Source organism: Chiloscyllium punctatum, chromosome 18, assembly GCF_047496795.1.
Source record: "Chiloscyllium punctatum isolate Juve2018m chromosome 18, sChiPun1.3, whole genome shotgun sequence".
NCBI classification, from domain to species: domain Eukaryota; kingdom Metazoa; phylum Chordata; class Chondrichthyes; order Orectolobiformes; family Hemiscylliidae; genus Chiloscyllium; species Chiloscyllium punctatum.
Window position 1 is genome coordinate 56,614,682 of NC_092756.1, and position 72,089 is coordinate 56,686,770.

Genomic DNA, 72,089 nt, shown 5'->3' on the forward strand with positions numbered 1-72,089 from the left:
GGGCTCCTGCATGAAGCGGAACATCTCTCAGGTCCATGCGGGCCTTAGTTTGGTATTCTATAATGTCAAGGCAGTCGTGCTCTGGATTCTGAGGAGATTCTCCTATCCCTTTCCAAAGAAAGGCAGCTGGATTTAAACAATTGTCAGTGACCAACACTAGAACATCCTTTTCTATTAATATTGCCTCATATTTCAGAATCCGCGAGTCAGTCAACCATCGCCCAGCTTTTTGGTTTCGGATCGTTCTCACTTGGTGTGGGGTGCTTACTCTAAGGGATCCCCCAAATATAAGCTTTCTGCTTTCTCCACCAACAGTGCAGAGGCAGTCACAGCCTGCACACACTCAGGCCACCCCCAGGAAACTGGATCCAATATCTTCGAAAGATATGCTACTGCCTGTCTCATTCCTCCCCACCTCTGGCTTTATACTCCCAAAGCCGCTCCCTTATCTACGGTAGCAAAGAGGTGGAAAGGTTTATCGAGAGAAGGTAAGGCTAACATGGGGGCATGGACCAGATCTCTTTTGAATTCTTAGATAGCTTTTCCTTTTCTTCCAAACTCAGACACTTTGGTTCCTCCTGTCATAGTTTGAGATATAATTTATTCGTCTTTTGAGCATAAGAATCAATCCACAATCTGCAATATCCTGTTAAACCCAAAAAATTACGTAATCCCCCTTTGCTCCTGACCAGCGGAATCCCCACTATTCCCTCTACTGTTCCAGCCTTATCTTTCGCTTTCCCTCCCTAACTAAATGTCCCAAGTATTTCCCTTCTTGCTCCACATATTGTAGTTTGTTTTTAGATACCCTCAGTCCTTGTTGACCCAGGAAATTCAATAATTTGTTAGTTGCTTCTACTAATCTTTCTCTTCTTTTTCCTATTACTAAGAGGTCGTCTACATATTGCAACAGGGTAGTCCCCTTGGGGCTGCTAAATTTCTCCAATATTTGTTCTAACATCTGTCCAAATAAATCCGGGGATTCCGTAAACCCCTGGGGAGCACGGCCCACCGGTATTGCTGTTTCCATCCTGTCTTGGTATCTTCCCATTCAAAGGCGAACAAAGTCCTACTTTCCTCCACCAAGGGACAAACCCAAAGGGCATCCTTTGAATCTATCACACTAAACCATTCGTGGTCATGAGGGATCTTACTTCGTAATATATAGGGATTTGGCACCACTGGGTGCCTGATCTGTACTATTCAATTCAATGTTCTCAAAACCTGCACCAAACGATAAGTTCTATTTTTGCACTGGTAGAATTGGGGTATTAAGAGGAGACACACATGGCTCCAACAGTCCATCTCTAATCAATCCCTCAATTACTGGCTGCAGTCCTCCTTTACCTTCTATGGAAATGGGACATTGTTGCTCATAAACAACGTCCCCTTTCCTTTTTAAACTTATTTCCAGGGGACGGATCTGTATTTTTTCCATGATTCCCTTCTCTAGCCCATACAATAGGGTCTATCTCTCTCTCCACATCTTCTGTCAACATTGTCATTTGTACAACTAATTCTTTTTTCCTAAATTCAAATCTCCAGTCCTAAGAGGAGAATTAAGTCTCTCCCGAATAAGTTACTTCCTATATCAGGGATATACAGCGGTTCCCCTGTGACTCTATCCTTAGGACTTCTATCATCATAGGTTCAAATACTGGAACAGTAAATCCTTCCCCTTTTACCTCGGAAATAGTAATTGACCGTGTTGACATTCCTTCTTTCTTTGGTTTAAAATTCAGCGATGACTGTGCTGCCCCCGTATCTATGAGGAAGACTACCTCTTCCCGACAGGGTCCCTCTTTCAGGTTTATCAAGGGGTCCTGGTCGGCCCCCGAGGGCAGGAACCCCTAACAACCGTATTCTTCAACAAAATTCAAAAGCAGAATTGCCCTTTCTTCCCTGTGTAGATCAGGACACTCCAGCTTAAAATGCCCGGGTTTCTGCAATAACAGCATCCTGCCTGTGGAGACTTGCATCTCTGCCCCTGTCGCCCGAACCCTCTATCAAATGCTCCCCCTTTTCTTCTCCTTCTCCCTCTTCCTCTCTGTCCTACATGATGCCATCTACCGCTCCAGTTGCTCACTATTGGTTCCATTCTTTTCTTAACTACCTCATCAACCGTAGCTACCATCATTTTTGCCTTCTGTTTTTGTCTCTCATCCTCTCTCTTTGCAAACGCTTTCTGTGCCTCTCTTAACAGTTCATCTTATGGTATTTCACTCCTCCCTTCTATCTTCAGTATTTTTCTCTGTGTCTGGCCATTCCTTTGTCACAAAACATACTTTAAAAAGACCCTGTGCCACTGTGCCCTCAGGGTTCATTCTAGAGTATTTCCACATTGAGTCTCTTAATCTTTGCAAGAAAGCTGAGTGTGTCTCATCTTTCTCCTCTTTAACTTCAAAGGCTTTAGTCAAATTCCGTGACTTCGGAACTGCCTCTCTTATTCCTTTTAGAATCAGGTCTTTCAATTCCATCATTTATTTCCTATGCTCCGGGTTTTGATTTTCCCACTGGATGTCACTGAGGGGAAACTCCGTCTCTCCCTGTCTAGTATCCCCATCCCCAATGGGAAGTTCCCATATTTTAATGGCTGCTCCGGGTATAAGTCCCCTTTCTTCCCCAGTAAATAGTACATTGAAAATAGACATTAACTCAGTCCACGTATACAGACTGGGCACCAAGAATTGATCAATTTGTTCAGACAACCTTACCGATCCTCAATCAGGACCTTCATCTCCTTTTTAAATGTTCTGACCTCCGCACTGGTGAGAGGGACAGTTTCAAACCCAACCTTTTTGTCCGCTATTCGTCCCTCCCGTAGGGGATAAGTCTTTATATTCTTCCCCTTTTTTTTGTTTTGGTTTTTCCCCCTTAGGTTTTCGTTTAGATACTCTAGAGGCCTCCTCTACATCTACTTTATCTTCCCTTCCTTTTGTTGTGGATTGATAGTGGGGACCAATAACATCCCCGTGCACAACCCCTTCGTTCTCTTCTTGTGGGTCATCCGTTCCCTGTCCCTGTCTGTCTATGGCCCTCCCCCATTTTCACCCAATATGATTTCATGGTACGGTGGGGGGGGTGGGGGGGGGGGGGGGGGGAGGGGGCTGCGGAGCGGGAGTGCAAACAGGCAAAAGGATCCCAGGGACTGGGTCGGGTAGAGGGGGAATCCCTTGTCTTCACTACCATCATTCCCAAGCTGCCCTTCCAACAGGACGCATTCTCCGCCTCTTCTTGACTAAAAGTTTGTTTTTTATTCACGTACATACCTAAATACTGACAGACCCAATCCTCGCCTGAACCGTGCTTTGGCCAGAAGACAGCCAGACGAAGGATTGGGTCTTTGGTCCATACTAAACAACAATATTTCATCGTTTTCTTTTTATCTTTTTCCATTGTACAAGTGTTACTTGTCCATTCCTTCAACATCCTCCCCAACGGACATTCAGGAGGAATATTACCAGGGACTTTTTCTTCCTTTACTCAGTGACAGTTCGACTTTCTCTGCCTACACCCCATTTCTTGGGGCCCTCACCAGTCACTTAGTGATTAAATACCCCTTTTCCTGGTCACCAAGTTTATACTTAAAAGTCAGTTTTCTGATGTTGGTCTGATCACAGAGTTGCCTGGCCCCTTTTCTCCATATTTTTTTATCGACCTTGTTTCCCTGTCTGATTCAGATATCTCTCTTGTGGGATTCGTACCTGTCACCCAAGGGAGAGGACAAAACTGGGACAAGAAACCGCTCCTCAATTGTGAATGGGAGGCATCTTCGCAGTGTCCAGGGCCAGGCACTCCCCCCGGCGATGGAAGAATATCCAGGATGATCCCGCAATTGCGAGTAACTTAGCCCACTCACTTCAATAATTTCAGTGCGAGATAAGATCTGAAGCATTCAGTATGTTTATTATACGCTTGCAAGCGTGGTGCCTGAAATACACTCGCAGAGTTTAGCAAGTACATAGGATTCACTACTCCAAACCCGGTGCCCATGACTATTGTTTCTCTCTTGCCTTATCTGGCCTGGTGCATAACAAAGTACAGGTTTTACTTGGCCTTTTCACCACATCCTGACTGTGGTCAACTGTAAGGTATATCCTCCTTCACTGTGATCTATTTCCCCCACTTGTGACATTCCCTCCCTTTCCAGAACCATATTGAAACTTACGACCTTTTAAATGGAGTTTGGTTTTTGTTTTTGCAGAAATGGGAAACAAATGCTTATAACTACTGCTTGTACAAGCATATCTGGCTTAACCTACATCCTCACAGCACCTTAACTATTTGTCTGTACCATATACTATTGCTTGCAGACACCTTTCATTCTTGTATGCACATTTTAGCTAATATGAAAACAATTATATATTTCCTTCATGTAGGTTTCATTCTTGTTGACTCAGCTCTTAGTTGAAACATTTACACACTGGTGTGAGCTCATTTACCTTGCATAGGTAATTATGATTGCAGAAGTAACACTACTTCACCTGAAACCCGTAGTTAGTAGAGTAGTGAACAAAGAAGAACAAAGAATACAGAGAATGTGCAGCCCAGGAACAGGCCCTTTGGACAGCCGAGCCTGAGCCGGTGCAAATCAACTATCTAAACATGTCGCCCAATTTCTAAGCATCTGTATCCCTCTGCTTCTCACTTACTCATGCATCTATCCAGGCGCACCTGAAATGAATCTACCGTGCCTGCCTCTACTACCTCTGCTGGCAACGCATTCCAGCACCTACCACCGTCTGTGTACAATACTTTCCATGTCTATCTCCCTTAAAAGTTTCACCTCTCTCATTGAACGCATGACTTCACATTATTGAATCCCTCATCTTGGGAAAGACCTTATCTCTATTCACCCTGTCTGTACCCTTCATGATATTGTAGACCTCAATCAGGTTCCCTGAATCTCGTTTATTTTTCTAATGAAAGCAGAAGTAATCTACTCAACCACTCTTCAGACATTGCATCTTCCATACCAGGCAACATCTGCGTAAACCTTCTCCGCATTCTCTCCTAAACGTCCACATAATTTTGGTAATTTGGCGACCAGAACTGTACAAAGTATTCTAAACGCGGCCGAAACAAACTCTTGTACAATTTTAGCAGGACGTGCCTGCTCTTATACTTCATGCCATATCCGGTTAAGGCAAGCATACCATATGCTTTCTTGACCACTCTATCCACCTGTGAAGTCACCTTCAGGGTACAAAGGACCTGAACTCCCAGATATCTCTTCTCATCAAGTTTACCCGAGTCTCTTCCGTTTACTGTATTACTTTGCTCTAGAATTAGACTTCCCCAAATCATCACCTTACATTTGCTTGGATAGAACACCATTTGCCACTTCTCTGCTCAAGTCTTCTGTCTATATTCCCCTTCATTCTTTGACAGTCCCCTATGTTTTCTGGCTACTCCACCAATCTTTGTGTCATCTGCAAATGTAGTGGTGATATACTGGGCTATCAACCTTTGGAGATTGGAACATGGCAGTTGTTCATCCCATGCAGCAAGGAACCATGTTTGATGCTTTTTCCTAGTGAAGTACCACTGTTTCCTGATGTAGATCAATAATTCAAACTTTTTTATTAGGAGTCATGATTTAGAAGTTTACTGATGATACATAGTCTTGTAGTTGACTCTGATGAATAATGTCAGGGATCGCAGGGATGTATCCTTCAGGTGGAAAGGCAACATGGTGAATGGAATTGAATCCAGACCAATGAGTGGTGGTGAATTTGGGGATTTGTAACAATAACAGTGAGGATTCTGATTGGTGAACAGGAACAAAGAGATCTTGGAATGGGCATTTACAGATCCCTGAAGACAGGGACAGGGAGATCATGTGTTCGAGAGGTTTTTGGATATTTTCTATTGTTGACCACAGACTGTGGATGACATTCGATCTTTAGCAACCGCCAGTTTAGGAAACAACTAAAGGAATGAGCACAAGTCTGGTCCATGCAATAATCTACATTTTTAATAATTGAAAGATGAAAGATAGAGGGCTGAAGTATCAATCTTTCCCCATCAAACTACTTCACCACTCAATGCATTTATCACTGATTGCTCTCCAAGTCATGCTGGTATTTGCCTTGGATGGTAATTTGCAAATGGTGATGGTTCAGTGCATCTTCAACCTTGTCCTTATGGTCGGGACAGTTTTTGAGCTTTGAAGGTTCTGTCAACAAAGCGTGGATGACTTACTCCAGTGAATTTTCTATGTGGTGCACACTGCTGCAATTGTGCCTTAGCAGTTAAGGGAATAAATATTCAGGTGTTGAACAATATACAGTTAAGTGACTGCATTGTCGTGGAGGGTGTCCAGTTCCTTAAGTGGTATTGAAGGTACACGCACCTCGGCAAATGGAGACAGTTTTGTTAAACATCTAATTTGTGCGTTGCAGACGAAGTAGGCTTCACGAAGACAAGAGTTGAGTTAATAATCAAACAAAGTCGACCAACGGACAGGTTTTTGTCGTCAACTTCTTTATACGGGTGGTCAGGTTCCATTTTTCCTTAATACGAGCTCCAAGGACGATTACACGGAGGAATTCAGCTACATTGAAGTCATTAAATGTCAATCGAATATGATTAGATTCTCATTTGTCAGAGTTATCTTCGCTGTATTTGGTCCTTCTGTGGGTCAATCCGATTCTAATCGCTTTCTGATTTCAAGTTCCAATTCCCATCTGCGCCTGAAATTTCAACCCGTTTCCTCGTTGAAATTTCTCCACCTGTCTTAATAATATGTAAGGGACAGCACAGACTTACGAACATGTTGCTAACTCTGAATACAGTAGAACATCGTGAAATGATTGGTTAGGCTGGGATTATTCTCCTTCAAAAAAAGGAGGAGGTGGGGAACTTTATAATCACATAATAATAATTATAAATGTTCAATATTCGTGGGATCTTGACAGGGTAGATACGGGCAGGTGGCTTGCCCTGTTCTCTGAGGAGAGCAACAGAGGACATAATCTCAGAATTAGATATTGCCTATTTAATTTAGAAATGAGGAGCAATTTCTTTGCTCAGGGGTTAAAGAATCTGTGATATTTTCCAATAACCGCTGTTGAGACTGTGTGGTTGGGTACTTTCAAACTGTGCCAGATAGTAAATCAGAAAGATGATGACACTTTGTCGAGCTAAGTGAGCAGAAAGAAATTCAAGATTATCAGATCAATATGTTAAAAATCACACAACACTAGGTTATAGTCCAACAGGTTTAATTGAAAGCACATTAGCTTTCGGAGCGACGCTCCTTCATCAGGTGATAGTCAGGTGACTATCACCTGATGAAGGAGCATCGCTCAGAAAGCTAGTGCTTCCAAGTAAACCTGTTGGACTATAACCTGGTTTTGTGTGATTTTTAAGTTAGTCCAACACCGGCATCTCCAAATCAGATCAACCATGAATGGTTGAGCAGACTCCTTGGGCTGAATAGCATATTTCCACTTGGTTTAACATTTCGTCTAAGGCTTTATTTTATTCATAGGTTCAGAATTGTGAGGGGATGGGATGAAGTGACAGGAAAGGTTTATTAAACAGATCAGACAGATCAGGAACAAAGCTCATAAACACAGGAAAAAGAAATGTGCTGTGACCTGGGGGCAACAAATGACACTGGGCCCCAGCACAGGTGGCTGTGCACAGAAGCTGTGATTGCTGAAGGAAGGTACTAGATCTTATACAGTTGGCAAGTCAGTATTCACGCTGGACGATGGATCGTTGTATGATTGACACACAGCAGAAGTTGGTGAAAGAATGAAATGTTTGTTTCATTGGAGAAATTTTCTGTGGTTCCAATTCCGAGTGACTGTTTGAAATACTGATCAGATCTTTGTGTGAAGTGTTAGGTTAAATTACTCAGAATAACCTCACTGGATACACTTGTGCGCTCGATCTCTTGTTATTTTTTTCTCTTTGTTACGATGTAAATTCATAGAAAGACAAGATGGAATGAAAGGCAGAAAGAAAAATGCGTTCCTTCTCATTACACCAATTTCATCTACAATTGAATAGAATGACTGCTCTCACTCTTCATTTCGACTTTAATGTGGTGTCGATTATTTGTGAATCGCCCGTGCAGTGAAGGGCAAGAACATGATTCTCGATTCAGTGTATACAAGAGGGTGAGGTGCAAAGGAAAACTGCTAGAGCGGTGCGTAAAGTTAGCAACCAGAGTGTGACTCGAACCGTGAATGTGGAGCACAGCGGTGTAATAAACCAGCACCGCAATCTCACAGTGTCCTCTGCACATTTTGTAGTGGGTTGACATGTGACCTCATCAGGTTACATGTAGTGAAAGTCATGTATGAGAAAGTTCCAGAGCGGAATCAAATCCACACCATTGTGTTACTGCTTTCACTAGAATTATAATAACAGCAAATTCCATAAATAGCCAAGCTGGTCAGAATGAATAGCTGTCATTAATACATTTTGAGTCAGAACTGAGTGCTAGATCTTATAGTCAGGATGAAACAGGACAAGAATTTTCCGTCATATTTACACCTACATTTGACTCATAATTTCTTCAGTCAATTTCTCTTTCACGTGAAGAAGCAGCCATATGTGAGTGAAATAAAGGCAATGTTGTTGCTCAATGGCCTTTCTCATATGGCTGAAGCTGAATTGGATTCAATCGCAAGAAATGCTGATTTATTCGTTTCATTTTAATTTTGCTGAAACCTCACCAGGTTCATTGTAATAACCAGAAGAGAATTAGATATATCTCATTGGAACGATTAATGTTGTATTCAAATTTGCTCTGACTTAATTTCAGCTGAAGGAAAATACTGCTTAGAAAAACAGAGGGTTAAAGTGCAAAAGAAAACCCACCAGTTTTGTTGCTTGTTGCTTTGGCAGATTTCACTGAGTATTAAATGGACCAAATATCATGGTGTTTGTTCTCACATCTTTAACGCATGTGATGAAAGCAGGAAGTCAATCTCCAAGCAACTGGTCACTTCCTATTCATTATGTAATATCTTCCGTTCACAATAAATAAAAATCCCCTCAGTTCCATTTACAATGCTTTAGGTGGAATAGTATGCCAAATCTTTCAAAATGCAGAGTTTTGGAAGCGAATCTTATTCAGTTTTGCACACATTAAAGAAATTTCTTTACATTTAAAGTCAACCAACTTCGACATTGTTTCCCGCAACTTCCACCGACTACAATCCACCTCTGCACCTTTACCTAGCCACACGCTGTCTCTCTCCTTGTGAAATTTATTCCTTTTATGTCACCAATTGTGCCTTTCCAAATATTTTGAAAAACAGATTCTTGCAGTGATAGCGAATCTGTTCTCATCATTTCTTTGTCCTTCCAAGGTTTTATCAAAGGTATTGAAAGCCTGTCATCTAGATGTTTACTTACTTGAAAGAGGGAATTTTCCACCTATTTAGTCTGTTCAAACATTTCATAACCTGAAAATATCCCATTAAGTTTTCCTTGGTTCAGGGATAACTGTTCTCAATTTTCCAAGAAGACAAGTGAATAAAATCTCATCCTCAGTACAACCCCATCAGCATCTTCTCTAATGGCTTTACACCCCAGTAAACAACGTCATTATCAATTCATAGAATCAAGGAATCCTACAGTGTAGAAAGAGCATTTCAGTCAATCGAGCCGGTGTCGACTCTCTGAAGAGCATCTCACCCAGACCTAGCTCCCCTCCCTATTTCCTTATATTTCACCTGAAGAAGGGGAATCCCTCCCCCATATGATTTCAAATAAACCTGTTGGAGTATAACCTGACGTCATGTGACTTCTTACCTTATCCCCACGTTACCCATGGCTAATTCACCTAATTTACTTAATTCACTCCCTGGACACGAGAGGGCAATTTAACTTTGCCAATCAACCTAACCCTCCCTCTGAACATCAATGCGAATTACTGAGACAATGTTCCATCATACTGGGCAAATGCTGTATCATTTTTTAATGGTTTTCTACCCTGGTAACAGCCTCATCAAAACAAATGAACCCAAATTCAATGTATGGAAACTCTACTCTGAAATTTACAATTTCATTCGCGCTGCAGGAAATGTTTCTGCACTCATATTTGAATGCGTTTATGTTGTTTCTTCCTCAGCTTCCTGCTTCTAGTAAACACTTCAATCCGGAACAAGTCTGTCAAATGCTTTTCATTCCAGCACAGGCACAAGGTGAAGTTTGCAGAAGTCACGTGTTTGGCCGTTCAGTGACACTCTGCCTCCCTTAGAGTTGCAGTCCTTCCCCACCTTTAAGGAGAAAGTGAGGACTGCAGATGCTGGAGATCAGAGCTGAAAATGTGTTGCTGGAAAAGCGCAGCAGGTCAGACAGCATCCAAGGAACAGGAGAATCGACGTTTCGGGCATAAGCCTGTCTTCAGGAATCAGGATTCCTGAAGAAGGGCTTATACTTAAAACGGCGATTCTCCTGTTCCTTGGATGCTGCCTGACCTGCTGCGCTTTTCCAGCAACACATTTTCAGCTTCCCCAACATTATTCAGGCAGCCCTGTCCTTCCTGTGACATGCCCCATCGAGAATGGAAGGGCAGGTATCCATACCCACATTTGGGAATGGAGCGACAATTTTAAAATGTTTACATTGTCCCCAGCAGAAAATTGATCCCTGTGTCAGGCGGGGACATTAACCACTATACTACTGAGGATAAGAATGTCAAAGGAAGGCTTTCAACTAAATATGGCCACACTTGACAAAAACAACTGCCTAATGAACTGAATCCCATTTCACAATGCTAACCCCACAGCTTTATATGCCTTGGTATCAAAAGTTCGCATCTGACTTTTATTCAGGTTATAAAGGATTCTGCCGCTTTGAAAAATGCAGGCAGTGTATTCCAAACTCCAATCACCCACTGGCTGATAAAGTTTGTTCGCACATCTTCTCAAACCTTTCTGTCTTTCTTTTTAAATCTCTGGCCCTTGCTGATTGATCCCTCCATCAATAGGAAACACGTTCAGTCAACCCTATCCATACCCGAACTCAATCATGTCTTGTCCACATCTCCTTTACACTGCGACAAACACTCCACTCTGTCCTGTCTTTCTTCACAAATGAAACTCTTCAGCCCAAGCAGTATCCCGGGAAATATCTCCTGCAATTTTCTCAGTGTGATCACATCCCTGCTATAATGTGATTTGCAAAACTGCACACAACACACTTGTTTGAGCCTAATGAGCATTTGTTTTAAAATTTTTGGATTAGTGAGACGGCGATTCTGGCGAAGCAGAATTTATTACCCATTCCGAATTGCCCAGAGGGCAGTTGAGACTCAACCATATTGCTATGAGTCTAAAGTCACATGCAGCCCAGACCAAGTCAGGATAGCAAATTCCATCCCGAAATGACATCAGTGAAACAGATTTTGTTTTCAACAATTGTCAATGGATCTATAGTAGTCATGAGATTCTTCCTTGCAGATATTTTTGAATCAAAATTTGACAATCATGGCATGGTGGGATTCAAGCCCTAGTACCTAGACTATTACCTCGGTCTCTGGATTATCAGTCCTATGAAATTACCACAAGACCAACGCAGAAAGCCACAAAAGCTGATCTTTTCCAATAAAATGTCTTTGCACCCAAACTGCCCTGCGTATTTTCCATGAGCCTGACGCTCCAATTGTCTCTGGCCTATGTCAGTAAATGTTGCAACATGGGGATTGATTTCACAACCGCGGTATCCAAATGGATCGACTTGTTTGAAGGTCCCGATGGTTGGACTGGGGCACGTTCACCCAACAACAGTGACCGCAGCAGCAGCACAGACAGAACAGTATGAATGTGAAAGAGAGTGATAGATTGTGCATTGCCACAGAGAAATGGGGGGAGGGACGGAAAGGAGGTTTAATGATCGTGGGAAGGAGAGGAGTCTCCGACAACAGGAGTGTTTGAATCCTGATAAATGAAACGCAGAGATGGAAGAGAGCGGAATTTGAAGGTAAAACGATTAATTTCTTAGCATTTGTCAAAAAAAGGACAACGGAGAGAACACTTAGTGCCGTGATTTGGTTTCAAATCGAGGTTGCTGTGGTCACAATTCAAAATACCGACAACCACGATCACAGTAACCACAGAACAGGATGCTTGCAAGCAGCAATAAGTATACTAGCAGAGGAAATGTTCGGAAGAACAGCACATGTTCAATATCAGTCCCCAGGGAACAGTGACAGACATGTGGGAACTGAGAATGAGCTGAATCTTTCAGTTTGATGTCCTCAGAGGCTGTGGAGATCCCTTGAATGAGAATGTTGAAAGATGAGATTAATCGATTTCGACAAAACATCAAAGACTCGGGGGACAGTACATGATATTGTTGAAATGTATGCTTCAACAGCATTTTAGCTTAACATCGGCACAGCCGCCCAGACCGAACCGGAAATGGGGATGGGAATATATGCACGGAGTTATTCTCTGACTCCTGTGATGAAATAGGTGAGCGTCCTGTCCTGCTGTGATGGTATAGGGGCGCAAGAAATTCCTCGGTTGAGTGTGCTCCTGCTCAAGGGAATGGTTGTCCCCCTTTATACTATCAGAGCGATTTCCAGTTCATTTTTCGAAGACAGCTGAGTGGCACAAGTGGAGAGTGTTGAGCCCTTAACTTTGCAGTGGTGTGTTTAAAAGATGATTTTGCTGTTTGGATCTGTGTTTCTGACACTGGCGGTGGCAGCTACATTTGCTCGCATCAGCTCAGTATCAGCTTCTTCCACACAGTCAAGACTTCAACCTGGAGAAGGTGGTGTTGGGGTGATATTTTAAACTAGTCATCCTTGGGGTTTGGGACACGGAAACGGCGATGTTTACGATCGACGAATAAAACATGAAACACAAGCCTGACCTCAGGAACAGAGATCATGACTTTAATTTACTGCAATCCCATTCATTCATGACCCTTATGCAGGGGATTCAACCATCTTCACACAGTCATGCCCACGAGAGACTCCAGGACCAGAAAAACATGAGCTGACCCTTAATTCAAGAATCTCCACAGTGTGGGGAAGCAGTCTAATCGGCCCTTCCAGTCCACACGGTACATCAGAAGCGCATCCCACCAGACCCCAGGGTATTCTCTGTCCCATAAGCCTGCATTTCCCATTGTTGATCCCTGTAACTGGTTCATCTTTGGTCTGAGGGAGAAATAAAAGCGCAAACATACAGAGAATGTGTAGAGTGCCCACAGACAGACACCCGAGGCTGGGATCACAACACGGGTTTGTGTTGAAGCCAGACAGCAACGAACGAGGGTCGAAGAATATATATTGTTCAGGCCAGTCATACTCACACCCGGTAAGTGAATGAGGAAGAATGAAAAGACATTCACAACATGAAATGTTTGTATCTGTGTGGACACAATTTGAAACGATCATTCACCCTGTGTGGAACAAAGGACACTGATACCACAGAGAAAGCAGGGCAATGTGGGATCTGTTAAGGAAATCAATTAACCGCAGAAATGGAAACTCATTAAATGAGGAACACTGGGGAGAGACCGTTCACCAGTCCCGCGTGTGGGAAGGGATGACTGAGCAAAACAACCTCCGGAGACTCCATCAGGATTACATATCCCATCAGGTGTTCGGTTATGCTGTCACTGCTGCTGTTAATCCCTAACAGCTGCCTGCTCCATAGTGTCAGTCAGAGTCATACAGCATAAAAACAGGCCTGTCAGTCTAACCGCTCCATGCTGAGCATATTGCCAAACTAACCCATTCCCGTCTGCCTCCTCCTGTCTCCGCTGAGTGGTGATAATGCCCTTGTAGTTTTATTACTGTGTTGTTAATCCAAAACCCAGGCAATATTTTGGGGACAAGGGGTTCAGTTCCTGGCATGACAGATAATGGAGTTTGAATTCAATAAGCACCTGGAGTTGAAGAGTCTCGTGGTGACCTGAATCAGTTGTGTGGAAAAACCCATCTGATTCACTCATGCCAGTTCGGGAAGCATCCTGCCATATTCATCTGCTCTGTCCCACAGGAGACTCCAGATGGATAACACCGTGGTTGACTCTTAAATGCCCTCTGGGAAATAACTGATGCACTGGGCATGAATAAATTTATTTTAAAAATCCCACTTCCCATTCATATTTGGAATTAATTGTCCATTAAATGTTGCAAACATACCCTCATCCATCACTTCCTCAGCAAGTTAATTACACACGTAAAACACCGTTCCTAAAAAAAATGCCTTATGTCTTTTTTTTTTTAAATCTCTCTTTTCAAGTTAAACATATGCCCTCTCGTCTTGAAATCCCCCTCCTGGGAAAAGGCAGCTATCGTTAACTCTAAACATCCTTCTCAATAATTCATAAACTTCTGTCAGGTCGCCGCTCAAAACCCTAACCTAGAGTGAAAACAGTCTCGACTAGGAGAAAGTGAGGACTGCAGATGAGAGATCAGAGTCGAGAGTGTTGTGCCGAGAAAGCACAGTCGATCAGGCAGCATTTGAGGAGCAGGAGAATCGACGTTTCGGGGAAGAGCCTGGTGAAGGACACTTGCGCGAAAAAAAATTGATTCTCCTGCTCCTGGGATACTGCCTTACCTGATGTGGTTTTCCAGCACCCCGATCTCGAATCTGAAAATAGTCTCAGCCTATCCAGCCTTTCATTAGAACTCAAACCTTCCACAGGCAACAAGCATGTATACCTTTTGTGAACCTACTCCAGCTGAATAATATCATTCCTACAACTGGGCGACCAGAACTGGACATAATATTCCAGAAGAGGGCTCATCAATGTCCTGCAAAACTTCAACATAACGTCCCAACTCCTATGCACAAAGGACTGAGCAATGAAGGGAAGTATGTTAAATGCCTTTGAACCATCTTGTCTGTTGGTAATGCAAATTACAAGGAATTATGTACCTGCACACCGAGCTTCCCTCTTCTCCAACATAGGCAAAGCCATACTCTTTTTGTTGTACCAAAATGCAATACCTTCCATTTATCCAGATTGAACTCGATGTTACATTTTTCAGTCCAACGACTCATTGGATTAAGATCCTTTTGAAACTTAGATAATCTTCCTCACTGTCTACAATTCTGGCGTCGCCTGCAAACCTACGCTGCATGCCTGCTCTGAGTTCCACTGTTTTCTCATATAGATCAATGATTCATATTTACTTGTAGTGGCCGTGATTTAGCAGTGTGCAGATCATACAACAGTTAGCCATGCCAATAACCATGAGGAAGAAAGCCGCAGACTGCAGGGAGATATCAAACAATTTGAAATAAAAATGGTGAAAACAATTCATTCCAGGGAATTGGGTGATAATGAAGCAAAATTAAACTTCAAACCAGCTGCCCACGCTCCAGCTGTGGCACTCAGCTGTCTCAGCAAGATGCACTGTAGATTGCTGTTATTATAAACGGGAACAAATGTTCCCTTCTACCCCTCCATTGACCAGAAGGACTCCCAAACTCGGAATTGCTTGCGCCTCTAAACCATCAGAGAAATACCGTACATTCTCCGGTTGCGTCACTTGAGCCATCGAGTATCTCTGCGACCATAAGACCATAAGACCATAAGACATAGGAGTGGAAGTAAGGCCATTCGGCCCATCGAGTCCACTCCGCCATTCAATCATGGCTGATGCGCATTTCAGTTCCACTTGCCAGCATTCTCCCCGTAGCCCTTAATTCCTCTAGACAACAAGAACCTATCAATTTGGGCCTTGAAGACATTTAGCGTCCCGGCTTCCACTGCACTCCGTGGCAATGAATTCCACAGGCCCACCACTCTCTGGCTGAAGAAATGTCTCCGCATTTCCGTTCTGAAATGACCCCCTCTAATTCTAAGGCTGTGTCCACGGGTCCTAGTCTCCTCGCCTAACAGAAACAATTTTCTAGCATCCACCTTTTCAAAGCCATGTATTATTTTGTACGTCTTTATTAGATCTCCCCTTAATCTTCTAAACTACAACGAATACAATCCCAGTATCCTCAGCCGTTCCTCATATGCTAGACCTGTCATTCCAGGGATCATCCGTGTGAATCTCCGCTGGACACGTTCCAGTGCCAGTATGTCCTTCCTGAGGTGTGGGGACCAAAACTGGACACAGTACTCCAAATGGGGCCTAACCAGAGCTTTATAAAGTCTTAGTAGTACATCTCTGCTTTTATATTCCAACCCTCTTGAGATAAGAGACAACATTGCATTCGCTTTCTTAATCACAGACTCAACCTCATTCGCATCTCGATTTCAAGTTGGTTATTCGAGACTGCGTCACTCAATCCCTCTGATTCTGGGGCTAGGAACTGGGACTATGTGGCAGCAGTGGTTACTGCCTTGTGTTGGGAAACTCGAGAAGTAGCCGATGTTAAACTGCATTGTTATTGAAGTATACATTTCAACCAAAGCTTGGTAAAAACAATGACTGCAGATGCTGGAAACCAGATTCTGGATTAGTGGTGCTGGAAGAGCACAGCAGTTCAGGCAGCATCCGAGGAGCAGTAAAATCAACGTTTCGGGTAAAAGCTCTTCATCAAGAATACAGGCAAAGAGCCTGAAGAGTGGATAGATAAGTGAGAGGAGGGTGGGGGTGGGGAAAAAGTAGCATAGAGTACAATAGTTAAGTGGGGGAGGGGATGAAGGTGATAGGTCGGGAGGGAGGGTGGAATGGATAGGTGGAATAGAAGATAGGCAGGTAGAACAAGTCAGGACAAGTCATGGGGACAGTGCTGAGCTGGAAGTTTGGAAATGGGGTGAGGTGAGGGAAGGGGAAAGGACGAAACTGTTGAAGTCCACATTGATGCCCTGGGGTTGAAGTGTTCCGAGGCGGAAGATGAGGCGTTCTTCTTCCAGGTGTCTGGTGGTGAAGGAGCGGCGGTGAAGGAGGCCCAGGACCTCCATGTCTTGGGCAGAGTGGGAGAGAGAGTTGAAATGTTGGGCCACGGGGTGCTATGATTGATTGGTGCGGTTGTCCCAGAAATGTTCCCAAAAGCGCTCTGGGAGGAGGTGCCCAATCTCCCCAATGTACAGGAGACTGCACCGGGAGCAACTGATTCAATAAATGATATTGGTGGATGTTCAGGTAACAAAAGCTGCACTGTCCCTGGAGTCTTTGATGTTTTGGAGAAATCTATTTATCTCAGCCTTCAACACATTAATGATGGAATCACCACAGCCACTCGGGGAACCGATGTTAAACGGTCAGCCCATTCTGAGTTCCCACATATCTGCCACTGTTCGCTCAGCACTGATATTGTGGATTTGTTGCTCTGCCTAACATTTCTTATGATACTTTGCTTATTACGTGCGTTTCGCGTGTTCGTCTGTGGTTTGCCGTGATCGTGTAGTGGTTAGTACTCTGCGTTGTGGCCGCAACAACCTCGGCTCGAATCCGACTCACGGCAGTAATTGTTCAATGTGTCCCAGGCTTTTGTGAAACACAAAGAAATCAGTTGTTTTAAAGTTTTGATTTTCTCCAAGGTGATTTTTCTTTCCTTCAAGCTCTGCTCGCTCACATCTCTGTGTTTCATATGTCAGAATTCAAATCCACCTGTTCTCAGAGATTTCTTCCCTCCTACGATCACTAACCGAACTTTCCATCCCATACCCCCGCCTCATTAATTTGGAGATGCCGGTGTTGGACTATGGAGTACAAAGTTAAAAATGACCCAACACCAGGTTATGGTCTTACAGGTTTAATTGAAGCACTAGCTTTCGGAGAGCTGCTCCTTCATCATGTGTTTGCGGAGTCAGTTCCTATTTCACTAAGGCATTGCAGAATCTAAGACAGACTCTCCCATTGATACCGATTAGTCTGTGTGGCTGTGGTCACTGTTGCTGGGTGAACGTTCCGCAACCCCACCATCGGGACCTGCAGACCATTTGATCCATTTGGTTACCACTATTGTGAGATCAATACTCATGTAGCAGCTTTTACTGATATAGACCAGATATTATTGGGGGATTGGGGGGGGGGGGTGGGGAGGGGAGTCCAGCTCAGGAAAATGGCACAGAACAGTTGTGGGGAAAAGCGACTTAATTGGATAAGATCAGTTTCACTACTTTTCTGCAATGGCCAAGCGCTATGACCACTGAACACTGAACTGTTAATTCAGACACCACGGACCTGGATTTGACTCTGACCATGCTAGGTGGTAGAATTAGGATTCAATAAATATCTGGAATTACGAATCTAATAACTCTTATATATCCATGTTCAATTGTTGAAAATATAACAAAACAATCTGACGTCATTTAAGGAATGAAACTGCCATTCTTACCTTCTCGGGCCTCCATGTAACTCCAGACTCACTACAAGATGGTTGAGTCTCAACTACCCGCTGTGCAATTAGGGATAGCAATCAATACTGCCGAGCCAGCGACGCCCTCATACTGTAACAGAATAGAAAAAAAAGTACATTCGGCCCGAGCGAGATTACTGTGTGCAGTTCTGCAATTCAGAGTACTGCATCGATGTGATCGCACTGGGAAAGTTGCAGGAGAGATTCACTGGGATTTGTCTGGGCTGAAGAGTTTCAGTTGTGAGGAGAGATTGGACAGACAATAGACAATAGACAATAGATGCAGGAGTAGGCCATTCAGCCCTTCGAGCCTGCACCGCCATTCAATATGATCATGGCTGATCATTCCCAATCAGTATCCTGTTCCAGCCTTATCTCCATAACCCTTGACTCCACTATCTTTAAGAGCTCTATCCAATTCTTTCTTAAATGAATCCAGAGACTGGGCCTCCACTGCCCTCTGGGGCAGAGCATTTCACACAGCCACCACTCTCTGGGTGAAGTAGTTTCTCCTCATCTCTGTCCTAAATGGTCTACACCGTATTTTTAAGTTGTGTCCTCTGGTTCGGCACTCCCCCATCAGCGGAAATATGTTTCCTCCTGCCAGAGTGTCCAACTGGGATTGTTTGTCGCCGAGCAGAGGAGATTGCAGAAGACATGACATGAGATGTAATAAATACTGAGGGATATGGATAGGTTAGACCGAAAGAAGCCTTTGTTATTGATGGAGGGATCGAACACCGGGGCCAAGAGATTTCGGGAAAAGGCGGAAAGGTTTGAGTAGATTTGCGGAAAGGGTCAGAGAGGCGGAAATCATTCTAACCTTTAAAAAAATTGAGATGTTAATTTGTGATGCCAAAACATATAAGATTATGGGCTAAACGATGGTACTTGATTCAGGTCGTTAAGCAGTTGTGTTGGACAAGTACGGCCACAACAGGCTGAAGGGTCTCTTCGATGTTGTTGTCCTCCACAGTATCGTGGTTAGTGTCCCCTCCTGTCACAGGGCTCAATTCTCCGCTGGGGGCATCGTGAATGTTTTAAGCCTGTCGCTCTGTTCCCCAGTGAAGGTTATTCATGCCTGGCTTTGCATTCTCGATGGGACATGTCACAGGAAGGACAGTGCTGTCTGAATCAGCTGGGGAAGGACTGCAGCTCCTGGGGAGAGAGAGTGTCAGTGAAAGTGCAAACACGTAACTTCAGCCAACTGCACATTGTGTTTGTGTTGCAATGAAAACCATGTAATAGAGATGTTCCTGACTGATATGTTTATTTAAAGCAGGAATCTGAGGAAGAAAACAGAATAAACCCATTCAGATCTGAGTGCAGAAACATTTCCAGCAGAACTACTGAGGTTGTACAGCGGTGAACCGCGTTTGGATGCATTGAATTCGGGTTGGTGGGCGCAGCTTGCTTTCACTCGGCGGAGCTGCCAGTGTGTAAAGCCATTGCACATGATACAGATAGTGTTCAATGTGATGGTGCATTTGTTCAGTGGTTCGCACTGCTCTTAAGTCTGTAGGTTAGGTGGGTTGGCCTGTTAAATTGCGCTGATGTGTCCAGGGAGTGAATTCAGCAAGTTAAGTGAGTTAGCCATGGGGAACGCAGTGATAAGTTCAGCAGTCACACGATGCCAGGTTTTATTCCAGCAGGTATATTTGAAATCACAAGCCAGAGGCCTGCAGGGATAGAGATGGGAGCTAGGTCTGGTTGCGATGCTGTTCAGAGTCTCCCTACCGACCTGATTGTCTGAACTGCACTTTCAGCATTTTAGAAATCTGTGATTCTATCAGAGAGGACACTGCCAGCGTTTACTGGGTCGCTAAGACATTAGAGACGATGCTGACGGCGTATATTGGGGATGGAGTTTTATTTATTTGTGTTTTGGAAAATTTGACACTGAACCAAGGAAAACCGAATGGAATTTTTCCAGCGTGATTGAGGTTTGGACAGAGTAAACATATGGAAAATTCACTCTTTCAAGTTCGTATATTTCTGAATGTCAGGCTTTCAAAACCATCGATGTAGGACAAATAAATGATGGGAGCAGAATTTCTGTCACTCAGAGAATCAGTTTCCAAAATATTTGGAAAGGCACATTTAGAGACACACAAGCAGTGAGTTTCACCAGGGGAGAGACAGCCTGCGGCCAGGTGAAAGTGTAAAAGTGGGGTGTGGGGGGTAGAAGGTGCGAGGAAACAGTATCTAATTAGTACGACTTCAGATGCAAAGAAATATCAGAAACGTCTGCAGCTGAGTAAGATTCAGCAAAAAACCTCAGAGTTTCGAAAGATTTCTATTAATATTCCATATGAAGCTCTATAAATGGAACTGAGCAGATTTGGCATATTGTCAAGGCAAGCTATTTCATAATGAATAGGAAGTGACCAGTCTCTTCGAGATCGATTTCCTGCTTTAACCCCATGCCTTAAAGGTTGGAGGACGATCGCCATGATGTTGGGTTCATTTGATACACACTGAAATCTGCCAAAGTAACTGAGCATCAAAACTGGCATCTTGTTTTGTAGCTTACCCTTCTGTTTTTCTCATCAGTATTTTCTTTAAGCTGAAATAAATTCCGAACATAATTGAATACAACACTGAGCGTTCTAATCATATAAGTCCAATTCACTTCCGATCATTGGAATGAACAGAGTGAAGTTGCAGCAAAATTAATAAAACGAAACGAACAAAACTGCATTCTGGGAATTTTACCCAGTTCAGGTTCAGCCATATGAGAAAGCCCATCGAGCTAAAACATCACCTTCACTTCTCTCTCCATATATACTTCTTCACGTGAGAGAGAAACTGTCAGAAGAAATTATGCGTCAAGACTAAATGTGCGTGTGAATGTGACGGGAATTTCATGTTTGCTGGTTCGTTCTGAGACAGTTCCGACCTGGAATAAATCAAGGACAAGGTATTCCTTCCAAGGACATGGTGAATCTCTTGGATTTTGCAGGTATTATTATTCCGTCGAAAGCAGAAAGATAATGGTGTGGATTCGATTCCGCTCAGGTAATTTCTTACAGCCTAGGAGCACCATATGTAATCTTGACGGGGTCACATTTGAGCCCCTTTACAATGGGCTGAAGTCTCCCAGGAGTTCAGGCGATGGGTTGCTCTTCCATTGCGCATGTGTGGATTTGAACCCTTCTCTGGCTGTTACTTCTATGAAACGCAGCTGTGATTTCCCTTTGTGCCTCGCATCTTTAGGATACATTGGACGGAAAATCTTGCTTTTGCCTCGAAGTAAAGCAATTTGTTTCTGTTGTAAGTTACATTGGGATAATGAAAAGGAGGGCAACGTTTCTTTCCTCCTTTCATTCCATCTTGACTTTCTATGAATTTACATCGAATGAAAGGGGAACAAATAAGGAGAGATCGGGTGCAATAGTTTATCCAGTGGGATTGTGAATTTTAATGTAATACTCCACACAAAGTTCTGATCAGTATTTTAAACAGTCAATTGAATTGAAACCGCAGAAAGTCTTTCCAATGAAACGAATTTTTCATTCTTTCATAACCTTTTGCTGTGTGAATCATACCGCGATCCATCATCCAGCGTGATCACCAAGTTGGCAACAATATTAGATCCACCAATTTTCTTTAGCAATCACAACATTTGCACATACCCATTTGTGGTGTGCCCAGTGCCATTTGTTGTATCCAGGCCACAGAACATTTCTTGTTCATGAACTTATGAGCTTAGTTCCTGATCTGTCTGATCAGTTTGAGAAACCTTTTCTATCACTTCATCCCATCCCTCAGAATTCTAAACATATCAATAAAATAGGGCGTTAGACCAAATGATGGAGGATTGGAAATCGGCCATTCAGCCCATCAAGTCTGTTCCACCATTCAACGAACTCATGGCTGATCTGATAATCCTCAACTCCATTCTCCAGCATTGCCTCGACAAAGCTTCATCGCCTTTCTGGTTAAATATCTGTCTGGCACAGTTTGAAAGTACACAACAACTCAGCCTCAACAACAATTTCGGCAAGGAGTTCCACCGATTCACTGGTCCCTGAGCAAAGAAATTACTCCCCATTTCTGAATTAAATAAGCAACACCTAATTCTGAGTTCATGTCCTCTGGTGCTCTCCTCATACCAGAGGGTGAACCACCTGCCCGTATCTACCCTGTCAAGATCACATGAATATTGAATGTTTATAAAGGTTACTATGTGATTATAGAGCTCTCCTCCGTCTCCTTTGTTTCAAGGAGAATAATCCCAGCCTAACCAATCATTCCACGAAGCTCCATTTTCTCCAGTGTTGACAACATGTTCATTAATCTCTGCTGTCCCCTGCAGCGATCCTACATATTGTTAAGGCAGGTGGAGACATTTATGTGAAGAAACGGTTGAAATTTCAAGCACAGACGCGAATTCGATCTTGAAATTAGACAGCCGCTGGAATCAGATTTGTCCACACAAGGACGAAATACAGTAAGTATCACTCTGACAAATGAGAATCTAATCATATCTCATTGACATTCAACAACTTTACTGAAAACAAATTACCCCGTGTAATCGTCCATAGAGCTATTATTTCGCGGGAAAAACTTATCAAAACTGGCTACATAAACACTTTGACAACAACAACATGTTCTTGAGACATTTTTTGATTATAAACTCAACTCATTGTTCCGTGAATCCTACATCGTTTGCAAGGCACAAATGAGACGTGGAATATAACTCTCTCCATTTGCCTAGATGGGTATAACTTCAATAACACTTAAGGAACTGGACACCGTCCACGACAATGCAGTCACTTGAGTGTACCCTCTTCAACACCTGCAATATTCATTCCCCTCACCACCAAGACGCAATTGCAGCGGAGTGCACCAACTATAAGATGCACTGGAGTAAGTCATTCGGGCGTTTTTGACAACCTTCAAAGCTCAACAGCTGTACTGACTATAAGGACAAGTTTGGAAGATGCGACGAAACGCCACCATTTTCAAGTTACCCTCCAAGGCCCATAGCACTCTGACTTGGAAAGGAATCAGTGAGAAACTCATTGGTGAAACGGTCTTGATGGGCAAAGTTGCATACTTCAGCCTTCCACCTTTTATCGTACAAGTTTAAGAAAAATGTTGATTTATGCGGTGACCAGACTTGTGCTCAGTCCTTTAGCTGTTCCCTAAACTGGTGGTTGCTAAAGTTCTGCTATCATCCACAGCCTGTGGTCAACAATAGAAAATACCTGAAAACCCTCTCAATCAACTGACTCCCCTCCAGATTAGAGTGGTGTTGGAGAAGCACAGCAGGTCTGGCAGCATCTGAGGAGCAGGAAAAATGGACGTTTCAGGCAAAAGCCCTTCATCAGGAATGAGACTGGGAGCACATGGGATGGAGAGATAAATGGGAAGGGGGTGGGGCTGGGGAGAAGGTAGCTGAGAGTGCTGTAAGTGGATGCAGGCGGGGCGGGGGTGAACATGATGTGTCAGAGAAGTAGGTGGAGTGGGTAGGTGGGAATGAAGATACACAGGTGGGACAAGTCAGGCGGACGGTGTTGAGCTGGAAGGTGGGAACTGGTGTAAGATAGGGGAGGGGAAATGAGGCAACGGGTGAAGTCCAAATTGATGCCATGGGGTTGAAGGGTCCCGAGGAGGATGATGAGGCTTTCTTCCTCCAGGCATCGGGTCGTGAGGCAGTGGCGATACAGGAGGCCCAGGACCTTCATGGCCTTGGGAGCGTGGGAGGGGGTGTTGAAATGTTTGGCCATGGGGCACTGGGGTTGATTCTTGCGGGTATCCTGGAGATATTCTCTGAAGTGTTGCGTGAGAACCCATCTCCTCTCTCCAACTTAAAGGAGACCGCATCTGGAGGACCGTATACAAGAAATGGCACGTGTGGAAGTGCAGGAGAAACTTTGATGGATGTGGAAGCCTCCATTAGAGCCTTGGACAGAGGTGAGGAGGTAGATGTGGGTGCAGGTTTTGCAATTCCTGCACTGACAGGGAAATTTATATTTCCCTCCCCACCCCTGTCCACTTTTCACAAAGACTGTTTCCTCCATGACTACCCAGTCAAGTCCACGCCCTCCAATGACCCACCCTCCCCTCACGGCACCTTCCCCTGCCACCACAGGAATTGCAAAACCTGCACCCACATCTTCCCTCTCACATCCTTCCAAGGCTCCAATGAGCCTTCCACATCCATTAAATGTGCATGTGCACTTCCATACTTGTCATTTATTGCATCTGTTGCTTGCCATGTGGTCTCCTCTACATTGGGGACTACAGACACATTCTCGGAGAGCGCTTCAGAGAACATTTCCAGGTCACCCGCAACTTTCAACTCCAACGCCCCATAAACAAAAACATCAATTACCTCCCCTCCTCCCCCCCGTCTCTCCCAAGGACATGCAGTTCCTGGGTCTCCGCCACCGCCATTCCCTCACCACCTGACGCCAGATCTTCCACCTCGGGACCATCAACCCCAGGGCATCAACGTGGTCTTCACCAGTTTCCTCATGTCCCCACGGTCACCTCATCCGAGTTCCAACTTTCTAACTTGGCTCCATCCTGCTGACCTGTCCCACCTGTCTATCTTCCTTTCCGCCTATCCACTCCACCCTCTTCTCCGACCTATCACCTTTAACCCCATTTCTATCCACCTCTTGCACACTCAGCTAAATTCTTCCCAGTCCCAGTCCTCCCGTTTATCTCTCCACCCTCGAGGCTCCCAGCTTTATTCCTGATGAAGGGCGTTTGCCCAAAACGTTATTTTTTTCTGCAAATCGGATGCTGCCTGACCTGCTGTGCTTCTTCAGCACCACTCTAATCTTGATTCTGATTTCTAGCACCTGCAGTACGCACTTCCGTCCGTCTGATTCCCCTGTCCATTGATCTGGAATAGGCCGTTGCTAAAGTTTCAGCATCATTTCCCTGCTCTTATATTCCCACCTGCGGTCAAGAACAGAAAGTATCTCCAACCCATCGAGACCACTTGGTCCCTTGTTCAATCACCTTCAAACATTCGTGAATGCCTGCTCCAATTTCACTTTGTTACTGTTAACAGTCACACTTTTATCATTGTTCCTCCCCAAATTCATTATCACCCACTTCACTGGACTGAATTCCTTTCAGCACATTTTCTTGCCAATTGTTTCCAATCTCCCTGAAGTCTATGGCTTTCTTCCTCATGGTTAATGACATGACTTAATTGTCACATGATTTGCAAACTGCGAAATGATGGCCACGACAAATAATTAAAAATCGTTGACCTATATGAGAAAACAATAGAACTCATCGAAACCATGGTTCATCAGCTTGCAGAGGACAGCAGAATAGGAGACTGTAAAGAAGGTGATCTAAGATTCCAGAAGGATCTTTATCCATTGCGTCTTTCGGCCGAAAAATGTCACATGAAGTTCAATCTGGATAAATGGAAGGTATTGCATTTTGCTGCATCAAATACGAGTAGGGCTTATACAATTAATGATCGGGCGTTGCATCGTGTTGTGGAACACAGTGTCCAGGAATGCAAGTACATAATTCATTTTAGTTTGCTTCATATCTAGACAGAATGGTTAAAAAATGTCATCTTGCCTTCGTTGCTCAGTCCTTTGAATGCAGGAGTTGGTACGTTATGTTGAAGTTGAATAGGACATTGGGTGATGCGTCTTCTGGAATACTGTGTCCAGTTCTTGTCGCCCAGTAATAGCAAGGAAATTATTCAGCTGGAGTAGGTTTAGAACAGGGATACCAGCGTTTGGCTGTTGGGGAAGGTTTGTGTTATAAGTAAAGGCTGGATAGACTGAGAATATTTTCACTCGAGCACTGGAGTTTGAAAGGCGACCTGATAGAAATTTATAAATTATTGAGAGTCTGGCTAGAGTTAACTGTAACTGTCTTTTCTCCAAGGAGGGGGGACTTCCAGACGAGCGGGCAATTGTTTAAAGTGAAAAGAGGGATTTAAAATAAGACATGAGAGGCTTTTTTTTTAGCAGAGGATGGTTTATGTGTGCAATTCACTTCCTGAGGCAGTGATGAATGAAAGTACATTTACAATATTTACAGGATATTTCGATCGATAAATGAGTTGGAAAGTATCAGTGGGATTAACAAAAGCTAACAAAAGGTATTCATGCCTAGTACATAATTTATTGCCCAGAGGGAAGTTCAGAATCAGCCACGATAGTATGGATCTGGAGTCATATGCCAGCGAGACCAGATAAGTATGACAGTTCCCTTCCCTATCAGGCATTAGTGAATCAGATCTACAACAACTGATTCAACATCATCATTAGACTCATCAGCTCTAGGTATTTATTGAAATAAAATTCCAGCATCTGCCATGCCAGGATTTGAACACGTGTCCACAGGATTATATCTGGACGGTCATATTAACAATGCAGTAATAATATTACCAGGGCATCATTAACCCTGAGCCATTACAGGAGCCGTCAGATGCGACTCGTTTAGTTTGGCATTACGTGCAGTATGAGCTGGAAGGAGTGAAAGGCCTGTTTTCATGCTGCGTGAGTCTATGACTTTGACGCTATGAAACCGGCAGCTGGTTGGGATTAACAGCAGCATTGACGGTTTAATTGACCTCCGTTTTGTATATGTAATCTTGCTGGCTACGCTGGAGATTTTATTGGCCATTGAGCCTTTCCCACACACGGGACTGTTGAACAGTCTGCCCCCAGTTTGACTGAGTAAATGAGTTTCCACTGCAGCAGGTATTTGAATTCCGCATTGCCCTGGTTTCTCTGTGATATCGGTGTCTTTGTATCTACCCAGGATAAAACGAGTGGTTCAAATCATGTCCACGCAGACGGTAAGTCCTGTTGTCCATGTTGTGAATGTGTTTTTATTCTTCCTGATACACCCACAGGGTGTGGATGTCCCTGGTCAGGACAGCATTTGTTGTTCATTCTGATTCGCTGCTGCCTCGCTGCATGAGAGACATGGATTCGATCCCAGTCTTGTGAGATTGCTTGCAGTTTGCACAGTCTCTCTTTGCTTGTGTGAGTTTCCTCCCACAGTCTGAAGGTGTGAAGGTTACTGGGATCAGCCATGGGAAATGAAGGGGAACGGAATAGGTATGGAGTGTGGGTCTGAGAGGATGTGCTTTGAAGGGTTGGTTTCGACTGCAATGGGCCGAATGGCCAGCCTACCCACAGTGTCGGCATTCTCGGATTAAGGGTAAGCCATGTTGTTCTGCACCTGGAGTCACAAGTAGGCAGGATTGGGTAAAGATGGTAGCATCCCCTGTATAAGTGTCATGCATGAATGGGATTGCAGGAAATTAAAGGCATGTTCTCTGTTCCTGAGGTCAGGCTTCCATTCCAGGTTTTATTCTTCGAACTTTAACATGACCACTTCCGTGTCTGAGTCCCCAAAGATGACTCGTTTATTATATAACCACAACACCACCTTCTCCAGGTTGCAGAATTTACTGGGAACAAGACGCTGATCCTGAGATGATGCAAACATAAGCAGCTGCTACTGGCAATGTCAAGAACACTGATCCAAATAGGAAAATGAAATTTCGAACATTTCCACCCCAAATTTAAAGGTCCAGCACGCTTCAGATGCGCCAATCGGCTGTATCAACAACATGTCCTGCTTCTGGCTATAATGTAATAAATGGGGGCAAGTATTCCCTTCCGCCCTGCTTTTGACCTGGAGCAGTCTCAACCTCGGAAATACACGCGCCCCTCTCCTGTCATTCCATCCCAACGTCCAATTGGATATTCGTGGCTGCTTCACACAGTTTCCCTGATTCCGGGTCTGGAACTGGAATTAAGTGTGAATGCCTGCAGCAGTTGGTACTGCCTTGTGTGGGCAAAGTGATGGAGTACCGATGTTACACTATAATGTTATTGAAGCAAACGTTTCAACAATATCCTGCACTGTCCCATGAGTTTGGAGGGTTTCATTAATCCCATTCTCCAGTACTCTTATTCATGGAATCTCCCCAGACTCTGTGGACGTTAAAGTTAAAGATTCAGCCCATTCCCAGTTCCCACATGCCTGTCATTTAGTCCTGATATTGTGTATTCTTCCTGACATTTCCTCTGCTACCACAGTGGCTGCAGTTTGGAAGTGCGGTCTGTGGAGTGCTGCAACCATTTAGTATTTCGTTTTCTGCGTTGGGATTGCTGCGACTTCGTATCGAATCCACATCATCATAGCGGTCAGTTCTCTCAAAGTTTTACTTTTGATGAAACACGGTAAGAAATAACTCGCTTTTACATGATAATGTTCTCCAATGTGATGATTTGTTTTCCATCGAATTTCGTTCTCTGATATTTCAGCGTTTCATGCATCAGGATTTAAACCCAAAAGTTCTCGAAGATGTCCCTCCATCCCACTCGCCCTCACTCTCTTTTCTGTCCCTCGTCCCATTTGACTGAGGCATTGCACAATCTAACATAAACTTTCACGTTGATACTATCCAGTCTGTGCCGTTGCACTCACTGTTGCTGGGCGACCATGCCCCAATCTCTTCAGTGGCACCTTCAAATCATTCGATCCGTTTGGATATCGTGGCTGTGAGAGCAATTCACTTTGAGCAGCTTTTACTGACATGGACCAGAGATTATTGGAGCGTGAGACTCAATAAATGGACAGAGAGAATAATTGGTGAAAACAGACTCTGTTGGAAAAGATCAGCTATGACGGCTTTCTGCAATAGCCTTCTGGTATTATTGCTGGATTTTAACACAAAAGGCCAGGTCACATTCTGTTGAGACCGGTTCGATTCTCACCACACCACGCCGCTGGTAGAATAGAAATGCAAGAAATATCTCCACTTAAGGAACCGCTGAACCCGTTGTCTGAAAAGCCCATCTGTTTCACGAAAGGCCTTGAGGGAAGGAATCTGCCGTCCTTAACTTCTCTGGCCTCCATGTGACTCCAGACTGCTCGGCAATATATGCTGCAGATCAACACCGCATGCTGATGCAGAATGTAAAAAAAGGTTCATTTGACTCTACCTAGACAATTGTCTGCAGTTGACAGGAGTCCAGGTATGTGATCACACTGGGAAAGGTGCAGGAGAGATTCACTCGGATAGTGTCTAGGCTGAAGAGATTTGTTCATGAAGAGAGACAGGACAAACTGGGGTTGTTTTTCACGGTGCAGAGGCATTTGTGAGAAGGCATGGTTCAGATGTACAAAATAATGAAGGGTATGGATAAGGTAGACTGAAAGTAACGTTTCCCATCGACGGAGAGATCGATCACGGGTGGTGGGTAGAAATTTAATGAGAAAGACAGAAAGGTTTAAGTAGATGTGTGGAAAAGCGTTATAGGTCGGCGTGTGTTGGAATTTGCAACACTCTGACTGTAAGGGTCAGAGAGGCAGGAACCCTGAGAACCTGAAGAAATATTCAGATGTGAATATGTTCTGCCAATAGTACAAAGCTATGGGATAAACGATTCGAGTCGTTAAGCGGTTGTTTTTGACAAATTGAATCACAACGGGCTGAGGGGTCTCCTTTGAAACTGTTGTCCTCGGTAGTATAGTGGTTAGTGTCACCGCATGTTTTGCGGGAGATAGGAGCTCAATTCCTCGCTGGGGCAGTGCAAATGTTTTAAAACTGTCGCTAATTTCTCAAGTGCGGTTTATTAATGCCTGTCCTTCCATTTTCAATGGGACATGCCACAGGAAGGACAGTGCTGTCTGAATCAGCGTGGGGAAGAACTGCAGCTCCTGCCGAGACAGTGTCAGTGAAAGTACAAACACGTGACTTCTGCAACCTGCACCTTGTGTCTGTATTGGAATCTAAACCATTTAATAGAAAGAAGAAGGAAGCTGAAGAAGAAACAGGGTAAACCAATTCCAATGTGAGTACAGAAAGATTTTCCGCAGCATCTTGAGGAAAACTGACAAACGGCTCTGAGAAAGATTTTCACTCTCAGAACTGTTAGTTCACAGAGGTGTTTTTGTTCAAATTAAGCACTTAAGAAATTGAAGAACAATTTAACTGAAGACTTGAAATGTGAGAACACACCAGACGACAAGTCACGTGCTGGAAACTGTTTACAAACGAGATGTTTGATGACTGATAATGATGCAATAGGCTGAAGGGCCATTCGCCATGCTTTTAAAAACACAATGACTGTCATTTTTCAACTGAACTAATAAGTCAAAAACAAAGTCACCCAGAAAATTTGCAAACCTTGCATATGTCTTCCTTGTTGTGAAAGTGTTCAAATTCAGCTCTCTCACTGCTATTTCCCAACGTTGATTTCCAATCAGGGAAAAATATTTGTTGTTCCTTATGAAAGTCGTAAATTGAACATGAATTCCTGACATTACAAAATAGCAAAGATATCAGTGCTGTCAGAGTCAGTGAGAATTTCATATCGGAGATGAATTCAAATGGAAATAAACGTTGAAAGCAGTTGCCTTTGCCTGCTCAGACTCAGTCCTACAAAAATAATGCTGACTGAAACGTGAAGGTTTTTTCAAGGATTTAATAAGTTGAATGCACAAAGGTTGGTTCTGTGACCAGAATGCCTTGGATTGAATGACTTGTAGATGCAGGTTTTGGACTAGTGTATGCAAATGTGAAAATCACAGATCACCAGGTTCTTGTCCAGCAGGTAAAATTGGAAATACTAGCTTTCAGACTGCTGCTCATTCATCAGGTGGTTGTGGAGTACACAGTTGTAAGACACAGAATTTAAAGCGCAAGTTTAAAGTGTGATGTAACTGAAATTGTACGTTAAAAAATACCTTCATTTTTTGCTAAGTTTCCCATCTGTTAGAATAACCATGTTAGCTTCACTTCTTTCATTTATAAAGCGCAAAACTTATTATTTTAAAGTTACATTCTCAGGTGAGCTTTAAGAATTGGTGTCAGCCCCCGTGTGCTGTTGTCTGTTCCATAATGTTTAGACTGATTCTAATTTTATAAAATGAGTTAACAGAGACTGACTTGGATTCATGCACTTTTTGATCAAAGTGCAATGTAATTTTGCAAGTACAAATTCACCCCACAAACGTATATATGCGTGTGTGTGTGTGTAGGAGGGTCGCTGTGTGTCGATAGGGCATTGGGATCACCTGGACTGTGACATGAACCCAAGGTCACAGTTGAGGCCATCCCCATTGGTTCCGAAATTTGCTATCAGCCTCTGCTCGGGCACATTTAGCTGCTGCCTGTGTCGAAGTCTGCCTTGGAGGATTGTCACCTGAAGGTCCGAGGTTGAATGTCCTGGACCACGGAAGTGCTCTCCAGCTGCGAAGGGGCACAAATGTCTGTGATTGATGTGCAGTTCCATTCATCTGTTGCTGTACCCTTTGCTCGGTTTAACCAATGTACCATGCCTCAAAATATCCTTGCCTACAGCGTGGTATTTCTTTTAGATTAGATTACTGACAGAGTGGAAACAGGCCCTTCGGTTCAATAGGTCCACACCAACCCGCCGAAGTTCAACCCACGCAGATCCATTCCCCTACACGTCACACTACGGGCAATTTAATATGGCCACTTCACCTAACCTGCACATTTTGGAATGTGGGGGCAAACCGGAGCACACCCACACAGACACTGGGACAATGCGCAAACTTCACACAGTCATGCGCCTTAGGCGGGAATTAAACCTGGGTCTCTGGCGCTGTGAGGCAGCAGTGCTCACCATTGTGCCGAGATTAGCGTCAGCCTAAACATTATGGCACGGACACAGCACACAGGGGCTAACACCTTCAAAATATTATCGGGGCTGACACTAATTGTTAAGGTTCACCTGAGAATGTGACTTTCAAAAAAGTTTTGCAAATTACATAAGAAAGAAGTGAAGCTAACGTGGTCATTCTAACAGATAGAAGATTTAACAAACAATCAAGATATTTTTCAATGCATAATTTCAATTACATCACACTGTAAACTTTTGCTATAAGTTCTGTATCTTATAACTCTTGTACTCCACCAATACCTGATAGTGGAGCAGCTCTCCAAAAGCTAATGCTTCCAATTAAACCTGTTGGACTATGACCTGGTGTTGTATGATTTATAACTTCGTATTAGAATGCGGATCTCACAATTAAAACAGAGATGAAGAAGCATTTATTCTCTCAGACAGTTCTGGATCAGTGGACTTTCTTGTAGCAGAAGGTTGTTGAGGAAGTGTCATTAGGTGTAATGAGGCTGAGATCGGCAGATCTTCAAACAGCAAAGACATCAAGCGTTATATGGGGAAAGGCAAGAAAGTGCAGTTCAAGGTTATCAGATCAGACATGAAACCATTCAATAGCGGAGCAGACTTAATGGTCTGAATGGTGTCTTTATGTTCCTAAAATTGTTGGCCTTAACATGAAACTGCAAAACCGACCTGAGAAAAATGTGCGAATTTAAAAAAAGCTTTGTCCCCCGGGAACACTGAACCGAGGTGCAATGAACAAAGAACAACACAAATGGCAGATAATATGAGTAATTGATATGTAGGGTCAGTATACCAAGATAAACAGGAGAACCGATATTCAGTATCGACATTGATACTGGCTCCACGAGGCATGTAGTTAACTCTCACAAACCACCATTCCCCTTTCATTTTAGTGACGCCCTCTCCGTTCTTGATTTAAACTGATTGAACGTCAGGCAATTGCAGCTGACGTTGCTGATGCGGAACTGTAACATACAGGGAAGCGCTTCTGACTGCTGCACAACATCATTCTGCTTCGAAAGATCAGGCAGTATTTCATATCGATTAATGTAAACGTTAACATTTCACAAGCCATGACAGTGAAAGCATTGAAACCTCATCAATATACTACCAGGGAAGATTTCTGTGAACACCACCCTGGACACCAAGAGATTCATCATTCTATTCTCCCATCCTTCTGTGCATGATGCCCTCGGCTCTATTCCAGTCTTGTTGTTTGCCTTACAACACTGAGGCTAACCAATCATCCGTTGCATTGAAGTTTCTAATGTATGAGACCTTATCTCTGAGCTGGCAATGTGCTGGCTCAGTGGTGATAACACTGGCCTTGTAAACTAGAAAAGTGTTTGAAATATCCCATTCCTGTTTTTCAGTCCAAGAACTTGAGGAAAACCGTTCGGCAGGACAGGAAATAGCGGGCGTGAGCAACGATCTAGTTTTGCTGCAAGAACGAGGTGAGGCAGTATGAACTACAGAGTAATGGGGAAACAATGGGCAAGGAACGCTGGGACGGGAGGGGCTGAATGCTTCCTTTCTTTGCTGTAACCAGACACTGGTGTTGAAGTCTGAAATTGGACAATATCAGCCAAGGGGGCGAAATCTTACTTTCTGTTTGTTTTCTCCCGAGGCCTGTTTCACTCTTGTGGAAATGTGCCTGCGTGCTTCAGTCTGTGGGTAAAAATGGGCTTCAGTTCCCCGACTGGGTGTGAACATATTTTCCCCATCTCAAACTTCAATCCCATTTCTTGCATCTTACAAGATTAAAACGTTCCAGGGTAATTAGCATTGAGATGAACACGTGAAACATCAGAGTTTACAAGGTTACAGACCAGGTGCTAGGAAGGAAGATGATGGGACCCATTTCTGTGCTGTAAACACTTGATAATTCATTTATTTTTGAGGGGAAACGTATCTGCAGTGACACAATTTTAAAAACTGTGTTATGAAGAAACGGTGCAACAGTTTCTGCCCTCATCCCTGGTGAACCAGTGGTTAGTATTCGGCGCTTTCACTGAGTGGCCTGGGTGTCATTACCGTTCAGGACATCAGGACTTTTTGTACCTGATGAAGAGAGGGCAGGTCTACCAGGAATCTGTTTAATGCCTTAGATCAGTCAATACCCCAGCTCATCTAAGAAGGGAAAAGTGCCTTCCTCCTCCCTGCGCAGTCAGACAGTTCATTCTTCATTCTCCTCTGAGTCCACTTCCCAAAGAGTTTCAAAATATGATCAAAACTGAGTCTCAGCGATTTCTTTTCTATGCTTTTAATACACAGAAGCTGCAGCGATTGAATGGGTTGGTGTCTGAAAATGAAAGGTACCGATGAACAATGTGCGTTGCTATTCCAGGATTGTCTTCTCTGACAGCGCTGGGACATGACTGATGTTCTCTATGATGTGGAAGTGCCAGTGTTTGAGTTGGGTAGCCAAAGTTAAAAATTACACAATATCAGGGCATAGTCCAGCAGGTTTATTTGGAAGCACGAGCTTTCAGAGAGCCGTTCCTTCATCTGGTGGGTGTCTTTCTGCCGAAACTTGATGTATGTGTCAACATGCGCGATCTTTTGGAAGATCATCTGGACTTTAACGGATCGTTCGTGGTGTCGAGGGTACCCCTGACTTGGAAGTGTTGGTGTTGGACTGGGGTGGACAAATTTGAAAATCACGCAAAGCCAGATTAGAGTCCAACAGTTGTCAACCATCTGATGAAGAAGCTGTTGCTTCCAAATACGCCTGTTCGATGCAACTTGGTGCTGTGGGATTTTATAACTCTGATTGTCCTTGGTAATGTTTATCTTATCGAAGACAGTGAAATAATTTTCGTTCGTAGAGATGAAAATTCCAAATATTATGCACCTCAGTGTAACAAAAAAATTAGGTTTGATGTGCTGTGAATCTCCACAATGCGCTTGCGCCAAGTAAATTTCGAACCTATAGCCATCTGATCCGTAGCCAGGTGTACGAATGGTTGCAACACTGGCCAGATGCACAGCTGAGATTTTACACGCTGCAGAGCTGTGGTGTTTACAAGGACATGAGCAATAACAGTAACAGTCCCAAGGTGAACAAAAAACAAAGATAATCACCATCACTGATTCACTTCAAATTGTCCTCAAATAAAACATTCATTCACAATCTGATCAGTCAATCAATGAGGTCACTTCTGATCGAGAAAATTTCAACTTATTTTGCTGCATTTCCACTATAATTCGAGGTAAACTCAATGACAACATCGCATTTCCCATAATTTTCCCATTTAGATTACGTCATTGACCTGTTCGTATTTGCAGGAAACTAAGTAACATGAAATGAGTGAAAAAGTCCTTTTGGTGATGTAATCCAGTGTAGAGTCTGTCGGAAAAGAAAAGTCAAAGACCTGAAATATCACTCGCATTTCTCTCTGTATTAATGCATCTTCCTGAGTTGAATATTTGCAGGACTTGCCTTCAATATCTAAATACTTTTTTTTCCCGCGACAGACTCTTCATAAATCAATTTACATCTGAGGTGTTGAAACGTATTTTACTTCAGATTAAATTGGTTGAATATCCTTTCCCCCAGCCTAATATCCCAATACTGCCTCCTCTTCCATGTATATCCAAGCTGCTCCAGGTGAGGTTGCAGCTCCCAACCTGACGTTCCATTGCTCCTTGCTGCTCAATGTCAATAGAAGCTTCTGCAAGTAAAATTGGATCTCCCACTCTGATGTCCCAATGCTCCATGGTGCTCCATGTCATTAAATGCTGCTCCAGGTGAGAGTGGAGCTCCCAGACTGATCTCACAAAGGGCCCTGTTCCATGTCAAATGAAGCTGACCCAAATGAGATTGATGTCGCAGTCTGATGTCCCAATGCTCCCTGGTACTCCATGTCATGAAACGCTGCTCCAGATGAGGGTATAGCTATCAAACTGATCTCGCAATGATCCCTTGGTCCATGTCTACAGACGCTGCTCCAGATGAGGTGGGAGCTCCCATCCCTGGCAGCTCCCTCACCTCTATACCATCATCGAAATATTGCCCACTGACCATTTCCACCACTGGAGCCATTGGTGGAATATCCGCACCATGAGAACATAATCGTATTTTTCATCACCACCGAATCATACTAAAATACTTTCTTTCTTAAACTTTATTTAGCATGTGCATATTGCAGTCAATGCGAATAAGATAATGGTGTTAACTTACGTATGTTCAATAAAAATTACATCTTATTTTTCATGTTGAGTTACTGCTCCTTAAAAAGGACAATGTTTACAATAAAATCACATTTTTATTCCGAGTGAGCGAACGTGGTTTGTATTATTTAAATTGAACTTGTTCGCTGTGTAAAATGATGAAATAGATCTCAATTTCAAAATAAAATTGGTATTGTTGTAATCCACCTTGAAATGTGGTCATAGAGATGTACAGCATTGAAACAGGCCCTTCAGTTCAACCTGCCCATGCCGACGAGATGTCCCAACCCAATCTAGTCGCACCCGCCAGCACCTGGTCCATATCCCTCCACACCCATCCTCTTCATATTCCCATCCAAATGCCTCTTAAGTGTTGCAGTTGTGCCAGCCTCCACCACATCCTCTGGCAGCTCATTCCATACACGTACCACCCTCTGTGTCAAAACGTTGTCCCTGAGGTCTCATTCATATCTTTCCCCTCTCAAACTAAACCTATGTCCTCTAGTTCTGGACTCCCTGATCCCAGGGAAAAGACTTTGTCCATTTATCGTATCCATGGCCCTCATAATTTTGTATACATATATAAGGTCAGCCCTCAGCCTCCAATGCTCCAGAGGAAACAGCTCCAGTCTGTTCAGCCTCTCCCTAACGCTCAAATCCTCCAACCCTGGCAACATACTTGGAAATCCTTTCTGAACCCTTTTAAGTTTCACAACATCTTTCCAATATGTCGGAGACCAGAATTGCACGCAACATTCCAACAGTGGCATAACCAATGCCCTGAACAGCCGCAGCATGACCTCCCAACTCCTGTACCCAATACTTTGAACAATAAAGATGCCAAACGCTATCTTCACTATCCTATCTACCTGCGACTCTACCTTGAACGAGCTAAGAACCTGCACTCCAAGGTCTCTTTCTTCAGCAACATTCCCAAGCCCCTATCATTATTTGTGTAAGTCCTGCTGAGATTTGCTTTCCCAAAATGCAACACCTCGCATTTATCCGAATTAAAATTTATCTGCCATTTTAAGCCCATTTGCCCATCTGGCCAGATCCTGTTGTAATCTGAGGTAACCCTCTTCGTTGTGCACTACACCTCCAATTTTGATGTCATCTCTAAACTTACTAACTGTACCTCTGTTGCTGATATCCAAATCATTAATGTAAATTATAAAAACTCGAGGATGCAGCACCGATCCTTGTGGAACTCCACTGGTCACAGGCCTCCAGTCTGAAAAACAACCCTCCACTGCCACCCTCAGTCATCTACCTTTGAGCCAGTTCTGTATCTAAACGGCTGGTTCTCCCTTTATTCTATGAGATCTAACTTTCCTAATCAGTCGTCCATGAAGTCCAAATAGATCACATCTACTACTCTGCCCTCATCAATCTTCTTTGTTACTTCTTCAAAAAACTCAATCAAGTTTGTGAGACATGATTTCCCACGAAAGCCATGTTAGGTATTAGAACGAAACGTCTGTTAATGACATTCGTTTACAGACACGTTAGATGTTTATGCTGCATTAATCTGTGGTTATTGATGCACAGTTTACGTTCACTTCCTGCAGCTAACATGCTGATTTCTCCAGTTGTTCATAGTTCAGTGTGATGCATCCAGTGTGCGCATAACGAGAGGGAGCTTGCTTCCCACATCTCGTGTTTATCTGTGTCTTATATCCAGTATTCATCAATGGCGAGAGCAAGGGGGAAAGGGCGAGACCAATGTGTAAGTCTGTCCGTGCCAATGCACGGTACCCACATCGGCAATTCTCTACTGTGCATTCACAGCCAGTTTTCTGTGCCGCTACACCCACCCCATGCACCTTTTGAAATATCTCTATTATTTTGTGGTGTGTCTCTGTGCTCTTACCAGCAAGATGAATCACATCTACACAACCTGCTCCAGATTTCATGTGATAAAACACTCATTATGAATCCCATTGCATTAAACATGTACATCGCATCTCTCGTTATTTCGTTTCCCTGGATCTCTTTCATAATATTAACGTTCACAGCAACTTGACTTGGAAAAGAAAATCGCGTTCCTTTTCATTATCCCAAATCAGTCTACATTTCGTTCAGTTCAGGCATCAGTCTCAAATTATTCTTTGAGGTTGTATAATATGGTCGATACAGATAAACTAACCATTGGAGTTCCAATTTCAATACGACAGCTGTGATAATCCAAAAACAGCGACAAGAGTGGGATTTGAACCCACGCGTGCAGAACACAATGGATTAACAGTCCATCGCCTTAACCTCTCGGCCACCTCGTCGTAGAGGTGGGGTATACGCTAACATAATCTCCCAGACCATCATAATCTCATCATCTCTGGGGAATCTCCCATTCACAGCCTCCAACCTCATTGTCCATGAACCCCACAATGCCCGATTCTCCCTCCTTCCTAAGATCTGCTGTCTCTGCCTGCGCCTGTTTAACCTGACTCATCTCTTCCTACCTGAATACCTTCCTGTCTCCCCAGTCCAGGAAATTCTCACCTACGTTTGTGACACCACCTATGCACTTAATCTCCTCCAAGACTTTCATTTCCCTGGTCCACAACGCGTCATCTTCACATTGGAGATCCAGTCCCTGTGCACATGCATCAGCTATGACGAAAGTCTCCAAGCCCTCTGTTTCTTCATCTCACCCCATCCCAACCAGTACCCTTACACCGATACCCTCATCCAGCTGGATACACTGGTCTTCACCCTCAACAACTTTTCTGTCCAATCCTCCCACTTCCTCCAAACCAAAGGAATAGCCATGGGCACACACATGTGACCTAGCTATGCCTGCCTGTTTGTCAGATATGTGGAATTGTCCATCTTTCGCAGTTACTCTGGCACCTCTCTCCACTTGTCCCTCCGCTACATTGATGAATTCATTGGCCCCACTTCCTGCTCCCACGAGGAGGTTGAACAGTTCACCAACCAACACCTTTCCCCCAGAACCCAAATTCACCTGGATCTTCTTGGCAACTCCCTTCCGCTTCTTGGACCTGTCCATCACCGTCTCCAGCGAATGACCAATGACACACATATATTACAAGCCCACCGACTCCCACAGCTACCAAGACGACACCTCCCCCAAACCCACCTCGTGTAAAAACACCATCCCTTATTCCTAATTCCTCCGCCTCGAGCGTATTTTCTCCCAGTATGACCAATTCCACCTCAGAAACTCTCAGTTGGTCTGCTTCCCACGTAGTTGACGATGCCCGCCAGTGCATCTCCGCCACTTCACCCACAACCGCCCTTAAACCCCACCCCTCCCGCAATAAGAACTGAATCCCATGGTCCTCAACTTTCAACCAACCAAACTCAGCATAAAACACATCAGACTCCACCACTCCTGCATACTCCATACAGACCCCACTGTCAGGTATATATTTCCCTCCACACCCCTATCAGCATTCTGAAAAGACCATTCCATCCACGAACCCCTAATCAGGTCTACAACCCCCAATAAACACACACCCCACCACGAGCATCTTTCCCTGCCACCGCAGGAAGGGTAAAAGCAGCTCCCACAACACTCCACTCATTTCCGTCTAAGGCCAAAAGGGATCCTTCCATATCCGTTAGAAATTCACCCGTACAACTTACAATGTCATCTACTGCATCTATTGAACCCAGTGTGGTCTCCTCGACATCAGGGAGACAGGACACCTTCTTGCAGATAATTTCAGAGAACATCTTTGGGACGACGCACCCACCACCTTCACCATCCCGTGACTGAACATTTCAACTCCCCCTTCCCACTCCGTCAAAGACGTGCAGGTCCTGGGCCTCCTTCAGCGCCAAACCATAACCACCCAATACCTGGAGGACGAACGCCGTACATTGCGACTTGTGACCCTGTCACCTCACGGGATAAGTGTGGATTTGAATAGTTTCTTCATTTCCCTTGCCTCAAGTCTCAAGCCTCAAACTTGGCACTGCCCTCAGGACACATTCCATCACGGCTCCTTCTGAACTATCATCTTCTCCCTCACCTTCATCTAACCACCACTTTCCCAACTATCTCCCCCAACCCCAAATCCCTACCATTTATCTATCAGTCCCGACTCACAAGCCTTATTCCTGTTGAAGGGCTTATGCCTGAAACGTCGATTCTCCTGCTCCTCGGATGCTGACTGACCTGCTGTGCTTTTCCAGCACCACACTTCCGACTCTGATCTCCAGCATCTGCGGTCCGAACTTTCTCCGAGGAATAACCAATGACCTCGGAGTGAAGATGTCCCTGGATTGCAGTGATCACAGTGTGTCTGAGTTTTGTGTTTATTTTGGGTGAGGGTAGTCTGGGTCTGAGACGAGCGCTTAACCCCCAGACAACGGGAATGGTATCAGATCGCGAACTTAGGGTGGGCTGAAGTGAAGTGGAAAATTCTGTCAGAAGGTGGATCAGTACAAATGCATCACATCACCCAGACTGTAAAAGATATGCAGAAGGAGCAAGGCAACTTCGATGCAGGCACAATAACAGGTAAATTAGAAAGAAGACAATTGAACACACTGAGATGGAGTGGAATTATTTATGAGAAAGGATTAAATATTGAAGCTATTTTACATACAGACTGTCGTCACATTGGAAAAAGGAATTTCCTGCAAAGTAACGGTGATATTTGCCTGCGACATCACAATTCCGAGAGACACTGACATATTATCTTCTGCAACAGCGTGGCCTAGTGAAAGCATGATCTGTCCATCAATCAGAATTCAATATTTCAAAGCTCTCCTCTGCGCTGTACAACCTATTTGCTGCTCCTGTAGTCAGATCCCAATCGCTTCACAGTGTATCTTTTACTGCTTCCTGCCTCACGTAAATACTTGAAACATGATCCAATCCCCAGTGTTTCCGCTTTAACCCATATTTTGTAACTCCCGAGCTGACACAGGTACGAGTGAACAATTGGCCTTTTCGAGCGCTCTCACTCTGTATGATCTGAATGATAAAATGCACTGTGTCTGATCCGCAGGACACACTGCAGAAATTATCCCATCCCAGCGGACTGAGCTGCCTCCATTGATAGAGCTGTTTCCATTGGTAGAGTATCACAAAGTCACAGCGAACGTCTTTTGATTTCATCCGCGAAGGTACTTGCTACAAAAAAGCGGAAGAGGGCTGGAAACTGCTGTCATCAGTGCGATATACAGAGACCCAGCGGGAGCCGAGTGGCCCATAAACCAGAAATCAATGGATAAAAATATTCTTCTTTTTAGAAGAATCCAATTCAGACCATCAAGTGAACACTTCCTAAGGAGAAAATGGATGTGGGAAGCGGACAGTCTCAACTGGTTGCAGCATTTACAATCTTGGTCTGTGTGACAACAAAAGCAGAAACCTGGAACTGTTTATCTTGCTTCTGAAAAATAGGTTAGCAAATTTTGAAGAGCATAGATATTTTTCCCTGGTGTTCATGATATGACCAAGAGCAGAATACGGTTCCCTGAGTATGGTCTGACTTCTGTGTTATGGACTGTGATATTCTGCTCACATGATCTGAACACAAAAAAGAAATGACTCAGTGACAATATCTGCTGAATCGGATTCCGTGAAGAACAAAAGCCGATGGAATGAAAAAAGCCATAAGAGCGGGAATGCAGCAAATTATTTTCCAGACTCGAGGAGAGTGCACAGTACTGTTTCCAGGGGTCAATATCTGTGCAAGTAGACTGAAACAGCGTTGGGTGTTGTTGTACTGCATCTTTTGTATAATGGTACAAAAGCACTGAACTTTTGTATAGAGGGGACAACTTCAAAATCCCCAAAGAGGCAAAACACACAAATTAGTCAAACAACAAAGTAACCACACAATTTGGTGTTACATCATGCAGTAAACTTCCCTGCTCAAATTTCGTTCAAAATCGCTCTCTGTCTAAATCCTAATACTGATATTCGAACAGTGAATGGTCTATGTCAATAGAAACTGCTCTGATCTCACAACTTCAGTATTTCATACCCAACCCCTTATGTATGACTAGCAATAGTGATTGATCCCTCACTGTGTAACTTCAGCCCACGTAGAGAACAAATAACTATAAGAACAACAGTCATGTATGTAACTAGGATTTGACCCGATTCTGTTGCAACCAATCCATTCAGCTGTAATTGAAATGGCTTCCACCTTTCCGTGTCGGTTATAAGTTTGCACAGCTTAGTGGTGAGCTTTCATTCATTGAATTGGACCTAGCATCCTTTCTCAGGTTGAAATATATAGGGATATAAAGACAAGATAAAAGACACGGGCAGTGTTTCCTGGACTAGAAAGACGTTAGGAATGACACGGTCATGATACCATGTCGTTCGAAACGATGGAAATGAGGTTTACTGGGAGATAAAGCCACGAGAAACGAAAAGAGGGGGTTTAATGGGATGGTGGCATTGAATGAGGAATAATGCGGGAGAAATCAGGAAAGACTTAGTTGTGTCCGAAGAGAGGTTATCCAGCTGATGTGAAGTTGTTACGAGTAAATACGAGGGAAATTCCCTCGTTTAGGTGAGTGGAAACGAGACGTTAGAACTTCAAACCCATCAGGAAATGATAAAGAAGTTTGGAGTAGGTATTTTTATTCTGAGAGTTATTGAATTCGGAGATGAATTTTCAGAAATAGAATCATTTTAGGAGCTGATTCAAGAATATTTGAAAAGCGAGTGCAGGCAGACAAGGAGTGAATTAGATTTGATTAGATTAGATTAGATTACTTATAGTTTGGAAACAGGCCCTTCGGACCAACAAGTTCACACCGACCCGTTGAAGCGCAATCCACTCAGACCTATTCCGCTACATTTACCCCTGTACCTAACAGTACGGGCAACTTAACACAGCTAATTCACCTAACCTGCACATGTTTGGACTGTGGGAGGAAACCGGAGCACCCTGAGCAAACCCACTCAGCCACAGGGAGAATGAAACAGCGACAGTGATTCTGGACTTCCTGGATGGGGATGCAAAATGGAAACATTCATAGGAAAGAAATTGCATAACACCTGCAACTGAAAATGTTAAGGATGAGAAGAGCTGGTGGAATTGGAAGGTGCAGCAACTCATTCAACATTAAATATTATATACTCTGAATGCACTGAGTTGTTTGGTTTAGCTCTACATTAAATGGAAGACGGTTAGCTCAGTCCGCTGACTAACTGGTTTATGAGAAAAGTGAGACCAACTGCGTGGGATTAATTCTCTCACTGTCTCACGTTTCCACAAGGATCATCATCTCTGCCACTCACCTGATCTGTAATAATTTGGTGCCTCGAGTGAGCAAGATTTGGCCTGTCGATGTAAAACATCATTATCATTGCCATCTGTTGTCTTGAACATTTGGTCATAATCAACCGAAAGGGGAGTGAGTCCATTTAATACTCTTTTATCTCCGCTTGAAAAATCCTGCGTCAAGATTCAACCTTATTCCAGATGGACCCTTTGTTCCTCACAAAAGCAAAACTACTTGCCCAGATACTTTACCAGGTTTACTTACAACAGTCAAACTCCACAAGGAGTTAAATCTAATACTTTCGATTGATTGAATGAGCTGTGCAGCTTGCAGGAAATTGAATGATATGAAACAATTTATACAGACTTTCCCAGGATGTAATCCAGTGCTGGGTCAGCGATTTTAGGAAGGTCATCAAGCTAAAACTTCACCCCTGTTTCTCTATCCACAGATGGATATTCACCTGGGGAATATTTGCAGAATTTCTGTTAATAATTGGCATGTTTAACAAAGGCAAAACATTCCCCCACGTCAAAAACTGGAATTTCCAAACAAATGCTAATTTACTCAGCATTGTTTTCAACTGTGCTTCAGTCTGATGCTTCAATAATCCCTGGTAAATGTCAGTAACAGCATCTTCAGATAAGCGTTGAACTTACAACTTTGGCATGTTATGCACCTTTAAGTATTTGGCGCTGACCAATTGCGCGACTGAGCCACAGACAGCGTAACTGTCATGTGACCTATACGAACTTTGGGAACTTTAACTCAACTGCTCTACTTTGCTGTGATTATTAGGTTCCCTACAGTATGGAAACAGACGCTTCGGACCCAAAAGTCCACACCAACCCTCCGAAGAGTAACCCAACCAGAACCATTTCCCCTCTGACAAATACACTATGGGCAATTTAGAATGACAAACTCACCTGACCTGCACAATCTTTGGACTGTGGGAGGAAACTGGAACACCCGGAGCAAACCCACACATTCATGGAGAATGTGCAATCGCGACACAGACAGTCCACCGAGGCTGGAATCGAACTTTAGTCCCTGTTAAGGCAGCAGTACAAACCATTGGACCACAACGCTGTGGGATCTTTGGTGGTGATGTGCTTCCCCACTGGTACCTCAGTCAATCACCCGACCTCATTTCCCTGAACCGTCTGGTTCTGAAATTAAAGCTATTGCAGACAAGGTGAAACTGACATGAACCTGTGATTATTGAAGCATCAGGTTCACCAAAAGGATACAAAAGGGACACAAAAAATGCTAAAAAATACACGACATTGAAAAATGGGATTCCGTTGGTTCCTGTGTTGTTTACAGACAATGTTATATTGTTGTTGTCGCAGGGCTTTTCCTAAGATCAGCTTCAATCAGCACAGAATACGAATTAATGAAACTTCACCAACTTCCTTCTGAAAGTTCATACAAGTTACATGAAACATATTGCTTACATTAATAATCTTCATCATTCCTACATCCAAGAACACGTTGCACAGTTTGCATGAATATTGAAGATGTAAGAATGTAATACAATAACAAAAATTCAATTACAGTTTAGATCGTAAAGTAGGAAGAATACACAGAAAGTCTCAGCATGACAGAAATTCACGTGACCAGAACTACAGCCCAGCAGAATGGAAATCTGTCCCTGAATCCCAATACAGTTTGCTTGCTCCATGTACCCAGTTGGAAACCTGTGCGAAGGAGCATGCAGTCTGACAGAGCACCTGAGAGAATCCTTCACTGTCTGATCTAAAGCTACAATAGGAGCTGTCTGTTCTGGCTTTGAGAGCGGTGGTGAAAAAGGGAGGACGTTGATATTCCGTAGTGTAGATTCACATTGTCCTCATCATGTTAATTTTTAAAACCCACTGTAAGAAACAGCACAGAAAGGCAGGAACAGGAAAAGGCTATTCCAAACACGTGTCCTACCCGCCGTTTGATATCATCATGGCTGACCAAACACGTCAATGTCTTTACCCAGCTCATCCACAACATCCTGTCACAGAACGGGATAAAGACATTTTAGCAATCGAACATTTCTGGGCATTTGGAGGGAAATGTGTTTAGAGACAATGGGTTTCTGCACGAAATTTGCAGGTTTTGCGAGTGGGCATCTGGTTCTGGTCTGATCATGATTCCGTAAAAACTCACAACCAAGAAGGTAAGGAATTGCCTCTGGTCAGTTGCAGGGACAAGAACTCCAGAAGACAGGAATTGGCGATGAATCAGCACAACAATCAATAATTCTGCTGAAAACTAAACTAAACTCCAATTCTGGTGTGGTTCAAATTCACAAACTTTGTGGTGCAATGAAAAGCGTGTTAGATTTCCACAAATTCGGTAAATTTGCTATTCTCAGTCGTGATCACACTGCAGCCACATCTCCATAATCCCTGCTCAACCTGACTGGGTTCACACTATATAAAGCTACCATTTCACTGGCCTTATTGAAAAGTTCCCAGCTTCATTCATGCCCCATTGAAGGCTGCTCTCAAGCAACCGATGTTTCTCCATCTCAATGATTGCATATCGTTCTCTACCATCATCTTGAACTTTACAATAAAATGATCGCTGTGCCCCAAAACCATCCCCTACCGACAGTGGATCCACTTGCACCACCTCTTTCCCAAATAGCAGGACCAACAGTACATGCTCTCTTGGGCTGGACACATAATCTTGCAGTCAGCTCTCCTCCATGTCATCCAGGAACACTTGCCCATCGTGACTCTTCACAACTAGTATCTCTGTCTATATCTGGATAAATTAAGTTTCTCGGTAGAACTAATCTGCAGTATTATATCGCACTCAAATGCCCCTGCATATTTATTCTCTCCACCCTTTCCAATGATTGCTGGCCGACAGACTGTACCTCACAGTGTAATTGTATACTTTCAGTTCTGTAGCTCCAGCCAAATTCATTCTGTCCTTGGACGGATCCTCTTTCTCTTGGACTCCTTAACTAACGCTAATCAAAATCAATACTTCTACCTTCATCCTTTCCCTTCCCTTCTATCATTTTGGAATCCTTTATACTCAGCAATATTTAACAACAAGTCCTGCCATTCTTGAGCCAGCTCTCGTTGATCAGTCCATCAGATGTCCTCACACCAATCTGCATGCGGAACTCCGCGCACTCAGGGTATTCATGTCTATGCAGAGTACCACAGATTAAGGCTTTCTTTCTTACTCAATCTTCCACTGATAAACTTGTTGTTGTAAATTAGTACCAACTGCATCTCCCATTATTTTGAGAATCCTGGTAGGTTCCTCTACGATTCCTTTTTGGATCCTAAGCACACACCAAGTTATTTTCAACCCCTCCCACACACCCCGTATGACCTTTAATCCCAGATCTGTCACGTTAGCCCATCCAGCTTGTACAGTTGCTGCCTTCCCCAGAACCACTCCCAATTTCCCAGGAATCTGAAGCATTTCCTGCTGCAGCACGGTCATCTACCTAAAACTCCGAGTTCTGTTCTCACTTGGACACGGCACTGGGAGTATTCCAGGGATTGCCACATTTGAGGTCCCGCTTGCTAACCATCCACCTAGCTCCCTAACTTCTGATGCCCAGACCACTTCACCCTTCCTACCCAGGTCATTCCGACCAACTTGGACATGACATTTGACTGCTCACTGGCCCTCGGACGAATGTCCTGCAGACACAGTGACATTCTTAACCCCACTATCCTGGAATTATATACATGCTGACATCTTCTTCAATTTCCTGTCTCCCCTGTGCCTTTTGCTCCTTCTTCCTCTTCTGTACATTTAGGCTGCATGTGGTACCAGACATGGCTCTGACTACACTCACCTGAGCAGCCAACACCTACGTCAGCTTCCAAACTGGGAAACTGAATTGGGAGGGAGACATCAGGCTATTCCTGGATTCCCTGACTGTTTCTCTTCAACTGCCTAGTCCCCTATTCCCTTCCATATTCCAGGCCGTCATGTCTGCAGTGTGATCTACTCTCTTTTTGGTCTATCCCCCTAACTCTCAGCATAACACAGTCTCTAGTCACTGTCTGACCTCCAAGACCCAGTGTTCATCTAGGACATCCGCAGGGGCTATGACTTCCCAATGTAACAGAACACATTTTCCATCTGACAAATATGTCTTGCCATGTCGTAAAATGCAACATGTCTAGAGTAACTTAACTAATTACTTAGAATGAAGTTAACATCAGGGAAATAGCAATATGGTTAAGTACCTGATTCAACCATGGCTTCCTGAGGGAAATTTACTATACTAGCGCAGAATTTCACTTCTCCCTCTTATTTCTGTGTTCAACCTTTTTTTCAGAGTTGGAAAACTAAATTTGCTAACTTATACCAATTAACGTACAGTTGCTAAGAACGGTGTATTTATCAACCAATGAAATTACAGCCTTTTCTGTGATGGCTCTTGCACTTCTGTCAAACTCAGTGCAGGCAGGTCCCAGCAGCAGAAAGGTTTCTCTGTGCCTCCCAGGTACGTATAATCCCCCAGCTCCCAATCAACTCTGCTCCCTCACAGGGTCACAGTCTTTGTGACTCCCAGGGACGTGTAATCCTCCAGCTCCCACTCTACCCTACTCCCTCACAGCGTCACCATCTCTGTGACTCACAGGTACATGTAATCCTCCAGCTCCGACTGCACTTTGCTCCCTCACAGGGTCACAGTCTCTATACTCCCAGGTACATGCAATCCTCCGAGTCCCATCCACGCTGGTCCCTCACAAGGTCACCGTCTCTGTGACTCCCAGGGATGTGTACTCCTCAAGCTCCCACTCTACTCCACTCCCTCACAGTGTCACCGTCTCTGTGACTCCCAGGCACAATTCGGCCTCGATCCTCTGTGCTGATTTATAACCTCCCACTTTGATGCCTCTGTAACTCCCAGGTGTAAGTTCGCCTCAAGCCTCTGCTCCAAGTTGCTCCCTCACACAGTCGCTCTCTCTGTGGCTCGGTGCTGATTTTCAGCCTCCTGCTCTGCTGTTTCTCCAACTCCAAGTCCCAGTCGGCCTTGATCCTCGTTGCTGATGTATATTCTTTCGCTTTGTGCTGCTTTCACTCAGGTTCCATCCCTTTGCGACTCCCAGGCAATGTTAGGCCTCAAGCCTCAGCTGAGATTTATAACATCCCATTCCGCACTGCTTTCTTATAGGATTGCAGTTGTTCCAGGAAAACAGTGGAAACAAGGAGGATTAGACAAAGAGCAGATGGTGTTCCAGTTTTTGAGCAAGTTTTATGGGATGGAACAGGTTATGTGGGGAGCAAGGCAGACCTGCAGCAACGAAAGAAGTTTACTGAAGAGACAGTGAGAGTTTCAGACATCGAAGAAGGCAAAGGAAATTGAAAGATGGTAGCTTGTTCATGACGGAGCTTTGTAGAGCCTAAAGGGCTGTTTCACAACTGCTTACAGAGATGTGCAGACTTCAACAACTGCAAATTGACATCCAGCAAGTGTTGACTGGTCCTGGAGACCTGGATGTGACAGTCTTGGAAGTGACAGACAGAGTGAGAAGCATTGCAGTAACTGGGGGTAATATAAACCTTTGGGGCACTGATGGTTTTCAAAGACCCTCAGGAATTGAGGAGGTGCAGAGAATGGGAGCATTCCAAATAGTGGGATTGTGGGGGCTGGAATCCTGAGATGGATAAGGAGGATGAAATGTGTCAATTTTACACACACAAACATTGTAATTATAGAGATTTAAGGAAGGGAACCTGTGCTGCCATTGATTACAGTGATATGGAGAGTTACAGAAACTGAAGGGGTTACAAATTTAAAAAAGGAGAGAGTTTGGGCGATCAGATGTTTAAACAAGAATAAATAAATTTTAGAGATGTCAGGCACAGATGTGAATGGAGGAGGTGAGATATTGTGAGGAATTGTCAGATGTATAAGGCGAGGAGGATGTCAGATATGAAAGGGAGACCTGGATTGTCTGTCTGCAGTTACAGACATGAGGAGTGTTGTAGCGCCTGCTGGAGGGGACACAGATAACAACAGCTCCAACGGCTGGTGCAGTGGCTCAGGAAGCAGCTCACCACCACCTTCTCAGGGACAACTCCAAATCAACAATAAACGCTGGTCCAGCCAACAAAGCTCATGTTCATGAATGAATGAATGAATAAAAGATCGACAAGTAGCACTGAGGTCACTCAGGAAGGGTCTTTCAATAGCACTTGACAAACCCGGAACCACTATACGCTGGAAGGACAGGAGCTCCAGGTGCACGGGAACACCAGCATTTCCAACGTGCCCTCCAAGGCACGCTCCATCCTCTCAGCACTGTGTCTGTCCTTGCACCCAAAGGACTGTAATGTGTCAGGAAGGCAGCTCCCCACCACCTTCTCCAGGGAATTACAGATGGGAAGGTAATGGTGAAACTCTGCTGCTTACAGCCAGACAGAAAAATAAATCCAGCAGTGGGTGTGAAATGACATTTCCGTTTCAGAACAAAATGCTGAACATGGATAGAGGATTTGTCTGATTGGCACAAGGCAGAGAGTGTGAAGAAAGCGGTCTTTTTCACGATGGAAATTGGTGATGAAGGGAGCTCCGCATGAATCAGTGTTGTTACTACACTCTACACGTTATTCATTCAGAGTCTGGACAAAGGATGTGAAAGGGTACGAGAAATGGGTTTCCAAGAAATATGCCAGGGATTAATTTCGTGCCGTATGAGGACCAGGTGAAGTCTCTGGGTCTGTACTTGATGAGGTTACAGAGGGGGCGGCAGAATGTCATTCAAACTTACTGAATACTGAGGGGCCTGGAAGGAACGGACGTGGGGAGGATGTTTCCACTAGTACGAGAGACGAGGGTCCAAGAGCACAGCTTCAGAGTGAAGGGATGACCCTTTGGTATGTAGATGTGGAGGAATTTATTCAGCCAGAGCGTGAAGGACCTGTGAACTCACTGCCTCATGGGGCTGTGGATGCTCTGTAATTCAGTGTATCTAACTCCTAGATAGCTCGGTTCTTCATGAGTGAGGGGATTAAGGGTTACAGGGAGTAAATGGGAGAATGGGGTTGAGAAACGATTCATCCATATTCGAATAGTAGAATAGACCTGATGGAATGAATGGCCTAATTCTACCCCTATACATGATGGTCTTATGGACTGCGCTTATTCCATTGGTTTCTAAGTGTGCAGTTAGCATTTATGGCATATCTTTTACCATACATTCCAGCACTTTCCTGATTATTGCTGTCACCTCTTGGTTTCAGATCAACGGCAGAAAGCTCCGCCACTGAATGACGTGGGAATCCTGATGTATAAATCTCAGAAAAGTGGAATACCGGGACAACAGGTCAAAGAGAAGGTAAATGGAATGCTGGCATTGATTTCAAATGGAATGGAGAATAAAAATAGAGTAAGCGTGTAATAAATATAGAGGACTCCAGTCAGCCCACACTGAGAATACGGTGAACAGGTTTGGTCCCCTATCTAGAGGGAAAATGTCCTTGCATTGGAGGCAGCCCAGAGAAGGCTGTTCTTCAAAATGGAGGGATATTGATGAGAAGAGGTAGAGAAGGTTGAACTTGGAGTCGTTAAAATTTAGAAAATGAGGCAAATTTATTGATACACCTAAGATTCTTTTGTTCTTACAGACTCGGTACTGAGACTTGTTTCCCTGAAAAAGGATCTGTAACCGGAGATAAAGGGGAATACAGATATCAGAGAGTTAACAGAGAAAAGGGGGTTGTAGAGACTGGAGGATGTTTCAGAGTTCAGGTGGTTTGAGATCACTGTTGGTGATTAGAGATCAGATCGGTTGTCGGGCTGAAAGATGTCAAGGAGAGTTACAGGGTTATCAGTTCTGAAGGATTTACAGAGATCGGGAGGTATATAGGGACAAGAGATTACACAGTACTAGTTGGAGCTCCAGAAGTATTTAGAGAAAGGGAGGGTTATAGGCAATGTAGATTAGTCAGATTGTGTGGTATTTGGAGCTACAGGAGTTTATAGAGATAGGGAGAGTTGGACGGACTGGAGATTACACTGATACGGGTGGGAGTTGGAGCTTCAGGAGATTATAGAGAACGGGAGGATTGTTGCTGCCGGGAACTATACTGACATGGATAAGAGTTGAAGCTGCAGGAATGAGTGAGATAGGAAGGGTTGAAGGGGATGGAACAGTTCACACAGCCAGGGAGAAGTGTAGGGATTGGAGGAGCCAGAGATTCTGAGGGTTGTAGGGCTGCAGGAGTTCAGAGAGTTAGTGAGGACTGTGAAGGCAGGTTTACAGCATTCCCATCAGTTACACAGAGATGTGGAGTGCTGCTCTGGAGGAGGTTACAGAAATCAACAGGGTTGCAGATACTGGAAGATATTACAAAGACAGTGAGCTGTAGTATTTGTGGAGGTTACAGCGACAGGATGTATTGAAGAGTTGGAGGCTGCTACAGGTATTACACATGCTGCAAGGGATCAATAACCTTACATCGCCCAGGTGGATTGGAATCTCTGGAGATAAAGAATGAGAATTGCAGTAACTGAAGAATATCACAGAGATGGGGAGTAACATATGAGTTAGAGGAGTTATAACATGAGATGGGCTTTATTCAATGGAGTCAGAAAAGATAAAGGGAGATATGAAGGGACCACAGGTGATCAAAAGGACAGTGAGGTTTCTCACTGTAGGATTGGGGTCGTTTACACAGACAGGGAGTATTTTGTGGAATGGTGCTATTTACAGAGATTATGAAGTTGTATGGAATTGGGGAACGAACAGAGATAAGAAAGGCTGTAGTTAATGAAAACATTTGTTGATGTCGGATGCTGAGGTTCTGTAAATTAATTGGACTGGAAATCTGTACAATATGTCAGAGCTTACAGAGACAGGAACAGCAATAGAGACTGGAGACACGAACACAGATAGGGAGCATTGCACACACTGGAGGAGGTTTCTGCTTTAGGGATGGTTGTAGGGGAGTGCAACGTTTACACAGATCGGGGTATAAGAGCTGGAGAAGGTTATGGAGATGATTAGATTGATGGGGAGACTGAAAGAGCTGACATTGACAGAGCGGTGATAGTGACAGGAGAATGTGACATAGATAGTAAGTCTTGTAGAAACTGATCGGGAGAGTCACAAACGTTGGAGTTGGTTCCACAGATCGGGGTGTTACAGGGACCTGAGAAGATTACACAGATGGGGAGGATTGCAGGATGTTCACATTTTCAGAGTGTTCCAGGACTGGAAAAGGTTACACAGTTAAGGAGGGAGCTGTTGGAGTTCCAGAGACTCAGAGTTTTGAAGGGTTTGGGGCTGTTTATGGATAGAGGGATATATTAAAGGATTGTAATATGGAACGCAGAGGGAGAGTTTAGATTAGATTCCCTTCAGCATGGGAACACGTTCTTCAGCCCAACAAGTACACAACAACTCTCCAAAGAGTAACCCACTCAGACCCACTTCTCTCTGACAATGCAACAAACATTATGGGCGACTTAGAATGGCCAATTCACCTGACCTGTACATCTTTGGCCTGTGGGATGAAACCAGAACACCCAAAGGAAACCCACACAGACACAGGGAGAATGTGCAAACACCACAAAGACAGTCACCCAACGAACCTGGGTCCCTGGCGCTGTGAGGCACCATTGCTCACCACTGAGCCACCATGCTGCCCCAAATTGCAGAATTACACAAAGAGAGGGTGTTTGAGGTGCTGGGAGGGATGGAGGGAGTGGAGGAGCAAACAGAGATGTGATATTGTGGTTTGAAAAGTGTTTGGAGGTGTTTATATTAATAAGGAGAGTGGAACGGATGGGAGAAGGTTACTGTGATCGTGTGGTGCTGTAGGCCAGGAGGCAGGTGCGTTGTAGGGCCTGCAGAACGTTACAGTGATATCATGTTCTCCTGAGGCTTGAGGAAGGTACACAGGTGGCTATTTTCGTCCAGGCTGGAACTTTTAACAGAGACGGGGGCACTGTAAGTATTGTGCAAGAATACAGAAATAGGCGTTATTGTTCTGAGTGCAGAATGAGATTATTGAGGTTGGGCATGTTATCGTCACTGAAGCAATTTACACATAGAGAGAGTCGTCAGCATTCGAGTAGGTTTGAAAGACACAGCGGGAATATGGGAGGGTGGAGGTTATAGAAACATGAAATTTTCTGGGAATTACAAGTATTCAAGACACTGGCGTAAATGAGTTGGACCGAAAGGTATGTCTCCTTGCAGTATGACTCTATCACACGACAAGAGGCAGCGTGAGGGGGAATATAGAACAGAAGGAACCCAGGTTTCAATGCCATCTCCTTGGGGGGAGGCCTGCTTTCCCCTCTGTTGTACTGATTCTCACTAAGACAGCACAGACCTGGATTGATAACTGTCAATTTCCCATATGACATTGGAAGGCTCAGTACAGCAAAGATGAAAGTAAACAAGAGGGTGGAGATTGAGCCTGGAAACCATCATGCTCTGTGTTCACCCTTCAATACTGTATCGATGTCATGTCTTCCGGAACAAAGTTCGATACCTTACATGCACTCTGCTCGGTTCACTGTGAGTGATCTTACCTATCTGCAGGATTTACTTCAGGTTCCAGATCTCTCTCTCTCCTTCTCTCTGGCTGACCAAATATCATCAGTGTGGTGATGAACGAAACAGGGATTGGGAATTCTGCTGAGTCAGAAGCATCCTGATTACCGACAGGAGACAGAGAAATAGAGAGAATGGGAAATTTGACTGATGCAGTGTGGGTTACACATGGAGAATGGCACTGAGCCCCATAGAGATCTGGAATATCCCAATCTGCATCCCTGGCCTGTGCTACCTCGTCTACCTGGAGTGGAGAGATCTATTGTTCAGGATCTGGAGTAGCTGCAAAAGCTGCAGTCACTGGCAAAATTAAAACCTCACGTTGACAGATATCACATGGAGAGGTATCACCAGAGTGCAGGAAGGTATCACACACAAACCACGGTCACGAAGACTGTGCACTGGGATCAGCACTCACGAATGAGGGAGCTATCAGTGGGCTAGGCAATGGCCTCGGGTTACTCTCACTCGACTGTTCATCCAGAATTTAATCCCGGTAGCAGGGATACCCCTCCGACTACTTAATACCCTTTAAGTAAGGAAATCTGTTGTAGGTTGCTGGTCTGGCCTACATATATATCCAGACCCAGAGCAATGGGTTTGACTCTCAAATTCGCTCTGAAATGAACTGGCAATCCACTTCGCTCAAAGGTTGGTCAGGGTGGGCCTGAGATACTGGTCAGCCATAGACAGCAACATGCTATGAGTGAATTAAAACCAACCCTGCTGGAAGCAGTGTCCTGGTCAATCATGTCGGTAGGTTTATGGACAGGGCTTTAAACTGACAAAAAGGATGCAGGGACAGGGTTCAGGTGAATGGAGCTTTCCAAATCCAAAGAGAAAAGCTGAGGCATCAGAACAGCATGGGAATGTGGCTGAAGACAAGCAGAAAGGAAGAGTAAGGGAGAGAGTTGAAAGAAAACTGTACACCAGCGAATAGGATTGTAACAGGACACTGTGGGAAAATGTAAATTATGAAGTTTTTTTTTCGCAAGGACAAACTATCTGTATTATGGTGACTTGTGACACAGAGAAAAATGGGATGTAGTCACCAGACAGACGTGATTACATGGTGAACAAAAGGTGGAACATAAATATTCAACAGTAAACAACCTTACAGGAACTCAGGGAGAATGGAAAAGCAGGATGGGATCCCTGACAGTAATGGATAACAAAGGCCTTACAGAGAAAGCATTTGGCCTCAGATTATGCAGCTGAATCAGCCTAAATGCAAATTCTGGGTGCGACGTGTCAAAAACAAAAGCAAGAGAACAGTTTTTAAGCTGCCTTGCAGTATTTCGTTGCTCATCCCTGCATTAAACAGGAATTCATTGCACTCTGTTACAAAGGTGGTGGGATGATTTTGGGAGACCTCAATCTTTGTATAATCTGGGACAGACATATTGGCAAGAATGATATTATCCGAGATCCGTCTTGAATATTTTAGGCAGTGTTTCTTTGAATAACACATTGTGCAAATGGCTAGGGATGTACCTATCTCAGATCGACCGTTGGGTGATAAAGCTGAGTGAATGAATAATATTGCATCGAGATCCTTGAAGACATTATACCGGAATTTAAAGAGATTATGACATTTTAAAGTTACCATAAAGCATACTAAAGCATCAGTAACAAAGCCAATTACATGATCTTGAGAGAGAAAACTGACCAAGGTTAACAGGGTAAACAGACTGAAATGTCAGGCTGTAAATGAACAGTGGAAAACATTTAGAGCCAGAGAGACCTAGAGAGGTACAGCACATAAACGGACCCTTCGGTCCAACTCATCCATGCCACCCAGATATCCGATCCTAATCTCGTCCCATCTGCCAGCAATTGACCCATATCCTACTAATCCTTCTTTTTATTCATATACCAATCCAGATACCTTTTGAATGCTGCAATTGTACCAGCCTCCAACACTTCCTCTGGCAGTACATTTAATACATTTACCACACTCTGCGTGAAAACGTTGCCCCTTAGGTCCCTTTTAAATCTTTCATCTCTCATTCTAAACCTTTGCCTTCTAGCTCTGGTCTCCACCACCCTATGGAAAAGACCTTGCCTGTTTATCCTATCCATGCCCCTCATGATTTTATAAAACTCAAGCATGTCACCCCTCAGCCTTTGACGCTCCAGGGAAAAGAGTCCCAGTCGTTTCAGCCTCTCCCGACAGCTCAAATCGTCTAACCCTGGCAACATCGTTGTAAATCTTTTCTGAACACTTTCAAGTTTCACACCACCTTTCCAATAGTAAGAAGACCAGGCTTGCACGCAATATTCCAAAAGTGTCCGAAACCAGTGTCCTGTACAGCTGCAACATGACCTCCAAACTCCTGTCGTCAATGATCTGACCAATAAAGGAAAGCATACCAAACACCTTCTTCACTATCCACTTCCCTGCGACTCTACTTTCAAGGAGCTATGAACTCCAAAGTCTCTTTTTTCAGCAACACTCCCTAGGACCATCTGTCACTCCTCAACCCATTTGCCCATCTGATAAAGATCCCATTGTAATCTAAGGAAACCTTCGTCACTGTCCACTATATCTCAAATTGTGGTGTGATCTGCAAACTTCTTAACTGTACCTGCTGCATTCACCTCCAAATCTTTCATATATTGCCGAAAAGTAGCGGACCCAGCACCGATCTTTGTGGCACACCATCGGCCTCCACTGTGAAAAACAACCGTCCGCCACCACCCTCTGTCTTCTACCTTCGAGCCAGTTCTCTATCCAAACGGCTAGTTCTCCCTGTATTCCATGAGAAATAACCTTGCGAAACGATCTTCCAGGAGAAACATTTTCAAATGCCTCGCTGAAGTCTCTATAGATCACATCCAATGATCGCCCCACATCAATCCTTTCTGTTACTTCTTCACAAAACGCAATCAATTTCTTGAGACATGTTTTCCCACACTCAAAGCCATGCTGACTATCCCTAGTCACTCCTTGCCTTTCCAAATACATGTAAATACTATCTCGCAGGATTCCCTCCAACACTTTAACAACTACTGATGTCATTGTCATTGGCCTATAGTTTCCTAGCTTTCACTGACCACATTTCTGAAATAGTGGCGCCATGTTAGCCAACCTCAGTATTTGAAATTACCTGATCGATTATACACATTTTTCAGCAAAGCATACATCGATAATTTCCCTAGCTTCCCATAAAGTTCCAAGGTACACCTGATCAGTTCCTGGGAAATTATCCACTTTTATGTGTTTCAAGACATCCAGCACCTCCTCCTCTTTACTATGGACGTTTTCAAGTTGTCACCATCTATTTCCCCACATTCTTTCTCTTCCATTTCCTTCGCCACATCAAACACTGATGCAAAACATTTGTTTAGTATCGGACCCATCTCCTGCGGCTGCTCACAAAGGCTGTCTTGCTGATCTTTGAGGGACGGTATTTTCTCCCTCCTTATCTTCTTGTCCTTTATGTATTTATAAAAACCCTTTGGGTACTCCTTTACCCTATTTTGTCAGAGCTATCTCGTGTCCCCTTTTTACCCTCCTGATTACCCTCTTAAGTACACTGCTCCTGCCTTTATAGTCTGAGGATTCACTTGATTTCTCGAGTCTATACGTGACAAATTGTTCCTTCTTTGTCTTAACCAAAAGCTTAGTTCTCTCGTCATCCAGCATACCCTACACCCACCAGCATTTCCTTCCACCCTAATCGGAATACTGTACACTGTCTCTGGAAAGCTGGAATCTCATTTTTGAAGGCTTCTCATCTTCCAATGATAAAGGTTTCATTTTCCCAATCCCCAATTCCTGCATCTCACGAAACTGCCATTTGAATATAATGAAAAAATAAGGCACATTCTAAATGAAGGCTTAGATGAGGTGAGCTCTGGTCAGCCATGTAGATCTGGAGGCCACTAGATGCACGGAGAGTGCTTTCTATCAGAGCAGCTCCAGGTCAGTATCAGGCGCATCTGAACATCTGATATGTACACATCTGAACTCATATCTCCCAGCCAGGCAATCTGAAGCTGTGCACAGACATTCTGGGAAACATCTCCAAAATTAGGTCATGAAGATCGGCCTAAAAGCCTAATCAAAAATAAATCAGTCATTCAGACTAAAATATCCATCAGGTTGCACAACTCATTCCCGGTCTCATCCTGCAGGTTCTATGAATCTCGCTCCCTCTAACGTCCTGCAGGTTCCTATCCCCTCCTATATTTGGACCACCCTCCAGATTCTGCAGCCCTTCCTACCTCCCATCATGACTGGGATTCTAAAACTCTTCCTTCTTTTACAATATTCACTAGAAGGGTACTGTAGGGTGGTGGGGGTTACAGGGTTAGGGAGGGATATCAGGATTGGACAATTTTGTAGCTATTAGTAATATTGAATTGGCTAAAATTGGCTTTGATAATTTTGATGGTTCACGCTAATAAAGGAGGTAACGGAGCTAAGGAGGATTGTACGGACTGGAAGACGTTTCACAGTTTATGGGTTTTGTGGGGACTGGAGGAAGGTACCCAAACAGGGAGAGTTTAAGATTGAAGGTTTCTGCTGAGAACCTCTATTGGGTTAAAGGCAGGGTTCTAGGTTGTGTGGAGTAAGAGAAGAATCTTGGGGTCCACGTTCATAGATCCTTCACATATGCCAGCCGTGTTGAAAGGGTGTGAAGAAGGCGTGTGATGTCTTAGCATTCTTTAGCAAGGGGATTGAGTTAAAGACCTGTGAGGTGAGGCTGCAGCTCCATATACCCCTGGTTAGTCCACTCTTGTAATATTGTGTTATGTTCTGGTCGCCTCATTATTAGAAAGTTGTGGAAACTTTGGAGAGGGCGCAGAAGAGAGTTATCAGGATGTTTTCTGGATTGGAGGGAAGGTTTAATGAAGAAATGTTGGGGAAGCCAGGGCTTCTCCCATTGGAATGAATAGGATGAGAACTGACTTGATTCATGAGTACGAGATGATGCGAGGCATACAGAGAGTGGGTGGCCCGAGAATTTTCCAATTGTGAAAATGGCTATTACGATGGGGCATAATTTTAAGGTAATTGGAGGTAGGTTTAGGGGAGATGTCAGAGGTAGGTACATTATGCAGATAGTGGTGGGTGTGTGGAATGCACTGCCAGAATTGGTGGTAGAGATAGTTACATTAGGGACATTTACTGACCTTTTGGACATGCGCATGGATTATAGTAAAATGAATTTCTCAAAATGGAGACCTGTGCCCAATGCTGTTCCACAAGGATCCGTGTTGGGTCCACTGTTGTTTGTGATATACATAAATAATTTGGAGCAATGTATAGTTTGTCTGATTAGCAAGTTTGCTGATGACACGAAGATTGGTGGAGCAGCAGATAGTGAAGGGGACTGTCAGAGTATACAGCAGGGGGGAGATGGGCAGAGAAATGGCAGATGGGGAGTCCAATCCAGGGAACTGCAAGGCGATGCATTTTCAGAAGATCCAATTCAAGACTAAACTAAATGGAAAAGTCCTGGAGAAATCTGACGTAAAGAGAGATCTGGGTCTTCAGGGCCATTGTTCCTTGAAGGTGACAACACAGGCCAGTAAAGTGGTTAAGGCGGCATATGGCATGATTTCCTTCATTGGATGGGATATTGAGTAAAAGAGTTGGCAGACCATGTTACAGTTTTATTGGACTTTGTTTCGACCACATTTGGAATACAACATGCAGTTCTGATCACCACATTACCAAAAGCATGTGGATGCTTTGGAGAGGGTGCAGAGGAGGTTCACCAGGATGTTGTCTGGTATGGAAGGGGCTAGTTATTTAGGAAGTTTGAATAGATTTGGATTATTTTCATTAGAAAGACAAAGGTTGACTGGGGATCTGATTGAGGTCTACAAAATCATGAGCTGTACAGACAGGGTGGATAGCATGAAGCTTTTTTCCCCAGAGTGCGGTGAATGGAACAGATGACAGAGATAAAGTGGGTTGAATAGACTGGAGGACCAAATAGAGATATGGAGGGTAGTCGTGACTGAAAATGTTCATAGATATAGGAAGGTTTACTTCTGCAGATTATTTAGACATGGAGGGTGTGGAGTCTGACGGATTTTCCAGAAGGACAGTAATTGTTTTGGAGACAGTTTCACAAATAAGGAAGTATAAGTAACCTTCTCCAGTTTGGTCAATATGGGAAGGTTTGTAGGGGAGGGTGACATTTACACAGGTATGGGTGTAAGAGCTGGAGAAGGTTATGGAGATGAGTAAATGCATGGAGATACAGGAGGAACTTACATTGATAGAGTGGGTGCTGGCGACAGGAGGATGTCACACAAATAGTGAGTCTTATCGGAACTGGATTGGGAGAGTCACAGGCTTTCATTGTGTTCTGCAGATTGGAAGTGGTGTAGGGTCCTGAAAGGATTGTAGAGTCTCCAGCGAGTGATCGTAGCTTTAGCACTGGAAGAGGTTACGTTAATACAGAAACATTGAAGACAATGTATGCTGTATTCTTTTTTCTTGAACAGAGCCTCAATATCCCTCATGAGCCAGGGATCCCTCAACCTGCCCTTAACTCTATCAGGGGACACACTGACCCTGGATTCTTGACAACACACTTTCAAAAGCCTCCCATTTGTTAGCCATTCCTTTTCCTTCAAACAGATTTCACCCAGTTGATGGGAGCATGATGTGGAGGAGCCTGTGTTGGACGGGGGTGGGCAAAGTTAAAAATCACACAACACCAGCTACCAGTCCAATAGGTTTATTTGGAGGCACTAGGTTTCAGAGCGCTCCTTCTTCATCAGGTGGTTGTGGAGCCGAATCATAAGACATAGAATTTATAGCAACAGGGTAGTCGTTTCATGGAATGCAATATCAAACAAATTTAATGTTAATTTTAACCTTTGGGAAGATCATCTGCGCTTTAAAAGTGAGTGAATGAAATAAACATGTTGGACTATAACCTGGTGTTGTGTGATTTTTAATTCACTCAATCGACCCCTGATCGATCCTGCCTAATGGCCCCAAACCTGGCCCTGCTCCAGTTTAAGACATTAACATGTGGAGCTGTCTGATCTTCTTCCATAACAATGTTAATACGAAGACAGTTGTGGTCACTGGACCCAAAGTGCTCTCTGACTGACACTTCAGTCACTTGCCCGACTTCGGTTTCTGAGGGGAGGTCCAGTGTTGCTCCCGCCTGAGTAGAGTGGAGCCCCCTATATATATTGATCTCGGAAACTTTTTTGGACACATTGAACAAATTCCACCCATTATGGGCCTTTTACACTCTGAGTGTCCCAGTCAATACAGGGGAAGATAAAATCTCCAAACAGTACTATTCTATTATTTGTATAGGTACCTGCTATCTCTCTACACATCTGCTCCTCTCGTACTCGCTGGGTATTTGGGGGTCTAGGACACCCTCGCAGCAAACTGACCATCCCCTCTTTGTTTCTAACTTCTCACCATATGACCTCATTTGATGACCCCTTCAGAGTATTCTCTCCAAGCACTGTTTTGGCGTCCTCCCTTATCAAAAGGACAACTCCCCTTCTTCACTCACTTGTCCCTCTGTCATGCTTGTAGCTTCTGTATCCTGGGACATTGAGCTGCCAACCCTGCCCTTCTCTCAGCCATGTTTCTGTTATGGCTATGATGTCCCAGTCTCCAGCGCTAATCCATGCTCTGACCTCGTCTACCTTAACAGTCAGGCCTCGTATGTTGAAATGAATGCCCTTTAAACCAAGTATCTTTTCCCTCCCTTGACGGTGCCCCTGGATATCCTGAATAGGAAACTTGCTCTTGATGGATAGTGTATTTTCCACTGATTTTCAATGGTCCATTTCTTATTAAGAGTCCTAAACTCCTGTCTAACTAGTTTATACATTCCAGTGTAACACTACCAAATCTCCCTGCAGTGATACTGGTGACCCTCTGGTTCAAGTCCAAACCATCCCCCTTGTACAGGTCACCCCTAACCTAGAAGAGATCCCAATGATCCAAGAACTGAAAACCCTTGCCCCTACACCAGCTCCTCAGCCATACATCCATCCGACCTATCTTTCTATTTCTATATCCACTGGTGAGTGGCACTGGGAATAAAATGGAGATAACTACCCTTGAGGTCAGCTTTTTAACTTCTTACCTAACGTACGATACTCATTTCACAGGATCCAATTCCTTTTGTGTTACCTCTGTCATGTGGACCGATGTGCACAATGAACTCTGGCTGTTCACTCTCTACCTTCAGATTGTTCTGTAACTGCCCGGAGACATCCTTGACACTGTTACCCGGGAGGCAGCACACCATACTGGTTCTGCAGCCACACATTCTCCTGTCTTTCCCTTCACAACGGAGTCTCCTGTCATTACCGCTACATTGGACAGGATCTGACAAACAGAGACTGGGAGGAAATGCCTGCAGTTGGGGCGTTAATGCAACGTGGGAGTAATTTAAAGTGATGCAGTGAGGATCCATGGCCAGTGTGTTCCTTGTAGAGTGAATGGCAAAGGCAGCAAGTTCAGCAAATACTGATCAAGTGATATCGTGAGTTTGATAAATAAAATACAGTGCAATAAACACAGGTGAAGCCCATTACAAGTATAGAGAGGGCAAGGGGGTCCTTAGAAAAGAGGGTCAAACAATGGTCATGACATATCCTTGGCAGACAGTGTTATGGAAAAGCCACAAGGTATTTTACCAGTACAGTTAGAGTCAGAGGATTACTGGTGAAAGAGTGAGGCCTGTTAGAAACCAAAGGGACGATCTGTGCATGGAGCCAGAGGAAGTAGGTGAAGTCTTCAATGAATACTTCCCATCTGTATTCACACAGGAGAAAGGCATTGTAGCCGGGGAGTTCAGTTGGAATGGAGAGGTTGTGGAACATGTTAAGATCAATCAGGAGGAGGTATTAAAAGTTTTAACAGGCATAAAGGCGGAGGAATCCCCAGTGCTCAATGAAATGCATCCCAGGCTGCTGAGGGAGGTAAGGGAGGAGATTGCTGGGGTCCTGGTGGATATATCTAATACTGTGCTGACCACAGGTGAAGTGCAGAATGAGTGGAGGATAGCTAATATGGTTCAGTTGTTGAAGAAGGGCAGCAGGGATAGGCCAGGTAATTACAGAACAGATCGTCTGACATTAGTGGGAGGGATATTATTGGGAAATGTTCTGAGGGATAGAATGCATAAACACATGGAAAGGCAGGGATCAACTTGGCTGTACCATCTCGGATTTGGTAGAGGAAAATGCCGCCTCAGGAATTCAGTTGAATGTTTTGAAATGGCCTCTCAAAATATTGAGTAGAGCAGTGCCGATGATGTGGGTTGGAGGTCGGTAAGGTCTTAGACAATGTCCCACATGGAAGGCTGGTCCAAAAGGGAAGAGACATTGGAATCCAAGGCAAGTTGGCAAATTGGATCCGCACCTGGTGGTGGCCTGTATTGTGTTTGGAAGCCTTTCACCAACCGGTGTATCACAGGGACCTGTGCAGGAGCCATTGCTGGTTATTATGTACATTAATGACTTGGATGTAAAAGCAGAAGATATCATTAGTAGGTTTGCAGATGAGGGTGTTGTTCACAGTCAGGAGGATGGTCTCAGGCTCCTGTCTAAAATCGATCAGATGATAAACTGGGCAGAGTAAACTCAGATGTAGTTTACATTGATCAGTGTGAGGTCAAATCCTGTGGAAGGTATGATAAGTGAAGTATAGACAGAATGAACAGAAGTCCTTGTGGAGTATTGAGGAACACAGGGATCTTGGTGTCAAAGTCCATAGATCCCTCAAGGTATAAGCACAGATAGACCGGGTGGGGAAGGCACCTGAACTGGGAGCGGGAGGGTAACCCATATCCTGATGGGGTGAGATGCTGGAGCTGCTCGAGAAGATTTAAACGAGTCTGGCAGGATTGTGGGGCTCTCAACAGTTAAGGCAGAAGAACCCAGTGCACGGCTGGGGTCCTGGAAATGGGATATAATAGATATGGTAGAATTTCAAAACAGATGGACTGGCAGCAGCTCATTGTTCCATGGAATAGATGCTATGGGAAGGATTGAACAGGAGGCAGAAGAGGACCAGCGGTGCTGGGTTTGATTGGGGGAAACATCACAGCAGTATTTAGAGAGAACATTCATGTGGAATCGCCTAGTTATACAATATTATTGGAACTGAGAGAAAAAAATGTTCATCAGTCTGCTATGATTGTACCGCAGTTGTACTACAGCGGTAGTTAGTGGGAGATGGAGCAGCAAATCTGTCAGGAGATCTCAGATATGTGTTAGAATAAGAGAGTTGTAATCGTAGGGGATTTCAACCTTTCCAAAGCTGGACTGGGATTGCAACCGTAAAAAAAAACATTTGAATGGAAAGAATTTGTTAAGTGCGTTCCAGAAACTCCCAGGCAATATATAAACGGCCGAACTGGAGAATGGGGCTTAATCTGCCCGCCCCTTGGTAAACAAAGTAGGGAACAGGTGTAAGTGGGGGAGCACTTTGGAAAATCACCACAATTGTATAAGTTTGGAAATAGCTTTGGTAAATCACAGGCCTGGTCCACAAGTTCAAGTTAGAAAATTGAGCAAGACCAGTCTTTATGTTATTAGACATAATGATTTTTAAAAGTGGAAGCCATTTGCAGGTAAAGCGAAGTCTAGCAAGAGGGAATATTTTAAATGGGAGATAAAATGCATGTTCCCGTTTGTGTGCACCTCTATGATGACAGAATTAGGAAACACTGGCTGACTGTTCATGCTCTGGTGAAGAAGAAGAGGGCACTTTGGATAGAAATCACGAATGCAAAAATTTTCATGAGATAGTTTTGGCAGATAAGGTTAAGAAGAATCCAAAGAGAGTTTACATATGCGTTAAGAGGAAAAGAATAGCGAGGGACAAAACCAGTGTCCATAATGATCAACGAAGCCAACGGTGTGTGAAACCACAAGATCCGAAACAAATATTTCACTTTGCAGCTTCCTGTGGATAAAAACTGAGGAGCTCTGGGAACTAAATAGTGTTTGATTTGACCACTTCTGGAATACTGTGTGCAATTCTGGTCTGAGTGCCATCGGAAGGATGCTGTGGAACTTGAAAAGGTTCAGAAAAAAATGAGCAAGGATGTTACCAGTGGTGGAGAGTTTGAGCTACAGGGAAATACTTAATTAACTGGTGCGATTTTCACTTGAACATGGGAGGCTGAGGATTTATCTTATGACGTTTTTTAAAATCATGATGGGCGTCGATAAGTGAATAGTCAAGACATTTTCTCCTGAATTGGCGAGTCAAAACTACAGGGCATAGCTTTAAACTGTGAGTGGAACTGTTAAAGGAGACCGAAGAGACAGCTGGTTCCCACAGAGGGTTGTACATGTATGGAATAAGCTGCCAGAGGAAGTAATGGAGGCTGGTATAGATTTAACAGGCATCTGGATGGGTATATGAACAGGAAGGGTTTTTTGGGATTTTGGCAAGATTCTGGCAAATGGGACTAGAAACATCATGCAGGAGTTGGTAAGAAGAGTCTGTGTCCATGCTGTACATCTCTATGACGCTATGTTTTGAAATTAGTCCACATTATAGAAGAGGAGGTGCTGCAGGCTGTAAAATTCAAAGGTAGATCAATCTCCAGGACTGATCCAGAGTATCTCAGGACATTTGGGAAGCTGAAAAAGAGATTGTGGCAGGATGATCAAAGATATTTGTTCCATTGACACCATGTACGTGCACCATGAAGACTGGAGGGTGGAATAATGGACAGTGGAGGAGATTTGATTAGATTATAAAGGGATAATGAGGATATGGGTGAAATGGCTGAAGACCTTGGATGGAGTTCAATCTGAATAAAGGTGATTTAATGCAATTGGTACAACAAACAAGGGTAGATCCTATTTACTAAATGGCAGCACCTTCGGTAGTGGTTTAAAACGGAGACACCTCGGGGATCAGGTACATAATTCGTCGAAGTGTGCCAAATGGAGAGACAAGATGGTTATGAAGGTGCTGCACCACTTGATTTCATTGCTTAGCCCTTTGGGTATAGGAGTTGGGAAGTCACGTTTAGATTGTACAGACCATTTGTGAGGCCTCTTCTGGAATAATGTGTCCAGTTCTGGTCGCCCAGTTATAGGAAGGATACTATTAAGCTGGAGTGTGTTCAGATGAGATGTACTAGGGTACTGCTGAGTGTGGAAGGTTTCAGTAATAGAGAAGGGCTGGATAGACTGGAATTTTTCATTGAAGACTGAGTGTTGAGAGGTGACCTGATAGAAGTTAATACAATAATGAGGGAGATGGATATAGTTATCTTTTACCGTGGACAGGGGAGTTTCAAAACGGTGTACATTTTGAAGTTTAGAGAAGAGACATTAAAAAGAAAGAGATAAGGGGCAAATTGTTGCACAGGGAAGGTTTGCATGTGGAATTAATTTTGCGAACAAGGGGTGAATGTCAGGACAATTACAATGTTGAAAAGGCATTTGGATTAGAATAGGAATAGGAAAGGTTTGAATGGATATGATCCAAAAATAGGCAGGTGGTATGGGATTAGTCTTAGATTTTATTCAGTTGAAGCTGAACAGTTTCCATGCTGTATGACTCAAAATATAATGTTGTGTCTTTATTTGATACGGAATGCAAGGGAAAACCAGGGAACAACAGACTGATGAGCCGGCCATCAGGGTGGGTAATTTATTGGAGATCATTCAGAGAGGGAGGATACCCATGCATTTGGAAAGACAAGGACTGCGCACCCACAGTCAGCATGGATTTGTGAATGGGAAAACATGTCTCACAAACTTAACTACGTTTGTTGACGATGTGGATGGCTATATGAATCGGAATCGTTTGGAGCGATATGGGCTGGGTGCTGGCAGGCGGGACTAGATTGGGTTGGGATACCTGGTCGGCATGGACGGGTTGGACCGAAGAGTCAATTTCCATGCTGTACATCTGTATGACTCTATGACTCTATGTGAGCAAGGAGAGAGATGAAGGCAGAGCAACAGACGCCGTTTCTCGATTCAGCAAGGGAATGAAAATGAATGAGCATGATACAATGGTTATTATGGTTGGATCCCAAGGGATCAGGGAGAGCTATCCATCTGCATGCAAAATGGGATCTTGAGAATATGGGGGAAACGGCTGACAAAACTTGGATGGAGTTCAATCTGAATAAATGTGAGGCAATGCAATTGGTACAACAGACAAGGGTAGATCCTATTTAATAAATGGCAGGACCTTCAGTAGTGTTGTAAAACAGAGACACCTCGGGGTTCAGGTACATAACTCTTGGGAAGCAGAGGGTGGTGGCAGAGGGTTGTTGTTCAGACTGGAATCCTCTGACCAGCGGTGTTCCATAAAGACTGGTGCTGGGACAACTGTTTTGCATCATTTACATAAACGATATGAGTGAAAATATAGGAGTCCCTGTTAGTATGTTTGTGGATCCCAGGATTAGTGGGATGTTGGGCAGGGATTACAGTTGTTGAAGGGAGTCTTAATCAATGGGGCCACTAGGCCAAGGAGTGAAAGAGGAAATTTAATTCAGGTGTCGGATGTTTGTTAAGACAAACCAGGTAGGACTAAAACAGTTAATGGTCGGGCCCTGGCCAGTGAGGTCGAATTGAGAGAGACCAAGGGGTGCAGTGACATTGTTCCTTGGAGGTGGCATCACAGGTGGACAGTGTGGTGAAAGCAGCATTTGGTGCACTTCATAGGCCATGGTATTGAGTACATGAATTGGAGATATTTGTAACATTGTCATCAATATTTCTCCTGGGCAGAGGAGGCTACGGGGTGACCTTATTCAGATTTGTAAAACCATACGAGCCATAAGTAAGGTGAACAGATAAGGGTAGGTGAGTTCAAAGGGTATAAGTGTGAGGTGAGAGAGCAAAATTTAAAGAACCAGCTGAGGAACAACATGTTCCACAGAGGATGGTGCATAGATGGAATGGACTGTCAGAGGAAATGGTAAAAACAAGTACAATGACAACATGGAAAAGGCACTTGGGCAGGAATATGGAGAGGAGATGTTTGAAGGGCCATGGACCAAATGCAGGGAAACGTGACTTATCACATTTAGAAAAGTTGGGCAGCATGGACAAGTTCAGCCAAAGAGTCATGCAGCACAGAAATAGACCCTACGTCTCCAGTTATTGGAGGAGATACTATCAAGACAGACATGTTGTCAAGGCTGAAGCATGTTAGAGAGATATGGATGGTAGGCTGCACTGGAGCAGAATTCAAATATGTGAAGGGATTTGTGTGAGGGGAGGAGATTTCAGATACAAAATCTGTTATCGGCGTTAGAATGATTAAAGTCACTGATCACGACACTTACATAGATACAAGTGTTGGAGAGGGAACACAGAGCAGAAGGTTTCCAGGCAGCATTCCCACCCTCACGTGGGAGGTTTGCTTTCCCCTCTGTTGTACTGATGCTCACTAAGACAGCACAGGCCTGGATTGATAACTGTGACACTCCCGATGCTGTCCCAGTACAACAATACTACAAGTAGGGATGGTGATTGAGTCTGGTGTTTGTCTGTACTGTGGTCCCCCTCCAGCACTGTACCTGTGTCATGTTTTGTTAGCCAATGTTTGAAACCCTCTCATTGCTCTCCGCTCTGTACACTGTGAATGGTCTTACCTCACTGCAGGATTTATTGAAGGCTCCAGATCTCCCTGCCCTTCCTATTTCTGGCTGATCAATAATCTTCAATGAGGTGATGGATGAGACACCCAGCAATTGGGAAGTCTACTGAGTCAGGAACTTCCTGAGTACGTACAGGAGACAGAGCAATGGACAGAATGGGAAATTAGACTGATGCAGTGAGGTCTACACATGTCGAACGGCACTGTGTCCCACTGAGATCTGGAAAATCCCAAGCTCATCCCTGGCCTGTGCAGCCTCGTCTCTCTGGAGTAGAGAATTCTGTTGGTTCAGGATCTGGAGTAGCTGCAAGAGCGAGAGGCCCTGACGGAGGCAGCAATTAGACCCTCACAGTGAGGGATACCACATGGAGAGATACTGGGTGATATCACCAGCGTGCAGGAAGGTGTCAGTATCAAATAATTCAGCAGGAAGAAGGGGCTTTGATTCATATTGCACTGGGATGTGCAATCTGTGAGCAGGCGAAGTGATGGCCGTGTGGCAATTTATGCAGAAACTCAGCGAATGTTCTCTGGATACAGGTTCAAATCCCACCATTGCAAATGATTGATTATGAAATAAATGCTTCAAAAAAGATGTAATTAAAAACCTGTAAGCGATTATTAAACAAATGCTGATGTTATGAAAAATCCATCAGGTGCATTCAAGTCTGTAATGAAGGAATCTAAGATGGGACTGGGATATCACAGGTATTACAGAAACACAGCTGAGGGTCGGACAGAACAGGCAGCTCAATGTTCCAGGGAACAGATGCTGCAGGAAGGACAGAAGGGGAGCTGAGAGAGGAGGAGAGCTGCTGGTTCTGATTGGGTGAAATATCACAGCAGGACTGAGAGAGTATATTCCTGTGGATCGCGCAGTGAAGCTGTGCTCGTGGAATTTCTCAATAACAATGGGTCTTCCCTTTCCTCTGATTGTTCTACAGACCCAGATAGCCCCGCCCTCCTGCACCTTGACATTCTCAAGATGGCGGCCCTGAGGCCCTCGCGCCCTCTTCCCTCAAACAAATGGCGGCCGTGACCCTGGGCCACTTCCCTGATCAGAGACCGCCAGCTCCTTACCCGGGCATAGAGGGTCTTCTTAAGCTTTTTCCGGGATTTATGAATTCTCTCCGCTCCTTTCCACTGGCGAGGCACCCACACACTGGCTCTGGGCGCCGCTTTCTGAAGCCCATCGCAGCCGCTGCTGGAGAAAGCAGCTTCATGTCTCTCTCTCTCACACTCTCACTGTCCTGATCAATGTGACACTGTGCATGCTCTCCATAGAAACCAAACAGTGCATGCATCTGATGATATCGGTGTTTATAGAGAATATTCATATCCACACAGAATCATGGGTGAAATCTTAGACATTAACAATTTCTCTCTCGAGTTATAGTCATAGAGATGTCTAGCATAAGACCATACGAAATTGGAGTGGAAGTAAGGCCATTCGGCCCATCGAGTCCACTCCACCATTTAATCATGGCTGATGGGCATTTCAACTCCACTTACCAGCATTCCCCCCATAGCGCTTAATTCCTTGTGATGTCAAGAATTTATCAATCTCTGCTTGAAGATATTTAGTGTACCAGCCTCCACTGCACTCCACGGCAATGAATTCCACAGGCCCACCACTCTTTGGCTGAAGAAACGTCTCCGCATTTCTGTTCTGAATTGACACCCTTTAATTCTTAGGCTGTGCCCACGGGTCCTAGTCTCCTCGCCTAACAGAAACAAGTTCCTAGCGTCCACACTTTCCAAGCCATGTATTATCTTTTAAGTTTCTATTACATCTCCCCTTAACATTCGAAGCTCCAATGAATACAATCCCAGGATCCTCAGCTGTTCCTCCTATGTTAGATCTACCATTCCAGGGATCATCTGTGTGAATCTCCGCTGGACACGCTCCACCGCCAGTATGTCCTTCCTGAGGCGTGGAGCCCAAAACTGGACACAGTAGTCAAAATGGGGCCTAACCAGAGCTTTATAAAGTCTCAGGAGCACATCGCTGCTTTTATATTCCAACCCTCTAGAGATAAATGGCAACATTGCATTCGCTTTCTTAATCACGGACTCAACCTGCATGTTTACCTTGAGAGAATCGTCGACGAACACTCCCAGATCCATTTGTACTTTGGCTTTATGAATTTTCTCACCGTTTAGAAAGTAGTCCAAGGTTGTATTCTGTTTTCCAAAGTGCAAACAGACTGTTCGGCCCAACTCAACCATAAAGGCCAGGTATGTAAGTTACCAATCGTTCTGAGAGTTTGAAAAGAAATTTCTTACTCGTGGTGTGAAAATCCATTGGAAACATGTACGTTATCAGATTTACAACTCAACTATTTCTTAAAATCTCATATTGATTTATGCTCCACTATGTAGTGAGAATGATCAATCCTGCAAAAACAGTTTGCTTTCTGACCAATCCTGAAGGGCTCACTCCCCGAGAATGCGTTGGCCTCGCTCCTCACTCACTCTGTGGAGGACAGACCGCTGCTCGGTCCTCCAGTTCCGCTCCTTCCTCCTAATTTCAGAGTTGATTCAGGCGTGACACACAGGCTAAGGAACAAGGAAAGTTAGAGTCAATGCCTTGTGATGCGGTGAAAATACCCCGAATCTTGGACTGAGAGGCCTGGGTTCAATTCACAGCTTGTGCAAGTGCGTGTAAATACAACTTTGAACCGGCTCATTAGGAAAAACAAGGGAAGTCAGGAACAGAGTAAAAATGATAGAAAATGCATGCAATGTGGTGGGGCTCTCAATGTCAGATGAGTTTATTCTTTACCAAGTGTTTCAGGGCCCCTGAACAGAAGGTTGCACTCCTCGTGCATAACCAGCTACCACAATTGTGGGGCAAAGTGTTGTGGTGGGATATAGAGGTGCTTTTCTGGAAGGCGCTCGATTTTGGAGGTGAAATATGTGAGAAGGTTTTGTATGGAGTTTGCTGTTCCCCTCCTGTTGCAGCATAGTATTATTGCCCTGGCTCTACCTCGTACATGTTTGATTAAAAATGTGTTGCTGGAAAAGCGCAGCAGGTCAGGCAGCATCAAAGGTGCAGGAGAATCAATGTTTCGGGGATAAGCTCTTCTTCAGGATTCCTGAAGAAGACCTTATGCCTGAACGTCAATTCTCCTGCTCTTTTGATGCTGCCTGACCTGCTGCGCGTTTCCAGCAACACCTTTTTAAACTCTGATCTCTAGCATCTGCAGTCCTCACTTTCTCCTCGTACATGTTTGGTAGAGATCAGTGAAAGTTTGTATGCCCACAATACAAAATCTGTCACTCTAGTTAAGACAGTAGAAATCTCTTGTCGCACTATAGTCACAGAACAATACAGTGCAGAAGAGGCCGTTCGGTCCTTGATATTGCGCCGACCTGTGAACTATTTTCAGCTCATCCCCCTACACTATCCCAAAATCACCCATGTGCTTAACTAAAGGATTGTTTAAATCTACTTAATGTGGCTGAGTTAACTACATTGGTGCATGCCACGCCCTAGCCACTCTCTGACGAAAGAACCTGCCTATGACATTTGTCTTAAGTCTATCACCCCTAAATTTGTAGTTATGACCCCTTGTACACACTGATGTCATCATCCTCAGAAAAAAAGACTTTCACTGTCTACCCTATCTAAACCTCAGATCATCTTGTA

The 72,089-nt window shown here is 44.1% G+C and overlaps 1 non-coding gene across 1 annotated transcript; it reads right to left on the reverse strand.

The window, feature by feature from the left end:
* Window positions 1–38,261: 38,261 nt before the first annotated feature.
* trnan-guu (transfer RNA asparagine (anticodon GUU)) lies at window positions 38,262–38,343 on the reverse strand. The gene has a single exon. It is a non-coding gene; the product is annotated as a tRNA-Asn (tRNA).
* Window positions 38,344–72,089: the final 33,746 nt, after the last annotated feature.